This window comes from Dermacentor silvarum, chromosome 6 (genome assembly GCF_013339745.2).
Source record: "Dermacentor silvarum isolate Dsil-2018 chromosome 6, BIME_Dsil_1.4, whole genome shotgun sequence".
Taxonomy (NCBI): domain Eukaryota; kingdom Metazoa; phylum Arthropoda; class Arachnida; order Ixodida; family Ixodidae; genus Dermacentor; species Dermacentor silvarum.
In genome coordinates, this window is record NC_051159.1 from 148,040,163 (window position 1) to 148,112,251 (window position 72,089).

General features: G+C 46.9%; 2 protein-coding genes across 2 annotated transcripts in view; one reads left to right on the plus strand and one right to left on the minus strand.

The window, feature by feature from the left end:
• Positions 1-24,920, plus strand: part of LOC119456189 (F-box/LRR-repeat protein 7-like) — a 35,500-nt gene extending 10,580 nt beyond the window's left edge. The window contains 7 exon segments of the mRNA XM_049669595.1: positions 2,056-2,140; positions 4,206-4,526; positions 4,529-4,591; positions 6,466-6,699; positions 12,782-13,071; positions 14,678-14,908; positions 15,499-24,920. Coding sequence (XP_049525552.1) covers positions 4,262-4,526; positions 4,529-4,591; positions 6,466-6,699; positions 12,782-13,071; positions 14,678-14,908; positions 15,499-15,735 — 1,320 coding nt within the window. The 5' untranslated portion in view covers positions 2,056-2,140; positions 4,206-4,261 and the 3' untranslated portion in view covers positions 15,736-24,920.
• A 1,169-nt stretch (positions 24,921-26,089) lies between these two features.
• Positions 26,090-55,156, minus strand: LOC119456190 (uncharacterized). Its single transcript, XM_037717818.2, has 4 exons — positions 54,542-55,156; positions 30,959-31,323; positions 29,342-29,547; positions 26,090-27,148 (listed from the first exon to the last, which is right to left on the minus strand). Exons 1-4 carry the CDS (start codon positions 54,689-54,691, stop codon positions 26,400-26,402), a joined length of 1,470 nt encoding a protein of 489 aa, XP_037573746.1. The 5' UTR covers positions 54,692-55,156; the 3' UTR covers positions 26,090-26,399.
• Between the last annotated feature and the right edge of the window lie 16,933 nt (positions 55,157-72,089).

Here is a 72,089-nt window from a genome sequence, read left to right on the forward strand (position 1 = left end):
AAAACAAAAACAAAAAAACAAGAAATGTTATTTTGTATGATAGCACAAAGGCCCCAACAGTTGAACATAGCCGTGCAATTGCCCCATAAAACTACTAATGACGATCAGTTGGCTTAATTCTACAAGCACACTGCTCATATTCATGTTCAACAGCCATTGTACTCGAGCGTCGCATATAGTGAAACAGGCATGAAAAAGAATACCTGAAAGCTGGGAATACTGATGTAATAAAAAACGCTACTTTATGTCTGCCTGACGCAATTAAATTAAGACACAACAAAAACAGATAATAAATGCAAGAGAGACTACGATTTATTAAGAAATTAAGATGTTCTTACTGAGGACTATTAGGCACAACTCTGGCAATTTTCTCATATACAATGACATTATCCGAATTCCCGTCCCAACACTGACAAATACACTTCCACCCATTTGAAGTGCACATGTTTGAAGAAATATGTTTAGCGGGCACGCGGAACGTAATCACTGTGAAGATTGTGGAAACAATAGCAAACTACCACCATCTCCAGATTTTTCGATTCAAAATTGTGCCTCTTGTCACTGGGAATGATCTTGTACGCTGAGAATGAGTGCTCGATGGCAGTGAACACCTTAAAAAAAAGTAAATTACAAACAAAACAAAAGCCGCGTGCACATCACATTTTTCTTTCTTCTTTTGCTCTTTACTTTCCGCTGACGGTTCTCCATGGTTTCGCATTTGCCAACGGCGGCGCGTCCTATTTCACGGCTCCTAGCGGTTGTTTTCCGAAAGTTGGTTGAACTAGATGACTAGGTTGGGGGAACCCCATTGAGTTCCGAACAGTCAATGTTGCCCGGTAACATGAATAACGGTCTCTAACTGCACTCTAAAGGGAAACTTGAGGGTAAGTAGTGTTCTTATAGGCGCCGATACTGAAAATAAGCATTTATAGGCATTTAGGCACAAACGCCGAAATAGGCATTTATAGGCACCATAAAAACACTATAAAAGCCCTTCTTAACCTCTAATTCACGCTCGTATATCAAAGTGGGGCGATAGGAGCGCAAGGAACAAAAAAGGCATTTGCCTAAAATCCGGTCTCTACTAATAAGTATTGATCTGTGTTGTTTTAATGAGGTATTTCTGTTGCCAGTACTGCCATTGTCTGTCCTCTTCTTGTGTTCTGCTTGGTGCCTAAGACACTGCAATGAATCTATACCAGCTAGCCTTATGTTCACTTCTTGCGAACTGTTCTGGGCATGGGAAGAGTATTCGGCGACTTATTTATGGTGGAAAGTTCACTTTATTATCCGATTAATAGGCCTATTTTGACCGTGCCTCATTTATCGTGCTAAAGCAGATAAAATAATTTCATTCTTTCACATTGTTGCCTAGTTCGTAGTTTTTCAAGGATTGCCTTTCGCAAGAGGACTGCTGGTGAGATATGGTAGTTATAAGCATAATATATAAACCTTGCTGTTTTTTTTTCTTCCACTTTTTTCGAATTTATCAATGTTTGTGTGTGTGGGTCCCTAACGGCAGGCACATCAGATGTTCTAGTTTAGTTTTATAGGGGAAAAGTTTGGCTCCGCGCACAGCTTTTTCCAGTGTTCTTCCAAGTATACAATTCTAATCTTTTGATAACTCCCCCACATTATGTGCAATATGCTCATCTTGTCTCAAATCTGATCTTTATTTATTTATTTATTGATTTACAGAATACCTGCGTCGCCTCGAAGGCATTATCTAATTAGTTTTTGAGTTTGTTATGCCCAGTGAACATTAAAAGTTTAGAAATATAACCAGTGTATCGGCAAGTGTTAGAACGATTTCCGCCTGGTTTTGTTTTGTTTGAAATATTGCATGTAGGCATGATAGGATGGACACTTTCATTTAAAAAATTGGTAATTGACCAATAATAGAGCCACAGGGACTAGCTGCTGGTCATATTTTGCTGCACAAATGTTCTAGTGCATTGAAGATCCTATTTGCTGTTGTGTGAAATCATGTTATTTTTGTAGCAGCTGTTAAGAAACCCTTGTCGGATGTGTTCTTATGTTTTCCTTATCTTGCAGATGGGCATGTTGAAGAGCTCGAGCCATGACAGAACCATTGCTGCAATGGGCAGCCATGGCAAAGTGCAGTTCTCATCTAGTCTGTGTAAGTCTAAAATAATATTTTCTTCACATTTAACCTATTCTCTCTGGCTGCCATGAGTTTCTGACCATTATGTTCTAAGCTTCTAAATCGTGATAGGACACTTTTAAAGGGCCCCTTGCCAGGCCCCATTGGAAATTCTTGTTGTACACTAGGACTTGTAAAGGGCCGTTCAAAGAGCATTCTACTGCAAGATTTGTTTTTAAAAAGGGGTTTGATAGTAGCTGAGTTAGAAGCAAAAAAATGCCATAACACAGTGGTGCCAGGAGGCAAGGTACCTTTCCTGCACAGACGCTCTCTCCTGTTGCCTTGACCAGTGCCTGCAAGTGACATCCTCTCCTGCCTTTTCCCATATAGGAGCTGAGGGCCCATCCTCTCCTAAGAAGAATAGCTTCCGTTAGCTCTTTCGCCTGTTTTTGTGGTTGTCGGCGGTGGCCGGACTTTCACCGCCAATACAAAGGCCTGTGCACTCAGTCAACCGAGTTCTGTGGCGTCACTGCAGAAGGAATAGCATTCCAAATATTTTGCGGCCAGTGTTGGTAACTTAGTGACAAGGCTGCTAAATTAACAAGTTTTTAAGTCACCTTAACAATACACTTGCCTTTTTGAAGTCAGTGACCCTTTTTAGTAGTGATGTAAATAAAAAACAACCAGTAAACTTGTGCCCCGGTAAAATTTCTTCAGAAGGTTTGGCTACATTCAATGTCTCACTCCCATTTTAATATAAAGGGGATATATGCTCCTTTATTTTTCACCACTTGTAAAGACATACCAAAGAGCTTATTAACCACTTCTGTGCCATGGATGAGCTGGTCTTTTTGGCATGTTTCTGGTAAAAACTACTCATGATGAGCTCTGCTCGTTTGCAAAACTTGTCAGTTTATTGCAGTTCTTTTGTATAATGCTCTTAAGCTTCAGTTTTACAATAAAGCATTAATATTTTGTGTAACTAAACACTAGATTTTGACTAAATTGTCTTCCTTCAGTAAAAAAAAAAAAAAAAAATTCAGGATATTTGTGTGGCACTTCGGCTATAAGTGAGTCATCTGGATGCATGAAAGCTGCCTTTTTAGACAAAGCACAATCTCTAGATTTGTTGCTATTTTAGAAAATCGGGGGTTGCTTTCTTTTTATCACATCCCAAGCATTGACTTGCCACTGAAAGAGTTAATTGAATGTATAAAAAGAGTGAGGGGGAAGACATCTTAAAGCAATTAAAACATTTAAAAAATTTCAAGCGAATCATTTACATCATCACTTATGTAGTTTTCACAATAATTTATTGTTTTTGGCTGCAACCTGGCGACGCTAAAAAAAAGGTTACCAACACTAGTTGCTGCGTCATTTGATATGAAAGAGAGTAGTTGGTGTGTTGAACCATTATGATCGTTTTGGGAGACGGGCACAGAACGCCAGTGTTTTGTAATTGCATCAAACAGGACAACTGTGGGGTCACCAGGGAGTTGAGGGGGGAAATAAATCGGGAAGTTCCAGTTGACATCACCGATTTTGGTAAAGCAATCTGAACTGCTGCACAGAATGATCTTGCGTATGTTATCCGCTCTTGATCTGCCACTTGAACTGAATGCATAGCCTATGCACCCAACCCCCAGTGAAGCTGGAAATTGTGCACTGCAAGTTCTCCTTACCTCCCATTGGAATCCGCCATTGCTGATTGCTGAAATAAATGTGCCCACACCGAGATGGCCGACCACAGCCACAAGCAATAGTGACCACCAGCGACCACCAGCAAAGAGCTGTAAATGGCAGATTCCAGATTGTAGATGGTTTGTGATATATTTAAGTGAGCAGCTTAGTTATGCGAAAATGCACATAGTGGAAGTGTTTCATGAAAGGGAACGTTGGCATCTACCGGGAAGTAGCACCAAAAAGATGCTGTTTGTCCTTTTTGTTTACCTAACTTTTTAAGAGAAACGATTTATTGAACAAGTTGTAAAAACACCATTGGTTATTATTAGTTTGTCTAGCAGATATGTCATAGAGGAGGTCTATAAGTTGAAATTTATATTAAAGTGTGCCATTAAATTTCGCCATTGTTGTCACACAGGGGTTCCTGGAGCATCCTGGGGACCCCTCTGCAGCAGTTGTCGGGCCAGCTGAGCCATGGAGTGCGTGGCAGGAGGGTCAGGCCTTGGTGGCGCCCTCCCCAAGGTTCGCAGCAGCTCGCCCGGTGACTTGGGCTACCACACACTGTTGCCCGCACCAGGATGGCCAACCACAGCCACAAGCAATAGTCACCACCAGCGACCATCAGCAAAGAGCTGCCTCTTTGACCGACTGCCAGATGATCTGCTGCTTCGTGTTCTCGCCTGCCTTTCGAGCGACGAGCTGTGTCGGTGCGCTCGCGTCTGTCGGCGGTGGTACTTCCTTGCTGGGAGCCTCGCTTGTGGACCAGCATTGTGTTGGCATCTGAGCACCTGCCCGTCGACCAGGGTCACTTGAGGATCTTTAGTCCTGTGCCCACACTGAGGACATAGTCTGTCGATTCCCAGCTGAAATGGCAGCATTCACAAGGGTGCCCAATTGTGCACTTTGGACAGGATGCCCAAACTGCCAACCGAGCAGAGCCAACCGTTCAGACAACTACGGCTTAAAGTAAACCGCCAGATGGCAGCATTTACTCGATGATTTAGTTTTGTTCTGTGGTAGGACATGGCGTGCGGTGGCGGCGACCCATGCATAGCTGGTCCGTCAACGCGAAAAAGAAGCTTTTCATTTTTGTCATCTTCTTCGAGTGATGATGATTCGGATACAGATGTTTATCTTGTGTCCGGAAATGATGACAGCGATGACGGTGAATTGAGCAGCTCCTCCGGTGATGATGAAGACAGCTCGGAAGCGAACATCGCGAGTGCTCGCCAGTGGATCCTGCTTGATGTGGACAATCCTCCTGTGAAGCCTCCTCGCTTTCCCTTCTTGGCCATTCCAGGCAAGACTTTCAACTTGTCATCGTCAGATGACCTTATGGAATATATTCAGCAGTTTCTGGACGATGAACTCGTATCACTAGTGGTAGACGAAACCAATCGCAAAGCGGTTGAAACGTTGAAATGCTCTCCTCCAAGTGAACACTCCCGCCTCAAAAAATGGGTGCCGGTTACAAAGGAAGAGATGTGGGTATTCCTTGCACTCCTGCTACTGCAGGGAATAGCTCACAAGCCTCGACAGCAGTGGTACTGGTCCAAGAACAAGTTGTTGTCTACACCTGTTTTCGGAGAGGTTATGTCCTGCCACCGGTTTCTGCTAATTATGCTAATGTTGCACTTTGTGGACAATGCCAGCATCACCGATCTTAGTAGCCATCCACAGCCGAAGCTGTGCAAGATATGGCCATTTTTGGAGCGATTGTTGAAGAACTACCGCTTGGCATATATACCAGAAAGAGACATATCAATAGACGAAAGTCTAATGCTCTTCAAAGGAAGACTTGGATGGGTGCAATACATCCGCTCAAAAGAGCAAGATTTGGCTTGAAATTTTTCTTGCTTTGTGAGGCATCTTCGGGATATGTGTGGGATGTATTGATCTATACAGGAAAAGGCACAAATCTAGGCACGCCAGCAAATCTTCAACCTTGTTCACCAATGGGTACCAAAGTTGTTATGAAGCTCATCGAGCCTTTGCTAGGCAAGGGGTACTGCCTGACGATAGACAACTTCTATACTTCCCCAGAGTGTCAGTGTCAGTGGATGGGGGCTGAGAGATCTTTTGTCCTGTGCCGTCTTACTGAGTGCTGCTGAGGACATAGTCATGGGTTCGATTCCCAGCTGAACTGGCAGCATTCACAAGGGTGCAGAATGCAAAAACAATTGTGTAATTAACCTTAGGGGCACATTAAGTGGCCAGGTTAATTACACAATCAATATTAATCTGAAGCCCCTCTCCCCACATTATTGCATCTCTAAATGCTCATGGTTTGCTTATGTACTTTAAACTTTTCATAATTTGGTTTAATATTGAATGATTGAAATATCAGCTTGAGCATTATGTGTATTGTATAACGGATGTGCTGACGCATGGAAATGTCATGCTAAAAGGGCATTTAAGCAATTGGGGCACTGCTTCATTCGGCCAATGAAAGGGCAATGAGGCTCTGTTTTGTTCAATGATGTTGCCTTACCAACTAGCTCGGATTCAGACCTGTGTGGTAATGGGGAGTATGTTCTAGTCGTTGGCATTCTAAGTACCACAAAGGCTGATGGTCTCGGGTCAGATTCTGGTGATGCTTTGTCTGATATTTGTTTTACGAGAGCCTCCCCCGAGTTGCCACTACAGATTTGATTCCATTGTACATTTTGCCATTGCAGGCTTGCGTACCATTTTCCGGTTGCTGAGCCGGGATACTCCTGGTGTGTGTTCTGCTGTGGAGCGTATCTGCCTGAGCGGCTGCCTGTGCCTCACCGACAGTGGCCTAACTGCGGCGGCTCGGAGATGTCCTCAGCTGCGGACGCTAGAAGTGCGCGGGTGTTCCCAAGTCACGGATGTGGGTGTTTCAGAAGTGGTCACACGCTGCCTCAACTTGTCACGCCTCGATGTCACTGGTGAGCTGTGGGCTGATGCTGCTTTATCTGTTACAATTCACTCAGGAAAAAAAAGAGAGAGAGAGAGAACAAAGATCAATAATTCGAGACAGAATCAAAATTGCACAGTAAACTGACGTGCTTCAAATGTTGTTCGGCCCCCATGAGAAAGCTGCACGCAGATGCTGCTGCCTGTAGGGAAATGTCAGATGATGAAGAAAGTCTAAAAACTGTCACCCCTTTTGAACAATATTTGTTATCAGACATCATGGAAATGAAAGAGGAAGCTTGTTCTTTGAATTCTCAGTGTTTGTGTGTGTGCGTGTGTGAGAGAGAGAGAGAGCAACTTTCGGTTCACAGGGATGAGAGAAAAGCATCTAATTTTCCAACAGAAACACATTGAACTTGTCACTGACAGCCTAGACTAAAGGAGGCACCCATTTACAAATATTGAGGGGAAGAGAGTGTTTGGCAGGGAGCAACAACTTATTTACATAGATCCAACAAGGAGCAGCAATTCTCATGTAGTTTGTATTGATCTGTGACAAAGTTTCTGAAAAGAAAGGGCCTGCTGTAGAAAGACCTTCTGTAAAAATCTTGGCTTTCACCCTTAGAAAATTCCTTTAGTAGTATCCACACCCTGGTAAAGTATACTTACAAGGGCGAATTGAAAAGTCTTTGCCTCTATTTTTTTTTTTTAGCCAAATTACGGCTGTAAATGCGAAGTCAACATATCCATTCCCAGCGATGGACCTTTCTTGGACTTCCGGTAGCTCCGCGACACGGTACTGCTGTCAGTTGTTGAAGATGGCGGTTGTGCTTCACACGTCCACACCGTACGAGCAACGAAGTGTGATTCGTTTTCTATGGAGCAAAGGATGAATGCCCATCGAAATCCACAGGGAAATGCAGCCCACGTATGGGGAAAGGTGCCTCGCTTTCAGAAGTGTGTTTTTGATTTGCTGAAGAAGTTCCTTCTTCAGAAAACCGAAACAAACAGCGAGTCATGTGCAATGATGAAGCCAAGACAGCGGTCCGGCAGGGGTTCCACAGTCAGCCGGACGAATTCTACCGCAGAGGCATCTTAAATTTAGTGCTGCGATTGGACAAATGTCTGAACTGGCCTGGGGACTATGTGGAAAAATAGTGTAAGGCACGTAGAATGGTACGTATATTTGTAATGACCTGTATATACCTTATTTTGGCTAATAAAAAATAGGGGCAAAGACTTTTTGATTCTCCCTCATATAATGGACCAAAAACGTTTAGCAATCGGCCGGGTAATAGCCACAGATGTCGTGCATATTAGCTGGTTCACGGCTCCTGCGGCTGCAGGCAAGTGTAACCCGATAACCGCTAGCATCCAGTGCCAGCCTCCTCTCCCTGAGAGGGGGGGGGGCCTTTCTCTTCTAAAATAAACAGTCTGCTTTCAAACCTTGGACAGTAAAGACGTTTTCTTTCCTCCCAACGGTGTGAATATACTACAAAAGTGGCGACTCTAGCGCTTTCGACTGAGCAGCAGCCATGACTGACACAGAAGGGACTCTCAGCTCACAGGGTGGGGTTCAGTCAAGTTGAGGCCCGATTTCAACTGCGGCGCATCACATCCCAGGCGTCTAAGTACCTCCACATTGTAGCTGTGCTGACCCCCAACATCGCCGACACCATAGGCAACAGGCTCGTGTCTACCCCATCGGCCAACGCATTCGATGTGCTGTGGAGCACTGTCCTCAAACGATTGGAGGCGTAGGAGCAGAGTAGACTCCAGCAACTCCTTTCCAGGGAAGAGCTCGGACATCATTGGCCATCGCAATTGCTTCAATGAGAGTGTCAGCTCCCATTGCTTCGCAAGCTGTTCTTACAGCGATTGTCGCAATCAACGTGAATGATCCTCACTGGCTCCAATGACGTGGCTTTGAAATGCCTGGCTCAGCTCACCAACCGTATTGCAGACTGCTGCGCTCCACAGCAGTTGCTTATCGGTGGTTCAAGAACATAAAAAAAAAACAGACCACTTGTCTCGCTTGGAGGAGAAAGTGGATCGACTTGCTGCGGCGATCGAGAAGCTCGCCTTATCCACTAATCCCACCCAAATTCTATGTGCATCCGTTCTTCGTTCCGTGGTAGAAACCCACAGTACTGCAGCCTGTGGTGATTATTGTGGATTGAACACTAGGACCACGCCAGTCCAGTACCCTGTTCTTCGCATCCATGGCTTCAGCACTTATCTCGGGCGCACGACAATCTACACAAAGATAGATGTGATGGTCACTTACCATCAGATTCCTGTGAAGCTGAGTGACACCCCTAAGACGGTCGTAACACTTTTCGGCCTCTTTGGGGTTTTTCCGCATGCCTTATGGTCTAAAGAACGCGGCACAAAGCCTAGGTTTCAGTGATTTATGGACGAAGTGACGACGCGCAGACTGCCCTTTGTTTTTGTCTATTTAGATGGCATTTTGATTGCCAGCAGCACGCCGGAAGATCACAAAGACCATCTGCGCCTCCTCTTCAAGTGTCTCGGTGAACACGGACTCGTTTTGAAGTCCCAGAAATGCATTTTTGAGGTTGAAGCACTTGATTTTCATGGACACTGCATCGCTCCACAAGTCATCATGCCACTGGAAAACCTGGGTGCAGGTGGTCAAGGATTTTCCCGTACCAACCTCTTTCCATAAATTGCTCTAATTACTCGGGCTCTGTGCCGTGACTCCAAAAAGCACCCGAGTTTCACTGGTTAGCAGAGCACCAACAAGCCTTCCAAGAACCCAAAATCCAGCTGGCCTCCGCAGTGCTTCAGATGCACGCCCTTCCTGATGTGCAAACACGCGTGGTTGATGCTTCAACGATGGCAGCGGGAGCAGTACTACAACAGCAAGACGGCAACAACTGGCGCCTGATAGGTTTACTTTTGAAATGCCTCAAACCTGCAGAATTGTGCTACAGCACCTTTGGAAGAGAAATGTTGGGAATTTGTTATTAATAAATTATTTATTTATTTATTTATTTATTATATTTATTTATTTATTCGGTATACCTACATCGCCTGTATGGCATAATCGTAGGGAGGTTAAAATACAGGGGGTCACGATGGAAAAATATTCAGCAATATCAAAAAAATACATCAGTAGTTACAACATCGGTTAAGCTAACAAAGTACAGCAAAATCTAGAGCAGTTTCTTCCTTGAAGGTCGTACTTTTCACATCCTAACTGATCACAAGCAGTTGACATACGTGTTCGAGAACAATAGCTCCCCCTATTCGGAAAGACTACTGTAAGAACTTTCATTCATTTACAAATTATTCGCAGATATCCGCCTCAGAGAGCTCCTCGATCTTCTGTATTGGTCTGATGAGTGATTTTTGACAGCCTCCATAGCTTCAACCACCCAGGAAGCTACATGTAGACCCTGTCATGAATCCGCATATAGACAAACCGCATGTGTAGCTTAAGCACCGTCGTGGTGCTTAAGTTACGCATCCGCAGTGAAATGTTTGTGGTATGGCGTTAGTCTCGCCACGTGAACGATGTCACTTGCAGCTGACGACGACGCTGAGAGGTCGGCCGAGATGATTTCATATGTGACATCGGTCACTTGTCGCACCACACAATATAGGCCAGTGTAACGTGACAGCAGCTTTTTGAAAAGACTCACACGGCGCATAGGTGACCAGAGAACCCGGAGAAAAGTGCACATCGCGATGGTGTCAATCACAGAGGCGTCTCGATGCTCCTGTGAGGCCTCGAGACGGGTGTGGGCGAGCTGCCGCGCATGGTTGGCATGTACGACCGCATCGTGGGCGTATTCAGTGGCTGAACATGCGGGCGAGGGCGGCAAGGTGTCCAAGGGCAACGTGGGTTCTTGGCCACATAGGAGATAGAACGTTGAATAGCCAGCGGTGTCGTGACGCATGAATTATACACAAACGTCGTATATGGTAAATGAAGATCCCAGTCATGGTGGTCGGCCGCAACATACTTCGAAAGCATGTCGGTGATGGTCCGGTTGAGGCGCTCTGTGAAGCTGTTGGTCTGTGGGTGGTAGGACGTGTTGAATTTGTGCTTTGTCGAGCAGGAGTGGAGGATGTCCTCGACGACTGCCAAGAGAAAGCTACGGCCACGGTCAGTGAGTAATTGGCGCGGAGCACCGTGCTCTAAAATTATGTCGTAGAGAAGAAAGCCAGCGATGTCTGTAGCACAACTTGTCGGGAGGACTCTTGTGATTGCGTACTGCATATCGTAATCGGTAGCGACGGTGACCCATTTATTTCCGGAGCCCGAGAGAGAGGAAACGGCCCAAAAAGGTCTAAACCAACACGGAAAAAGGGTTTGGGTGGGATATCGATTGACTGGAGACATCCAGCCGGAAGCGTGAGGGCTTCCGGCACACGAGGGCTCGCAAGCGGCAACATAACGCCGCACGGAGCGCGAGACCCGTCCAAAAAAAGGGACGGCGTACACGGTCGTATGTGCGCGAGACGCCCAAGTGCCTAGCCAAGGGAGCGTTGTGAAGTTGGCAGAGGACAGTCGAACACAGGTGTGATGGAAGGACGAGCAGAAGGTGAGGGCCGTGGGGATCAAAACTGCAGCGGTATAATGTCCCCTCCTTGAGGAGAAACATCCGGAGAGAGGCGTCACCAGGCGTTGACTCCAGACGGTCAATGAGTGCTTGTAACGAAGGATCGCGTCATTGCTCGTTGCCAATTTGAAGCAAATGGGACACAGAGGAAACGGAAGCGATGGCGTCCGCATCTGCCGGTTCTTTGATGGGGTAGCAGAACAAACAATCTGCATCCTGGTGCAAGCGTCCCGTCTTATATACCACGGAGAAGGTATATTTTTGCAGGCATAAAGCCCAGCGAGCGAGTCATCCCGTGGGGTCCTTGAACGGGGATAGCCAGCAGAGAGCGTGGTGATCAGTGATGACACAGAATGGGCGTCCGTTCAAGTATCGACGAAACTTCGCAACTGCCCACACAAGAGCGAGGCACTCGCGCTCTGCGATTGAATAATTCCGCTCGGTAGGTGATAGAAGTCAGCTGGCGGGGGTTATGATACGGAACCGCCGCCACAGTACGTCTGCACTGAGGAGAAGGAAGACGACGTGTTCCCGCTTGATATAGCGTCACCATCTTGGCCTCCGTTAGCTTCCCTGTAAATAAATTGTAAATATTTTAGCCTTGGGCATCAGCTACACGTAAGAATACGTTGGCTTGCTTCATTCTGGAAATTGCTGCAGCTCCCGCTTACACGCGAGTGCATCCAGGATAAATATGTACCGCGAAAAACTATATTGCAGAGCAAGATTTCAAGCACATTTTTTATTGTCTTTTGTCATTGCAAAAAAATTATTTTGCCTAATTTTGCAAGGTAAATATTGCTGTGCTAGAAAATCAGTGTTCTTCAGGCGCAGCTGGAAAGAGAGTGTGTGTGTGTGCGCGCGCGTGCGCGCGTGCGTGCGTGTGTGTGCGTGCGTGCGTGCGTGCGTGCGGGTGCACGCTTCAATACCTGACATACGAATTCCAATAACAGGGCCCTTGCAGTTTGCATTGCTTTGCATGATCATTAACTGTCTGTGTTGTTATAGCTAGAATTGGATGTTTTTGTATTAATCTGATAAAATCTTGAAAACACTCCCTGCTAAACATTTGAAGATGTTGATTTATCCAAAACAACTTGGAATTTTGGTACCTTAAGGTGGATCACACTAAGAAAGCCGGAAGACTCCTGAATTTTGTGGAAAAAATAAACAAGAACGCAGAACCGTACTAATAGCATGGTGGTACTATAGTGCTGGCCATCCCACGGTATGTTGAGAATGTTCACACAGAGCTTTATCTCTGGGGCACGAGAAATCGAGCAGCACAAACTTGGAACAGAAGTTTTGCTATGTAGACCTCATTAATTCTGATATGGTGTTGGCCATACTGTCCGACACGGGCGAAATGCAAAAATGCCTGTGTCCGTGCATTATTGGGGGCACATTACAGATCCCCTGGTAGTCAAAATTAACTCGAGTCCCCCACTATGGCGTGCCTCATAATCAAATCATGGTTTTGGCACGTAAAACCCCAGAATTCAATTCCATACTGCGTGTGCAGGCTGTTACCAGGTAACGAGTATACGTCCGAGGCATGGGGCCAACTTGGAAATGGGTGAGTCCCTTGGTGGCCTGGCTCCATCGGGCGGAGGCCAATTGTACCTGCAGTACGTCGACCTTACCGACTGTCAAGCCTTGGAGGACTCGGGGCTGAAAGCCTTGGCCAGAGCATGCCCGCAGCTCACACATCTCTTCCTGCGGCGCTGTGTGCGGCTGACTGATGCTGCACTCAAGTGTGTGGCCAGCTACTGTGTTGTGCTGAGGGAGCTCAGCATCAGTGACTGCGTCCAGGCAAGGCACACATTCTGTGTTGCGTTCTCTCATGTTTTATCTGATGCAGGGAAATTAACGTGAGTTGTGGTTAGCATGTGCCATAAATTTCAATTTTAAGTGAAAAGTAGGAGTGCAAGTTATACATGAACTGTAGCTTCAGGTAGGGCTTCACGGCATTACCGTGCAGGCTGTGTGGCAGCAGGTCACACACGAAAAAGCAATATAGATACAGGCTGCTTTCTTCTGCTTTAGTTACAATAATCTTAATGTGGGTTGTTCACCTTCACATTACAGGTGAGTTCCATTAATTTGACCTTGACGGGATTGGCGAAATTTATCGAATTATCTGGCAGGTTGAATTAAAGGAGAGGCAGAAAAAACACTCACACCCACCACTGTTTTATTTGGCAGTATATTTGCTAGACTATAACTCGCCCATAAAAGGGTTCAAGTTAGAGAACTAACATACAAATGACATAAGAACTCCTAAACAAAGTATAAATATGATGCGCACCCATGAGACAGCACTTTATCATTGCCTATGGACCACTCACTGTACATATGATATGTGGCATCGATCAAAGAACTCCGCAGCAATCACAAACTGGATAGGGGCCCAAGCCTAGGTTAATATTAGTTCGTGCAGCGATGCATGCAATTCTCGGCAACTTAGAAACCTATCTTTTAAATAAGCTTTTGTAATCAGACTGAAAGTGGCGTGTCATCGTTGCCATTCTACATGAGAACTTGATCTGTTGCCATCTTGTGATTACGCTGGCTCTGATAATGGGCTGGTGCAAATGTTTGAACATAGTTTTGTATCGGATTGCTTTGCAAAGGCAATTCGGCCCAATTGTCCGAGAAAAAATGTTCACATTCGAAATGGGTATATACGGTAATCATTCATTGTGAGGTGCTGTTTTTGCTTGAATATCTTCCTAGGGCAGGCCGAATAGGCGTATTTGGCCTGCTGCCTAATATTTGCGTATTTGTGTATTTGTCAGTAAACTGCCTAAATAGTGGGATATTGGTTTGGCAAAGTTCATAGTCATTCCTGTCAAACATATATGTCAACGTGTTCTTTGAGAACAAGAAATTGCAACTGGTGCACCCGTCACCGTAGCAACAGCCAATCGTAAGGCGCTTTTCTCAGCGTGCCAGCCCACTGAGCCAACAGGAGAGCTGCGCATTGCAAACTTAGTCAGACCGTCCCCTGAATTTTTATGTTTGCACTTCTCCTACGTGGTTATCATAGGCAAGGAGGGTGGAAAGGGAAAGGCAATACTTTGAGCTTCGTCTGTCTGCTGTATAAGGCATTTTCAAGTGAACTCAGCTGGAAGTCTTTGCCAGTGCGTTTTCTTCATGTCTCAGTTATCAACTCTGTTAGCCATCAACTCTATTGTCACATGTATTTAAGGGAATAAACGGCACATATATTTTTGTATTATCTTCCCTCTTCATGTTTCTATTTATACTTTCAAAAATGGCAGAAATATGCTGTATTTGATTCGGTAATTATTGATCCTATCAAATATTTGTACTTTTCGAACACACCATGACTGTTCGGTGAGTGCTGAGAGGCTGTGCTGAAATATGTGTATATTTTGTCAATCATTCATTCTAGGTGACAGACTTTGGCCTGTACGAGCTTGCCAAGTTAGGTCCTCACCTACGCTACCTGAGCGTGGCCAAGTGCGAGAGGGTGTCAGATGCTGGGCTGAAGCAGGTGTGCCGGCACTGCTACCGGTTACGCTACCTCAACGCCCGAGGCTGTGAGGCGGTCTCGGACGCCACTCTGGAAGTCCTGGCTCGCTCTTGTCCAAGGCTTCGAGCCCTTGATGTTGGAAAATGCGAGGTGAGCAGAACAGCCTTGGGTCGAGGAAAGAGTTGAAGTGTCTGCACCATGTGCGTAATAACATAAATACCAAGTTTTCTTAAGCTTTTGCATTCGGCATTGACGATACATATATCGATACACTTAATTTTTATTTGGTGGTGGGGCATTAAGAAGACAACTTGCTCTAAAGGCACTATATTTGTAGCTTCAAATTGCAATTTTTCAGGGTTCTAAAGCATTATTTTTTACTCCAAATGATGATTTTCTCTTCTCTGAAAGTATTTCTGTTGTATCTAATGTTATACCTGCCAAGGTGGCTCAGTGGCTATGGCCTTCTGCTGCTTAACATAAGGTAATAGGTTCAATTTCTAGCCCCAGCTTCTGCATTTCAGTGGGGACAAAATGCAAAAACATTTGTGTACTTATATTTAGGTGCACAATAAAGGGCCACAGGTGGTCAAAAATAATCCGGAGTCCTCCACTGCAAAGTCTCTCATAGCCTTAGTGTTACTTTAGGATGTTGAGCCCCTCGAATCAATCAGTCGGCTTCTAATGTGGCCTCCCTCACCGATACATAACTCTGATGTGGCACTCGTAAACTGTGGCAGGTCGGAGACCGGGGCCTGGCGTTCCTTGCCCGTCACTGCCTGAACTTGCGCAAGCTGAGCCTCAAGTCATGTGACCTGGTCACTGACCGAGGCCTGCAGGCCCTGGCCTACTTCTGCCGGGGCCTGCAGCAGCTCAGCCTGCAGGACTGCGCGGGGGTGACCGTGGACGGCTACCGCATTGTGCGCAAGTACTGCCGTCGCTGCATCATTGAGCACACCAATCCGGGCTTCCACTGAACAGCACTCCTCGGCCGGGTAGCGAGAATGGATGGAAGGAGGGCTGGAGAACCACACCTTGGCACGACCAAATAGTAGCACTAGCAATCTGAATTCTGGCAAATGAGTCGTTAAAACTTGCTAAATGAATTCAATTCCAAAATTGGAATTTTGGCCTGCATTTTCTCTTCTAGCAAACAACCGCTTACCATGAAATGAACAAGAACAGTTGTGAAAGAATATTTGAACACTCTGAAATGATGGGGTTTCTAAAACACAACCCCTGTTTGCACACACACATGTTGGGGCCAGCAGAGAGCTTTTCCTTCCGTCCATTCTCTGTGCCCTCGGCTAATGATAGTGTTGATTCGTGCCTGTGCCTGGACACTCAACACAGGGCTTCCAAGAACTGCGTCTAAAGCCTGCCCCGCATGGAGCATTTACTGCACGTGAAATTGCACTGTGTGTACCGTGGACAATGCATCATCGTCATATGCAACACCCGCATGCAACAAATGGCGCCAAGGTTCATCCCAATGACAGGTGCTGAGACATGCACTACTGCAACTACCGCTCCACACAAAAGTCATCTTGACAAAAGGAAAGCACTTCAATGATCAAAGTTGCTTATCATCTCAAAAATACCACATGAGGTTGTTGTTCAGGTTTCAATTAAAGGGGCACTGCAACACTTTTTGAACATTGTAAGGAAATGTTTGCAATCTGTAAACAATGCTGCCACAAACATGCGAACCAAATATTATTCCACTGCATGTAGCAGGGAGCATTCATTCTTTCCTAACACAGTTAAACCTCGATATAACGAAGTTGGTGAAAATTGGCAATTTGCTTTGTTATATTGAAATTTTGTTATATTGATATTCGACCTTTTATGCAGTCACTGGTAAATCTTTCTTTCACGGAAGGGGCCGCAAAATTTTTCGAGTTGTTGGGAAATTGGAAGAATCATATTTGAATGTGGAAAGAAAATTCATTTTGTTGAATTTGTGAGTCGACGACGAGAAAGATAAGGTTTCATGCCGTGTCGACGATATATTCACATCGGCGGTACGAAACATAGCCAGCCACACTTTTGCGTCCACTCAACACCCGCAGATGATAGTCTCACCCGCAGTGGGACGACACTATCATGAAAAGCGCTGGCAGCAGGGAGCAAATGCTTTGTCTGCCTCTCGCTTCAACACGTCTCTGAAACTTGACATTATGCAACCTCCAGTACTAAACGCCTGGGAAGAAAGCGCGCGATACCACGCCATCTTAGCATGCCCACTCCTTGCAGACGTGACAGATTATTTCTAAAAATAACGTGCAAGTTGCATATGCACTCAGCTGCACTGACAGCCATGCACGGCCATGTACCCTCTAGAAAAGGAGACTCGTGTGAACATGCCCCCCTCCGCTTGCGCGGGAAGACACCACCATCAAGTTAGCATCCTTCTCAGCTCACCCTCGCATGCTTTTACTCGCACCTAAAGCATACAACGCGGAACGTGCATAGGATCTCATCGTACTTATACTTTATACGGAACATGACGCTGCTCCGCTTTGGTGGTCGCCGTCGGTCACGCATTATTTGAGAGGTGCATTCGCAAGCAGCCACTTGTAATTCAGCCATTTGAATTTATTATCTCTGTATTCCTTCGTGGCAGTGGTGAAATTTCATTACAGTTGTCCGAAAAATCGGGCAGTCCAAAAACATAAATGGGCATGTCTTTTACAGCCCCCAAGAGCTCAAATCGCCACAGGCACGTGCGAAGTAGCTCTAAAGGCCTGCTAGTACACTTATTAGGTGTATCGGTGCTCTTACTGTGATAGGAGATGGCAGGTGCCCACGGGTATAATCAAGCAAAACATACCGTGTCCTGTGATAGTTGCCCCTTCCCAGTCTTGGTATGCTTCACCGCAGTACATTGCGTATGCTTCACGCATAACATAGCTATATTGAGGCAAAGCTGACTTCCGGGAACCGGATTTATGCAATGCGCTGTGATTTCCGAACTTCGAAGCCATTAGCGAGGATTACAAAGGCAGAGTCGGCACCACTGCTAACAACGGCGCATTGTTTCAATGAAAAACACGGCACCGAACAGCAAGAAGCTTGGTAGCAAATGTCGAAGTAGCTAGGCCTAATGTTGCTGCGTGGGTGGCTACGGCTGCCAGCGGATCTGCGTCCGAGAGCGCCGGTTCGAGGCGCGACATAATAAAAATGGTGGTGGTGGTGGCTTTGATTAATGCCGTTTCGGACCTGCGGTCATGGCAAAATGTCCGAAAAATTGGTTGTTGACTGTATATGAAAATCATGTATAAACACACTTCGTCATATTGAGGTTCTAAATACATGGTGTTCTATGGACAAGCTATAAAAAGCTAAATACGTCATTATACCGAGGTTTAACTGTAGTGTAGATCAATTGATCTCTTTTGCTGCTGTCAGTGATGTCAAAGACCCGCGCAAGAGCCCATAAACACCAGCCATTGGGCAACTGTTCATGAATTACTCCTGAGCTAACACTCGCACATGCATGCACAGCCTTCCACTCTTCATTCAAGCCAGCTGGGAAGTGGTGGCTGTTAATGCATCCCGACCATCCTGTCACCGCTCATTTGTCATCCTCGAACACCGTTGTCTAATGCTAACCATAAAGGGTTACCTTATGTACCCCGCATAATGAAAAAGACGAACGAAGTAATAGGCATAGCATTGCTGTCGCTGCCGCCACAGCTGAGAGGAAACGCATTGAAAGGGAGTGGGAAAAGTAAACATTGCTCTCTTTATGTGTTCGTTTTATTAGGTTCTTTTCAAAATTTCTACACAAATAGTATAAAATATTCACTGAAAGGCATTGCACTTATTTCATTGTGCATGTTAGATTGGAAGAAAAGCTGTTGCAGGACCCCTTTAAAAGGTACCACTGATTATTTGCCACTGTGCTATGCCTAACCATGTTGCACTAGGGCAGTCTTGCTATGGCGTACCTTGCATTAGATTGATGTGTTCAAGTGATCTGCATGCAGCATAGATTGGTGATAGCTTCAACGCACGTAGTTAGCACGGTGTTTTTTGGCTCGGCAAGAATCTGTCGCCAACAAGAAAACATGTAGGTTGGCATCTCAAATCTCTCCTGACTGGCACTTATGCAGTCTGTTCACGTGCAAAATGTGCCATGCTCGTCATCCTTATTAAGGCGAGGCAAAAGAAGATGCTGGGAACAACCATCTTCCATATTGGAAGCGGCAGCTTGGGAGTTGAGCTGTCACGGATAAAGCTCCTTTCAGTCATTTATTTACCCATTGTGAGCCAACTTGTAAGATAAGAAAAGGAACACACTCGGTTCTATTTTTGTACAGTTACCTGCGGGACTTGTAAAGAAGGTCTACCGACGATCACGGTTGCACTTTTGCTGCCGGTTTGTAGAAATATACGGCTAACTGTGGTTAAGTACAGTGTATGTTTGCATGTAAATTATACACAGGTATGCCAGAAAGCGGGTAGGGCTTAAAGTCTTCCTGCAATGAAGTGTGGGTCCGTCATGCACATTTCATCCTTTCTGTAGTTAGTGTGGAGACATCCACTTCCAAGTGTAGTAACTAGATGGATTACATTTTAATGACTGTGACATTGCCTTGACCCTTGGGGACATTCATAGCATTTGAAGAATATCGGGACAGAGACCTGTTCCTGTTGTATTGTGTGCATTTACCGTCATTGGCAAAAAGAAGTCAAGGCTCTTTGCTCTTTGAACTTAATGCCTATAGGTGCTTTAGCTTGTATTAATATGCACTGACACGTGCAAAATGTGTGTTTTACTTGACAGGAAGACTTGAAACGAGGGGCTCAAAAAATTGCCTTATCTTTCTCTTCTTTATTTTTGCTTTCTCACTTTGTGATTTTTCATGGAAACTGAGTGCAATATGTGTGCCTTGTAAAAGGTTTAGTTACCATGAACGAATGTACTTTTGCAGATGGAAAAGTGATCAGGCGATTTACTAACCAAAACATAGTGGTTGTGAGGCCTTATGTAATGGAGAGCGTTTCTTCAAGCACAATTGTGCTGTGGTGCAATTTTGACCACTGTGAAGGCAGTGACAAATATTAAAAGAAAGGCTGAAAGTGAGCCTACTGGCAGAAACAGTTTTATGAGCTGAAGCTCTGGTTTTGTGTTTTGTACGTAACAAGAAATGACGGTTGCTATAGATGTATCTGACATCATTGTGGATAAAATTCAAGATTTGCGTTTCATTTTGTGTTTGTGGTTTTAAAATGCTGGACTTACCATTTGTTTGAAGCCTTTTATTGCCATTCATTATTGCTTCACATATTTTTAAACCTTACATGGTAGTTTACAAAAACATTCAAGATAATCATAGGCGTGCCTAGCTGTTTGATTGCTGTCAAGGTTGAAGATGGGCCTGGTGCTAAACTCGAACAGATGCGTTTTGTCTGCTGCATGGTTCTTTTCAGCCCCTGCCCCATATTGTTGCCTTGATTTAAAAATGTGGTGTTTATGTACAGAGAAATACAAACTTTTGCAACCTTCAGCTGCCTTCAGAGTGCAGAAGGAAAAAAATGCTAGTGCATGGTATCTGCAAGCGATCAAAATTAATCAGAGGTCCTTCACTACAGCAGCTCTCGAGTGCCACAGTGCACATAAACTTTAGTAATCGCTGCGTTTATTGAAATGTACTTGACTGTTTCGTCAGCACTACCACACAGCATTGCTGCAGCAACAGGAAGAACACAGCATGCAAATGCTATAAGAGATGCAGCACGAGCAGTGCAGTACATGAAGGCAAGCAAGAAATTACCACTTTACAACGCTCTTGTTGTACGTCTAAGTGATAAACATTGCAAACTTTTTTTGCATTTTGGCTTTACTCTGACATGACCAGTGCATACCGTCCAGCTATCCTGAATTTTCCTTAAATTTACGAAAAGGGGTTTGTTCTATGATTTTACGAATTTTGTGTCAAGTTTTCCAAAAAATGAATTCTGTTCGCAAAAAATTTTCGCTCATTGGTTCTCCTGTATACCCTTGGAAGTCATTGAAAGAGCATTAGTGCTTCGAGCAAGGTTTTTCAGACAAGTTCTTGAAGCAGGCCAAGTCTACAACAGCAAAGTAGCTGAAAAACTGATGTGCCAAGTGCACTGCTGTTTGTGTGCTGCTTCTAAAGATAAATCATTGTTAATAATGCACATATGCATCCCTCAAAAGCTGTGTATACAAGGAAAGCTTTTAAAAATATGTGCTATTCCCCCCCCCAAGGGTGTTTTCGCATTTCAGCCGCATTTCAATGGGGGCCAAATGCAAAAACAACCGTGTACTTAGATTTAGGTACATGTTAAACAACCCCAGGTGGTCCAAATTATTTCAGAGTCCCCCACTGCTGCATGCCTCATAATCAGATCGTGGTTCTGGCACTTAAAACCCCCATAATTTAATTCCCCCCACCCCCCTTCGTTGTCAGGTCTGCAAAATTTTTACGTATTTTGAAGTTTCTGTGTTGGCAGGTGTGCCAGTATGTTTACCTTTTTTTGTTTTCTTTCATGGTAGTTTGCACTCATCTGAATTGTCCTCTGCTCTGCCAAATTCTTCCAAATCAAGAATATTTGATACTATTCACCAATTATGAAGGCCTACTATGGCCAGGACTCAGTGGCTCATCCAAATTTCTGAGTCAAATAAGTGTTAAATTAACAACTGTTTGTAGTATTTTGGTGTTTAATTATTATTGCATTTATTGGTGGTGACAGTACACAGACTGTATGCACTTAGACTGGTACATGCCACGATTTTATTATAAAACTTGGAGCTATCTTGTTCTCAAACTCTCATTTTCAATGTGCTGCTTTATTACAGTGACATGCTTAGTGGCAGGTGTTGTGGTTTGTTCTTGCAATGCCTTATTACGGCAATGTTTTTTGCATGCTGGTCATGTACATTAAGGTGACAAATGCATTTGCATGCTCATTCATTGCATGCCAGAATAATTTTAGAAGCTTATCTGGCTGAGCAAAGATACGGGCTGCTGTCTGGCACTAATTCTCATTTCATCAAATGTCTCCAATAGTAAAAAAAGGTTCGGTTTAGAGGTAATGTTAATTTTCCAACTTAGAAATAAGGGAGAAGAGTATCCATACCTCACACGTGAATATATATGTGCACTCATTTTGTAGTACACAAAATCTGGAATGCATGTTGTCACAACACTCTTCTACATTAAGGAAGTAAATACCAGTGGTTAAAGCTAGTGAAGAATGGAATGGCCGTATCTGAGAAATAAAGCCAATAACTACATTATTTACTCTAGCCTGAGCCAATCTTAATTTTTATCTATTGTAAGTAGGGCTTCAGTTGGGCCAGGTGGTTTTACATTCTCTTGGATAAACACACTGTTTTGCACACAACTTCAAAACTGGATGGAACACACACCATACAGAGTTTGTGCTGTGTGTCTTGTTGCCTTTATTCTTCTTAGCTGCTGCTCGGCAATGAACTTGGGAATACTTATTATTATTTATTCTGCTGCTAGCATTTTCCTCATGCTGGTCATGAGGAGCTATTGAATTCTAATTGCATCACACGCTCAGATTTCTGTTTCTTACTGTACCTGTGTTATACGTGCTGCTTTAAGCTTTGCTATCAAGTTGTTTTGCATGACTCAATGGCACTATTGCCTGTGATGGTGTATTACTCATACATGTTGACTTCTTCTCTTATAGGAACTATCTCTACTCTGGCTCAGCTCATTTTAGAACGAATAGCCTTCTTTGGCTCTTTTAGGACGTTTTTGTGGTTGGTCGATGGTTAGACTCTGCAAGGAAAACTTTTTTTTTTTTTTTCGTTCGACCTATTTCCTTACTTTGAATCATTGTAGATGGTTTCTGCACAATTGTGTTTTTTTTTTTTCCCTCTTTTTTTTTTACTGAACCTTTAATGTTTGCATAAACACCACAGCCCACACTTTTTTTTTTACTTTACAGTGCAAGTGTACTTCAAATGGAAGATCCATTTAAATTGTTGTGTGCCCAGAGGGAACAACTTATATATAAAATCTAATCTTTCATCACGGGACATCCACCTAACTCATAGCTGGCAATTACATTGAAGTGAGGAAATCTTCCAACTTATGTCAGCCTCAGTATCAATGAGGTGTTTACTGTAGGAGTGGATGTTGATGCGCATTTTTTTTTACCATTCCACTGCATTTGAGGTTTAGTTGTTCCAAGTATCTGTGCTGTTGATACTGATTCATGCCGAGTTCTTATGTATTTTGAATTTATTTTCTTGAAGGACCATTCAAATAATCCTTTGCATCGGGTAGAACTGAACTTGGAAGGCAGGCTTCATGATGGCTTTGACTTGAATAGACTAGGCAATTACATTGTAGGCCTACTGCTCCACATGGTGCAGAATTACTCATTCATCATCACTTCAATATGCCTAATACATTGTTACTGCTGCTTCCAAGCACTGATTGAGTTGTGATGTTCTGGGAGCCATTTGTTTACAAAATAGGTAACGTCACTGGCTGCAGGGAGTTGTTACTTGTGTCGCACAATACTCGCAAGCCATAATATGTTTATTCCAGGAGTGTGCAGACCGGTTTTAAAGCTTTTCTAATGAACAAAGAGCTCTGTCCTGCTTGAACTCTTGCCTATCTCTTCTTTTTCTAATGTATTATGTGGTGTGTTGCTGGAAGGATGAAGGAATGAAAATGTCAGTAATATAGTTCACTGCCATGTATAGTCATAGACACCTTGAAGATAAAAAAAAAAATACTAGGCCAGCTAAGTTTTTTGCACAATGAAAACTCCACTTCAATGGTGTGCGACTCTGCCTTCAAAGATGAGTTAGGTTCCATGCTGGCTTCGAGTGCAGAGCTGGTGCGGTTGAACCTGTTGCACAGTAGCATGCCAGTAGGGGAATGACCATGAATTCTGCCCAAAACATGCCAAAATTAGATCACAGGAAGCATATTCCATTGTGGAGTCAATTTCTATACTTCATTTCTGTCATTTATGTGATTTTGATGCATTTGTTTTAAACGCTGAATAAAACACACCGGAATGTGCTTGTCGTCATTATCAACTTCAACATTATTTTGCACTAAGCAGTGGTGCTTGCATTTCAGAGTGAATATAATGTGCAATCCACGTCAAACTTTGACTATGCACATCTGAAGGCAGTAATCTGCCTCATGGAAATATTTTTTAAACATAAAACCATGAAAGCCGAGCAGTGTCCTTAACTTACACCTTACTATCTTGCCATGCATGTTAAAAAGCACTGCAGGTGCATGTAGGGACCACATTCATGTCTGCCGTGAGCTTGAAGGCACCAACACTGGAGATGTTTGCTTCAGGATTACCTACCACAATGTATCTTTGTCACATAAGTTTGTGTTTTTCATTTCTGAATGGGAATGATGAGAATTCATCGCTCAAGCATCATTTTCAAATGTATAATTAAGTAAAAATACTAAATCATTAAAACGCATGTGGAAATTTGTTGGCCGTAATGAGTTCAAATTGTCATAGCAAAACAGTCCATTGTGCATTTAAGCAAACTTGCGAGTTATATTCAATAAGCTACAACAGTAGTTATTGAAGTGATATACAGACACCTATGCAGCACATTTGTTTAGCACTATCTCTCAAGACATTGCCACTTTGATTTTCTCAAGCCACATGCCAGGTACTTGCAGTGCAGTTACAGTATTTTTCAACAGTATGCCATTTTGTCTGCAATTTCTTCTAACCCACTGCACTGATTCCTGCCCATTTGCTTTTGTATTCAATAGTGAGGCATGTTAAGCTTAAAGCATGTTATGATGGCGGGTGATGCAAGAGTGCTTCTAGTGCTAGTGTGAAATTTATTGTGAGATATACAATGTTGGAGTAACGTTTCTGTGAGATGAAAGGTGCTTTTGCTCTAATTTGCAGGAGCTAGGTGTTTGTATCCACTGACATGCTTCCTTCTGTGAAGACTTGGAAGAAGCCATTTTTTAATTTATTTTTTTACACGAAGCAGGAAAGAGAAATAGGTCTTCTATATCTTAAAGAGGACCTGCATCAGAATTCTGTTCTTTCATTCACATAGAAGATGCCTTATCACAGAACTTGTGCAAGTGCCTTCCAGAAGTCATTGCTATGGTCAAAGGAAATAAAATTGTTACAACACGTGTGCTCTGTTTACACCCTAGTGATTCTATTCTTGCACCACCTGCAGCATGTGTGGAAACAGGATTCGCTGTTCATCCTGATTGTTAAAATTTGCAAGCCTTCACGCTACACCTAAGTGGCTGTAATGTGATTGCACATTCAGGTCTCTTACAGTCTCTGACGGCCACAATAGTTTCGGGGATGAGGGATTTGCAAAAAATCTGAATTCGCTTGAAACAGGCACATAGCTTCGATTTCAAAGTTTCAACATCAGCAGTTTCTGCAATCTACCAATTGATACAATAAATTACAATCACTATGCCTTGACAGAGCATAAATTCACGTTTGTCATGGAAACCGTGACTCATAAAAATGTGTGGCCCACTGGTCATGCTCTAGCTCATCATCGTCGTTTCATATGCACCGGAGATGGCAGTGGCAGCAAGTTTGTAGGGATGGGGGGAGCGAGCATGAGTCTCTATTTTCCCTGGGGGTGCAGGAGGGCACCCCATCATTTGTCGCTTCGTGGTGGTAGGGGGGAGCAGAAGGGGGAATGGGGGGGGGGGTGGAGGTGCACCCCCCCCCCCCAAGCAAAGGATAGCAAGTATAATTTGCTGTCCCATATAAACAATACCGAGTGGGTCGGTCCCTCGGATATCGGCTGATCCAATCGCCAGCTATGCTAGCCATGCTTCCACAGTGCTGTTAAATGTTGCCAGGAACTCCATGTATTTTGCTAGATTTCGAAATCTCTTGAAAGTGGTGCTGAGCATATGATTTCTGATGAATGCATGTGACTTAATTACTGTTCTACTTCAAATTCTGCAGTTGGGATGACATGCCCATAAGTTAACTGTTGGTTATAATTAGTTAATATCACAGCAATTTTTTGTGCAAGTAGTGTCTGCCTCTTCAAAGTATTGAGGTAGATGTGGCAGAGTTGTGCTGTTTCCTCGAAACATTACGCTACATACTTTCATTTCAGTCCATCTTAATGAATGTTTACAGTATGTTTGTCCAACCAAACTCCTCTCTCAGAGGTATTAGAAAAAGAGTGAAGGTCATCTTGCAGGTTTCCCCTGGTGTCATCGAGTACTAGTAATTGAGTGGTATTTTCTCCACAATGGATTCTTCCCCTCAATGGTTACTGCATTGCTTGAGCAAGGTTATTAATAGAGTTCACAAACCATGTTTTGAATAAACGAGCGGCTAAACATATTTATGAATCCTTTTACAAGTCAGTTGACCAGCTATGTCACTGGCATCGGATGATCAAGCAAAGCGCGACAGTTTTATATCTCACTCTAATGCAGAGAGAGCAGTTCATATTGAACATTCTTTTCCGTCAGGTATGCAGTGCCTTAAAGAGGCGCACATCACACATACACTGCACAGTCTGTTTGCTGTGTTGGGCACTTTCAACGCGCACTTTAGAGGGCGTAAATCGTCTTGTGCACAGTCTCGAAATGCATCACCGTCGTCTCGCTTGGGGACTAGTCCGTCACTTGACCAACTTGAGCATGCGTATCTTCTCCATGTCGCGCGCGATGTCGCTCGTGTCCGGCAGGATCCGGATGGCCTTGCAGAAGTCGAAGTAGATGCCGTACTTGTTGGCGTTCTCCTCGCGTATGTGCTGCAGCACCACGAGGTCGGTCTTCTCGGGCTTGCAGCAGACGTACAGGGCAATGAAGAACACCCCTGACGCCGTGAGGCCCAGCAGCAGGGCCGACACGACGACCCGGTAGTTGTGCGGCGTCGTGTGGCTGCCCCACAGTTGCCAGGCGCCGAAGCACAGCAGGTTCTCCACGATGAAGACGAACATGAAGAGGAAGACCCTGCGCTTGAGCTTGAACTCGAACATGATGGGCCAGAAGACGAGCGAGGGCAGCCCGAAGAGCGCGAAGACGATGATGGTGGTGACGCAGGGGCTGCGCAGAGGAGCCTGCGAGGAGGAGTCGCTGACGGCGCCGCCGCCGCTCGAGTCCCGCCGCACGCTGTCCTGGCGCCGGTGGGTGTCCCGAACGAAGCAGGATATCCAGGCGGTCATGGCGGCGGCGTGCGCGAGGCAGGCGACCACGACCCATCCGTGGATGACGGCGGTGAGCAGAGACAGCGCGAGGCCCCGGGCGGCCGTGACGGACATCCATCCCAGGAAGGAGAGCGTGCCCGTGAGCAGGCCGTCGTCCTTGCGCTGCACGGCCTTGATGAGGGACCACAGGCTAAGGGCGGAGCCCACCAGCTGGCCGATCACTGCGAAGACGAAAGCGGTTGTTCGTTGTTGCATCGCACTGCGTATGACTTTCATCCAAGGAGCCTGCTGCTCGCTGAAGATGCATTGGATAGAATTAAAATACTTTGCGTGTCAAGCCAACCCACAACCGAGCAAGTTATGTTTCAACGTTCGGGCTTTGGCTCGGTGATCTGCGTGTCCGGTGTCCGCAGCCGGGAAACTTTCTTAAATTTTCATATGGACCAGCATCAAGCTCGGCGACGCGTACCTGCCAAGTCTCCCGGATTTGGACCGTTTCTTCTGGTTATACGGTTGACAGGAAAATCTCCCGGAAATTGCATTTGTGTCCCGTTTCTATCCGCGTCCAGCGCTTTGTCAGGCCGCATTGGCAAAAAGAATCCAATCCAGTTGGAAGTTCATCGCGAAAAAGATTGCAATGAAAGTAGTAGGGAAACCCTATACATGTTTCGTTAACGCTTTCGTTAACCGCAGAGCCGCTCCTTAGCGTCAGCCGCTCTGGCATTGCGTAGGCCCACAGTCAGTCATGGCTTTAAAAGCAAGGAGCGCTAGCGCAAAAAAGACAGTTTTAGCAGAGCAGTGCGCAGGCGCATTCGCGCTTCCGCTCAGCAGCTAAGCGGAGCGTAAAAACGCTAAACTAATACTGCCTAAAGTGTCTTCAAGTATTTTTAATGTAGTGCTCAGCTGAAGTGACGTTGGGTATTTTGTTGATACCACAGAGCAAAGCAGAATGCGAGCGGCAATTTAACATCGGGAAAAATACGAGGACGCAGTGCCGCTCGTCCATGTGTCATAATCAGATGGTGGTTGTTGGACGTAAGACCCGAGTAAAAAAAATTAAATTATGGCGTTTTACGTGCCAAAACCACGATCTGATTATGAGGCACGCCGTAGTGGGGGACTCCAGAAATTTGGACCACCTGGGTTTCTTTAACGTGCATTAAATCTAAGTACACGGGTGTTTTCGCATTGTGGCGCACACCCGCAGTGCGGGAGCGTAGAATATTGAAACGCATGTCGTAGACTCGTCTTCCTCTGCTCGACTTTCGTCTTTGCTCGTCACTGGTAGCGAGGTAGGAATATTCGAGCTCAACCTGCGAGCCCCTGGGACTTACAGGGAAGTGACCTTGCTACTCTGGGGCGGACTTGGTGGAATGTTGCGAAAAGCGCTGCATAATCGTCATTTCTGTCCGCGTGCGAGTGAGGAATCGTGCGATATTGTACGGAATCACGTGTTTTTTTTTTTTTTCTTCTTCTTCAAAATATCACTTTGTGGCCACTCAAGTGCCATACAGACTCGGCACATTAATAGAAAGCCAAGCGCTGGGATTCAAAACAAATGGAAGCATTAACTGGGGAAGCGTTCTGTAAGTGTCCACCTAGTGGACATGCCCATTTCGTCTGTTGCTGAAGTACTGATTGGCTGGGGGCGCCTGTCTCCTTATAACGCGTACCCCAGCCCAGCCAATCAGGACTTAGCAGCGGACGAAATGGACATGTTCACTAGGTGGGCACTCACAGAATACCCCCCCCCCCCCCCTCCCCTTGGTCAGCAGTCGATATAAGTACGACATGTTTAGAGTATTGATAGAAGCAGGGTCTGTTACTGCAATATAGAGATAGAGGTTTTAATGAAGAAAAGTTAAAGGTAAAACGCTAGGCTGCGATAGATATAGTAAAGCCTGATTAAATCAAGCAGGCTCGGTGAATATTTGGCACCGTCATTCAAAGGGGGATGCCAATAAACATAAACTCCATTAGCAGCATAGTGTTCTTGTCTAAGCTTCGAAGCACCCGCTGGAACACCAACAGCCTATGGTGCCTCCAATACGTTTTCCCTCCGAGGGAGCGCGTCGATGCAGACTAACGAAACAGCATTTTTTTTTTTTTACTTCGCGCACATAGATGCTTAAAGATAAATTGTAAATGCGCAGATTATACTCCTACTTCGTTTTATACCTGACGGCCTTTATAGGGGGAAAGAAGGTTTCTTATCTCGCCGGCGATGCCGAAGATAGCTCAAGAGCACTAAGCGCCGCATACGCCGGTCAACACGTCTAAAATCATTCATACGCGAAAGAACAGCCTCGTGCAGTCAGAGGCGTTCGGGCAGGCCAGTTAACAGTGTTCTCCTGATAAATACCCCGTACGTTTCTTCTACACTGCACCACGTATCACAAGGGAACCCCACTCACGTGCTTGTGACGTGTGATCCGAGTTGAGGAAGAGCACGATGAGGTACAGCTGCAGCAGGATCTGTATGAATCCTGCGTAGAAGTCCTCGAAGAACTCGAGCACGAAGGTCTCCCGCTTCAGCGTGCGCAGCCGCACCATCTCTCCTTTAGAGGGCGATATGCAGCTGCACACCCGCTGCGCTGCGAAGTGCAGCACCTCGACGTGCCTGCAAGGTAAAATGGGCCGGGTCAACTCTCCTTCCCGAACGTCCCTTAACACCACCGCTTGGAGATGCTGCTACAACGCTGTGTCTTCCTTTGTAAGCGGCCTTGATGGTGCACGTCCATTCGTCAACATCATGTTACCCTGCGCTCCAAAGTAGGCAAGAAGGTAGCCTCGAACCGATCAGTACAAACAGTTCGATTTTTCTCTCTATCTATTAGAATGACATCTAACGTTTGATGCCTAATCCAGTGTCGTTAGTTTTCGCTATTCATAATTTCCCCATCTCTCGTTGCGCGGTATTCCACAATCGGGTCCGTCGGTTTGTATTGGCAGTGTACAGAGGTTTCAAGGATATCGGGAAACTGTCATTTAATATACGCGCATTTCTGCTGACTTTCATATCACTGTTCTGGACACCGTGACTACACTTGGCTTCGATAGATGCATACGATTTACTGCTTTAGGAAGCTGGCTACTAATATTAGTTTTTTAGGCAGTATACGGAATGGTGCAAGGGAAATTGATACGCGTTTGAAGGGGACAGATGATTACTGCAGCGATGAGATGAATAATTTTGCGGGTATATATGGTGTGCTGAGGAAGGTAGCTTGACGTTCACCAGTGAGCTTCACCAGGCTGATGATGACGTCATAAATATGTGCAGAGGCCTCGGCAGTTGGGTCAGCCTCTGGTCAACAGCACGATCTCCGTTGGAGTTATGATAGCCGGATAGTGCACCATATGTTTTCGCAGTCTGCATTGTTCTGACTGTTAAAAACGCAGACTGCATTCGATTCTGACTGTTAAACTGGCTAAATCGTAGACCGTTTTCCGAGACAAATATTCTTGGACCATGGCCCCATTCGTTGCGGGCTTACAAAGCAACGTAGGCGTTATTTCTGTTAATGACATAGACTGACCTCAGCGACCTGTTCTAGGCGTGATGGCCCAGCTGACGGGCAGCCCTTCGTTGTCGCGCTGCTGGCGCTTCCCTCCCTCTCCGCTCTTTCTTCCCATCCCTTTACCCCCTTGCCCCCGTGTAAGGCAGCAAAACTAGACGCGGATTATGGTTGACCTCCCTACATTTATTCTCTCTCTCTTCCTCCTCATCCTCCTTCGCAGGTTCCAGGGCACGCTTATTGCCGACGCAGGGGCAACGCATTACCAAGTGCGCTAGCGCTATAAGCTTTTCAGAGTTCTTTTGAGAATCGCCAGTTGACAAGACTTAATTTCTAATGAATACGGCTGGTTTAGGGTTCCTTATAACTTATGCATTAACACGCACGCATGGTTACCGTTTAGGTTCACATTGGCGCACAACAGTGTACCGGACTAATAGACTCAACGTCGAATTACAGTCTGCGCAGGACGCGATATACCGAATGTCCGAGGTCGTAGGTGAACCCGCGTACCCTTTTATCTGCCACGGGACAAGCAGCAGCCCGTTGACGAGCTTCGTGCAGATGTCCGAGGCGGGCGTGGAGCGGTCCAGTATGCTGTCGGCCACCAGGTACGCCGAGTAGACGAGCGACGGCACGAACAGGCAGAGCACCGAGATGACGCAGTAGTAGACCTGCTGCTCCTGGTAGTAGGTGGACACCGAGTAGGCGTCCTGCGTCAGTTTGTGGATGTAGATGCCCAGGTGGATGAGCGCCTGCACCAGCAGGTAGGGAAAGCTGCAGCCGCGGCACGCAGGCGCCGACACGGCCTCTTCCTCCTGGTCGTCCCCTTCGCGCTCCAACCGTTGCTGCTGGTGCTGCAGGTTGGTGAGGCCGCCCTGCAAGCAGAGAGAGAGCGAGGGGGCTCAGTTGTCATCCGAGTTAGTCTTGTACGTTCGTGAGGATAAAGACATTGCATGTTTCAAGCTTCACCCTTATTTGTTTGATTACTGGAATAGAGTATGCAGAAGGGGGTACCAAGGTCAGGCGACCGCACCGGGATTCTGTAGTTTTGGAGGGAATAGTTGACTTCGATGCTGACTAGTTTGGGAGGAAGAAACTTCTTGTTCTTCATTAAGCCCAGTTTTCGGTTTTACTTTTACTCCCCAATAGGAGCATGTTTTCTTTCCACAGATGCACGTTCCTATGCTTGTGTCGAATCGGAGTGAACCTACACAATAAGAGCCTCTTATAAAGAGAGTTCTTGTAAATGCGTGACGGGCAGTTACTCCTGCAGACAGAGTTGGTATCTTGCAAGACTAATTGCTGCAGGTGAGAGTTGCGAACCTACATCTTGCGCATAATGAGGTGTGGTGCTTTGCGCATTAGGCTACTGCGGCGTTTGATATTCCCACCAGCTTTCGTGTGTGTGGGGTGGGGTTGGGGGTGCGCGCCAAATTAGCGCTGAATACCTGGCAGCGGCGGCCGCGTTCCGATGGGGGCGCAATGCAGAAAACGCTCGTTTATGGAACTTGGGGTGCGCTTTGAAGAGAAGTTATATATGAATCGGAAGTCCTCCACTACAATACGTCTCTCGGAACCCATGTGTTGCTTTCTGACATTAAACTCCACGAATCAGCCAGTGAACATTGATCAAAAAAGTTCGACCGTCGCGCCTGCGCAGCTGCTTTTTCTTTTATTCCGCTTAAGGTGGGTCAAGTATTTCCATTTCGATGAATAGCATGTCGCTATGCACCATCACACCACTGGCGTATTTGAAAACGCGTCGTGCTTCTCGAAGTTCGTTTGCCGCGAAGACGTGTCCCTTGGTCTGAGTGTCCGACCAACCATGTCTCCTCACTATCCTGCCCTTCCCTCCTTTCATAGAGGCAACAAGTGCCTTTGAATTCAGCAGAAGGCCAGCATCCCTCGATTCGACCACATCGCTATACTACTAAGGTGCAGCAGTGGTACATTGCCCTTTCCTGGAATAAAACGGAAGATGGCGCGTTTTGCTGTTCACTATATTTTCATCGCTTCCGCTCTCGTTCTAAAGTCATTTTAAGAGAACTCCGCAGGCTTTCAAGACGCGCACCACGGACTCTGTTCAGGGGAAGTGTCGCCGGAAGGGGGGAAAAAAAGACAAGGTGCTCACTGGATGATACGCTTGTCTCTCCCGTTAAAAGTCTACAACCATGCCCCGAGCGCGTGCGCTATGCCGTGACACCGCAATTCTTCGCCGTTTCCTCTCCGTTATTCTCTCGCGCTGGCCGGACGTCCGCTGTCTTGTCCGCAGGGGCGCGCGCGCGCCTTTCAGCACGTCGACGTCTCGCTTTTGGCGACCACCCAGCCCTGTCTGCAGGAGTCGAGAAAAAAAGCTGCGCTCATGCGAAGCGCGAGCGCACCGCTCGCGTCGTTTGTTAAGAATACACGCTAATGACAATGTAACATGCATGTTTGTGTCCCATATTGCACTGCATAATGCTGCGCAGAAAGCCGTGTTGGCATCTTGGCATCGCAGCAGTCACCGCAAAAAATGGGACGGCGAACGACGTCGAGCTGGCACATGGCGTTGTGCTGTCCATCCTCGCTTCACGTGTGCGTGTAGGATGGATAGTTGGGCGTGTTGTTACGACACAGTCGGTTCCGGAGAAAGCAGGAGCGCAAACACGGGTGGGGAAAAAGTGGGAGGAGGCGCGTGAAAGGGACACTAAGGAGCGACACTAAATCAGTTTAAACTAGCAGAGGACGATGGGCGGCTCTACGTCGGCTCTACGCTAATAATAATTTTAAAAAAATTGATTATTAGCACAGCAAATGAATGCCAGAACTCTGTTTTCTTGAATTTCGTGCCGGAACCACAGCGCAGAGGTGTGGTCGCGGATTTCCCAGTATACTTTCTCCTCTAAATTCAGAGAGTTATCGGATATAGCTACGGGGCGAGTCTTTTGTTCCTTAAGATTTAGTGTAGTTCTCGTGGATAATTAGTTGAGAAGCTGCAAAAACCAGTGATATCACGGGTGCTGATGCAGGAGCATCAAGGCGGCGTCGTCACCCGTCTTTCGTTTTTACCTTCTTTCTCGCATGCCAAGAATTCCACTCATGGTAAGACTGTATTTCTCTCTCTCTCTCTCTCTCTCTCTCTCGTGTGTGCGTGTGTGTTTGGTTATTCCAGAAATGGAATTCATTTCTCTTTAGTGTACCTTAATTTAATTCCATGACATCAAGTGGCCTAGCGGTGATATGGGTAGCTGCTATTATATAGCTCCTTCTTAAATGAATAATGTTCGAGAAGAACAGTTAAAGCGCCAGGGTACAAACAAAACTTGGTGCAGATAACGAGTGCACGCAACTTCATCCGAAATATCGCCGCTTTTCCTGGCGGAAATGGTGCACTGCATCTTGCGAACTGACCTGGGGGCATGCGTTTTCGACCCTCGCATAGCTTGAGCGCGCGGGGGTCTTCGTAGAGTGTGGGCGCAAGCTAGCCCCGCGAAGGAACGAGGGTGGCGTAGTGGAGATGGCGGTGGTATAGGGAGGGTGGGGGGGGGGGGGGGGGGTGATTTCTGGGGCGTTGCCTGCTCACGAGGACCATCGCCGCCCGCCACGTAAAATTGAAGGCGCCCCGGGGGCAGCCAAGCCGACGAGAAACACCGTATTAACGCGAATTTAAGCGTCCGTTTATTTCGCAATCCTGGGCCCCAGAACTATAGGGAGGGTCATTATAAGTAAAGCGTGCGTTGTTTAAGTAACGTGTCTTTCTCTCGTTTCTCTCTCTCTCTCTCTCTCTCTCTGTTAATACGAATTATCGTCAAAATGTATAGGGAGAATGGTAGGGTCTGGATTCGCAGGGATTTTGAACTCTCTGCCTTACGGTGCGCACACCGTGGAACATAAGAGCGAGCTTATAATCAAGATGCGCCGAGATTGTCTTTTTTTTTTTCTGGAACATTGTGTCAATACGCACGCGCACCTGTGTGTGTGGGATCCGAGATTCGCTGGTTGCTTACCGCTGTTATCAGTCACATAGTTTTCTTCCTGAAATGCCTGATCTCCACAAGAAGAAAAAAAAAGACAAAAAAAGGGGAGAGAGAATGTTTCATCAGAGGAAAAGCGGAGATGTTGAAGAATTTAAAGAAGAATAGTATAGTGCTGATTATAGAACTGTCCGATGCTTAAGTTCGCGTCAATACGGCATACGCACTGACCAACCGAGCCCCCCTCCCCCGCGATGTTCAGCCGGCGGCACGCCCCATGAGACAGGGCGTGCTCATCTTTTTCGAGGCACGAGGAGGGATGTGGGAGGCGTTGTTCTTAACCTGGGCGTCTTGCCGTGCGATACCAGTTTGTTGCTTTTTAAACGCCTATGGCATTTATTATTTATAAGTTCCTGTGACCGCGACGTAACCCCCAAGCTCAGCAAGCGCACGTAATTACGGCATGCCTGAGCACGCACGGTCACCGAATCATGCGCTCCCCCTCGTAGCCCAGTACAACTCCGTTATAGTGACTCCGCACAGTGTGACACTCCGCATACCGTAAACACAGGCACCACTCACCCATATTCCCACACGACAACATCCCAACGAGACTCTTTACAGTAAATACCGGAAGACCTTGACAGTGCTGTTATCACAAACGCGCCGTGCCCCTTATCTCAGGGCGACCACTAGGTTGGTAACGAACATACCGAAGAAATATTTAGCGCATGAAGGTGAGAGCGTCCGACCTGGGCCAGCACGATGTGGGTCTAATTCTCGTTGACGTCGGTCAGCAGGTTTCTTTTATTGCGATAGCAATTATATGGACACTTCAACCGGATTTCTGCCGTCGGCGTCGTCGTCGCCGTCGCCGTGAGGTTCCCTATAGATAAAATCTTCGCCGCGCGCCGTATGCCCGAGCGGAAGCGTGCGGGGACGCGCGCTATCACGGAGAGCGAACGCACTCAATCACCCACGCGCAAGCAAGGAAGCGGGAAGCCAGCGCCGGAGGGAGCGCGGGGGGGGGGGGGGGGGGCACTTCTACTCTGCCAACAACCGCGCTCGTCGCTCGTCCGCACCGTCTCTTATCTCCACACGGCTCTGACCTTTATGCGCCGTGCATTCGCCGCTCAGTTTCCGTTGAAGCGATAGACCGCACGTACCTTCGCCCGCTGCGGCGTATGCTTGCTGCCAGCGTTTTGACAGTCGTTGTCTGCAGTCATTCAGTGTGATCTATTCGTGTTTGTTTGTGCGCGCTCACACCACGCTTGTTCATTCAGTTAGTAATAGTCGGGCCACATTTTCCAACGCACGCTACACATGCAATGCTGCCCGGATCGGCAGTGCAGCGCTACAGGTGTGTCCCTTATTCGCACGCGCTGCCCACGGGAAGCGCTTCTCATCAACACCACCGTTTCACACGCGCCTTCTCGTGGTCATAGAGTCTCTCTTCATGTCGGTCTACTTACGCCGCAGCACACCTGCTTACTTAATCAGCTCATGTTTACTACAATTCATATTGCTACCAAAGCCGCTCACCTTACTTCGTATGACATTGCTGTGTTGCTATCGCATTCATTGCTTCGCCCTCAGGGCGAAACTGTGAAATTTTTTTCTTTTCTTTGTCCCGGAAATTTTGTGGGCAGACACTCGGCAAATCCTCCGTGCAAAGAGCGAAGTTAAAGGGACGCTAAATAGAAAAATAAATTGGGCTTTATTATAGTAAATTTGCCTTCTAAAATACCAAAAAAGCCACTCTTACCGGGTGACGAGGATTGATATACCAGAAGAGACGCAAAAACGAAAAACGGGTTAATTAAAGAGCCCCAAGTGGTCAAAATTAATCCGGCGTCCCCAACTACGGCGTGCCTCATAATCAAATCGCGGTTGTTTGGCACGTAAAAACCCCAAAATTTAATTTAACAGCTTGATTAACCAACACACACACACACACACACACACACACACTATATATATACTATATATATATATATATATATATATATATATATATAGAGAGAGAGAGAGAGAGAGAGAGAGAGAGAGAGAGAGAGTTTGGAAAGAGCACATTATCAGTCTGAACTGGTTTATTGTTCCTCTTTATAGTCCCCCCTTAACCGCAGCTGTACGTAGAGAAATGGAAGACACTGCGCGGGTGCCTTTTCATTCGGGTTCGGATCGATCTTTGTCCCGACAGAATTTGCGCAACTCGTTCCTGCGTCTCTACGCAAGGTCGCTTGAAACAAAGCAGTTGGAAGCGGAAGCCGGGAATGGTCCCTTCGTTTCAAGGTCGCCTCACGTTTATAAGAGTATCTCCATCTCTGAGAGGCCTTCGCAGTGTGACGGGGTTTACGTTAGATACTCGTCTTCCTTTTTTCTTTTTTTCCGTGTGGCGGCTCAATGCGGAAATCGTAATATTGCCTCTTTCCCTGCAAATGCCAATAAAAGACGCAAAAACGAAAGGTGCGCGGTGGCGATGCCGCGCTGAAGTTCCTCTGCCAGATCCCTGCGATTTCACGTATTTTTTTTTTTTTTTTTGACAGAGTTTATGCTCAAATCTAGTTAATTACATGTTTGCCAGTAAAGAAGGATTAGATTGTGCTCTAAAGGAACAAAAGACTCAGCCTATACAGAAAATGTCGAGAACCTTTTCTGCGCCAAAAAGGCCTAAATACGAAAAAAAATATTTTTGTGAAATCCGCGACGTACGTCACGCTGACGTTGGGGCGCTGAAGTTTCGGCGCGAACTTTAGAAGATGGAAATTCGACCGTTATATTTTCTCCAGTAATAATCGTCGTTTTCCCGCCGAATTAGAAAACAATACTTTATGTAGAAACTGATTCAGTGTTGCCCGATCCTTATCCCTATATAACTTTCTTCTTCTTTGTGGGGTTTTACTTTATATATAGGTTTCTTGACTGCACGAAGCGGTCAGTGCGTCGTCGTTATTGCGACTACATCGACTACAATATATACGTCGTACAGTACGCGTGAGTAGCTCAGCGGCGTATTAAGTGCCTTCGGTGCCTGTAAGCGGTACCAGGACTTTGCGACGTGTATCCTGATATAAGGGGGTTTCCTCGGCTATGGCGCGCCGCTGCTGAGCACGAGGTCGCTCGCTCTATTCCCGGCCGTGCACTACTGCAGTCAGATTGGGGGTGGGGGGGGGGGGGGGGGGGTAGATCAAGGTCAGTGCTTAAAGTCATTATATATATATATATATATATATATATATATATATTATTTGAAATTATGTTCTGTTTTTATTTCTGACGAAAGAGGCTGCACTTCCGACGCGTGCGCGCTTTCAGGGGGGAAGCTCACGCGAGATTCACTTTGACAAACCTCGAAAGCGGGGATTGGGTAGAGGGGCGGGCCCGTGCCACTGCGCGCCGAGACACCGTGGCCGTTGCAGCCAGCAGCAGCAAGCGAATATTCGGGCGCACGTACAACCCCTGCTCGCCACCGCGTTCCGGCGGGTGTACACATCATCGGGCAGTGTATATACGTATATATATATATATCTGCGCGGTGTCTCTGTCTTATAACAGGGTCCAAACGCTGCGGCAGTCGTTTCTGGTCATCGGGCGCCCTTGGCAATGGGGCGGGAGGGCGGAGGAGCAGCAGCGCTCGCGGCAGCGCCACAGAAGAGATCATTTTAGGGCGAGCACGCATCCATGCGGTCTCCTCCGGCCAAACCGGATTGATAGGCACAATAGCGAAGCTTTTCTCTCTTGCCAACCGCCTCCCCCACATCTCTCTCTCTCTCTCTCTCGTATTTTCTTTCGGCGCGCGCGCGCGATCGTTCTTTTTCCTACCTAATTTAGCGTGGTCAGAGTGGACCTCGCGCGCGCGCGAGGAAGCAAGCAAATGGTCGTCGTTCTGCCTGCAGCGTGACGGGCGTGCTGCGGCGGCACGGGAGACGGGTAATTTGCGGCACTTCCGTTAAACGCGAGTCACCCCCTCCCTCCCTATTCTGCGATACTCTCATGTATAGTATACATCTATGCATATACCTCCGGCCGATGGGCACCGGTTCATTCTCTCGGCCGCGCGCGATGGAGGAGGCTGCATCGCAAGAAGTTGTTGTGCCTCGAGTCTTCCTCTCCAATCAATCCGCCTCATCCGGCAAAAACACTGAAGGCGACCACCTCTTGCTCTGCTCTCTCATCAATCAGGCCGCGAGGATCGTCTCTCTATTCTTCGTTCGTTACCTGTTCTTTCCTGACTTCGCAGCCGATCTTGTATAGACAGCCGCGCTCTTCGAGTCGCTGCGTGAGGCTCGCCTACGAACTCTCGAAGGAAGAGTCTCTCTACGTGGTGAGTTATGAGAGCTGCGCTGGCCAGGAACTATATATATATATATATATATATATATATATATATATATATATATATATAAGGATGAATTGGCACTGTGGCTTTGTTGCGCGTTGATCGCTCGGAGGCGCCTTGGAGACATTGGCTGAACGCTGGCTATTTGTGCGGCGCGCCCTGCAATTGAAGCCGAAGTGTTGTACCATAAACGATTTGTCGAACATGCGCACTGTTGCAGTGGTAAGTTTCATTGCTTTTTTTCCCCTCGGTGTGGAGTCATCTCCCGCTACACCGGAGGGAAGACTAGAGCTAAGGAAGTTACGTTGCGAAAGAGTGTTTCACAATGTGGCCGTGCAGTGAAACCAGGCAGTGATGCATTTCTAAAAAAAGAAGAAAGAAAAGAACTGGAAGAAAAACACGGCAAGGAAAGGTGAACTGCGCAATCCTAAACATGCTTCCCTCCCGCGATCATCGTTGCAGAGGCGTCTTGCGTTACCGTGTATTGAGGAAAGCAAACTGCGTTCTCTTTACGCTCATTTGGAATACATTACCTAGCCATTAAATCACCTCGCTTTACGTTCCTTTCAGTTTACAATGAAGAACATATAATTTTGGCTTCAGTTCATAACCTGTTTTTAGTTCACCTTGCCTTCGTTAATACGCTTTAAAAAAATAAATAAACGTATATTCACCTCTGCGTTTTAATCTTTTTCTTCCTGTTCATCTTGGGCGGGTATATTTTCTTGTGTCCGCCTGTCTGTGTTAGTGTTCTGTTTCTTTGTTACTTTGCGCACCTGTTCTGTCCTCCCAAAAGTTTATCAACAGCTTACGTATACATTCACGGCTGAATTCAAGACCTGTTTGGGTAACAGATGATTTGTGGCCTACAGCATTTCAGTTTCAATGTGTGCATGATAGACGCCATCAGAGCCGTCGCGGAAAACTATCATGAAGCAACATCAGTGTAACGCCGGTAAAGTTACGTTCTTCTTTCCCTTTATTTCTGTTGCGTCGGATTATACAGACAATTTTGAATTTCCAGTACCAACGCGCTGCAACGCAATGAAAGTTTATCGCGGAAAGTCGGGGCGAAATTTATTGCCTCTTCCGCGCGCGACCAGTGAACCCGCATCTATATACGCTGTCCCCCTCTTCTTATCAACTTTCCATTCGACCCCACCGCATCTGATAAGACGTTGCGTCTGTAAGGTTCGGCTCACGTGAGGAGGCTGAAGGTCCGAGCCTATTTCGACTCGGTCTTTGCCACGGCCCTTGGAATGTCGTCCGGTCAGTTCGGCAAACGGCTCTTGTGTTTAGGAGACGTTCTGATGGGGAGCGACCTCGCCTGTCTCTGGATTTAATTCGGAGACGCCCTTGGGGTGCGCCTCATTGTGCATTGATCTTCCTCCTGCTACGGAGACGGGTCAAGTGATACTTACTACGCTGTTCGTGCGTAGGCATACACAACTGCAGTTGCGGTTGCGATACATACCCACAAAGTTTTTCATAACGCGGAATACTATACCGAAATACGTCTTTCTCTTTCTAGCAGCCCACACGCAAAGTCTGGAACTGTAAGTGTTGTAATAACCACTCTTTAATTTCCTTCTTCTTGTTCCTTTCTTCTCTCTCCTCTTTCCATTTCTCTCTTTCTCTCCATACATCTATCTCACTCTTTTCCTCTCTCTACTCTCTCCTACTGTCCACATTTTACCCCGTCACTCCTCACCCTGTCAGCCGTCGGCTAGACGGTTACTGTGCGGCCAGCAGAGTTCTCTTCTCCCTCCTTTCTCCTAACGATCATAAATACAAAAACAAAATGGGCAGTTTCGCCTGAAGGGCGAAGGACTGAATGCGATAACAAGGGTTAGCGGCGCCAATGAAATCATAATTTTCAGATTTTTGGTTTATTTTTATTTAAATTTCTAATCATTAGAAGATTTAGGATGAAAGACATATACCGTGAATGAAATGTTTAGTATCTTTTGCTCGCGCACTGCAATTATAAAAAAATTCTGAGGAATAACTTGGTAAGGAATAGAGGCCTGATTTTAGCAACTTTGGCGGTTGAATAGTACATGATGTACCTTGCATATACGGATTAGGAAAAGTATAGAACACTTATACTGTATGTGAGTACAGCGTGTCCCTACTATCGTGCACCAAACTTTTAAAATATGCAAATACCATGTAGCTGGACAGAAGTACGGTAATGTTACATAATTAGTCTTAATCAAGCATCGTAAAAAACTCCCGATACAGCTTTTTGTTGCTCAATGCGTGCTACATAGAAGTTTTCTTCTTTTTTTTTTCCGAGCGTGAAAGAAGCCCGCGAATACACGCAAAATTGCCGCGCGACTGGCTGCTCGAGGCACCTTGCGTGTATTCGCTTATTTCACGCTCGGAAAAACACTTTTATGTAGCACGTATTGAACAACAGAAAGCTGTATCGGGAGTTTTTCATGTTGCTCTACAATTTTCTCATTGACACTTTTCATCTAATTAGAATATTTGAGAAGATGTTTAATTAATTAAGACTAATTATGTAATTAGGCGGAATGCAAAAAGATAACCCGAGTATCTCCAAGCGACGGCAAACAACATTATAACTCCCCTTGACCCCGTCCCTCCTTCATTATTTGCGCTAAGCGACCATAGGGTATAAGGTATAACATGAACCGACTAGCCCATAAACAAGTTTTATTATAAAACATTACCTTGGTTCTGTCGAGCTACGTGGCATTTATGCATATTTTAAGATCTTGATGCATGATAGTTGGGACACCCTGTATACTTATACTGTATACGAAACACGATATCATGGTGACGGCGAAAATTCGTCTGGAGTGCCCATATAATTGCTATCGCAATAAAATAGATAATAAATACTGTGTCTTTAGAACGCATGTTGACGAAATAAGGAGCTGTTCAAGTTTAATCTGTGTCACAGTGTCGGGTTTCTCTGTCTTAACGGAGTATAAATCAATTGAGTTGCCGCGTCGCCTTATCTGTGTCACTCTAACGTGTTCTTTGTTATACGCAAAGAAGCAACGCATATGTATACGGGGTCTTTCGCCAACTATAGCCCCCAAAACAAAACAAATGAAGAGTCCACGAAAGAGGCAGGATTCGCCATGAAAGTATATACGCGCGACGCGCGCGTCGAGGAACTCGCGTCACATCGGCCGTCTTTCGAGTGTCAAGGCCAAGCTTGCCGGCATTTCTCGCACGCGTATCACAAGGCTATATGTATACACATGATGTTGCTGGGCTTTTGAATATGCATTAAGATGACACATCGTACGAGGACAGTATGTATACGAGGAGTAAGAAAAGCACAAACTGTGGCCACTTCACGTCACTGTTTGGGCGCGGAGCAGGTCTTGTGAGTGGGGCCGCCCGAACCGAAGTGAGGGTGTGGGGCGGGGGGCAGCTTCGCGTGAAAGGGATAACGCGCGCGCTCATTTGGCTGAGCGCGGAAAGCGAAAACGCACGCAAGTGCGCGTCCTTGACGACGCAGCCGCCGCCGTTAGCGCGCACGACCAACGCCGGCACGACGCGACGCACGCCGTGTCAGCAGCCGGCGTTTTTCCTCCAGGACAAGCGGTCATTCTTGAAGAGCGGCCGTCGAGCGAGAGCTAAAATAAATAAAGAAATAGAACGTTGAGAAACCATTAAAGGAAAGCACAAGGTCCATAACGCCGCGTTCGCAAGCTCTTCGTGATAGGGAGCAGAGACACTCGAGAGAAATGTTGGGCTAGTCATTCCTCTTCCCCGAATAAGCCTTCAAGCATCATGCTCAATAAACATCTATAGTCAATCAGTCAAGTTCAGTTGGATAAGTGAAGTACACGTCTGGAATGCCGGGAACGTGAGCGCTACCCTTAGCAGTGTCTTGGTAAGTGCATATAAATAAAGGCGCAAATATGAAATACGGGCTTGAAGTTCATGCGCTTGTACACCGTGACTTCTTGAGAATTTGACAGCGTCAAATCGTAGCAGTCGACAGCATATAGATAATCGAGAATATCGGTGCAGCCGTTGTTCGCCGGAACGCGTGCTCGCTTAGCCAGCGCACCGAACAGCAGCAGCTACACGCGGCCAATAAGGAAGAGGCTATATAGCAAAGTTTTCTACTAAAAGCGGGGTCAGCTAGCCGCGGTTCAGATCCGCGAGGCTTCTTCAAAGTTCGGAGGACATTAACTGAGCTAGAAACGACTGAAACATAGGAAAATACTTCGGAAATCGCGACGTCACACTACCACACTTGTCCCGCTGTTCGAGCGCGAATTTCCCTTGCCCTTATTTTTTTTTCTTTACCTCCCCCTCCCCCCTACCCATTTATCTCGCTCTCTCTTTTCGGAGGTGACGAACCCCCTGTGTCGGGGTTCTTGCTCGGATATTATAAAACGAACACAACTGTTTATTTTCGGTTAGTCAGAAGGGAAAAAAATTACACGGATAATGGAAAATGCGCTCTTATTATGGTACTCACGCTCCTATTTTCGTTTTATATCTCACACTATAGTTTCGTTCTGACGCGCGTGCTTCCGTGATAGCGCCGCCGTGTCAGGGTAGGAAAAAAATAACACACAAACACACGCGCACACACACACACACACACACACACACACACACACACACACACACACACACACACACACACACACACACACACGCACACGCCCGCACACACACGCACACACACACACACACACACCACACACACACACACACACACACACACACACACACACACACACACACAACGCTGTTTCCTCTTGAATGATCAGTGCCAACGCTTGTTTATTTTTCACATGGTCGTTAATGCAAACGCAGACGTGGTTTTTGAATAAGTACACACATGCGTAACGATGACCGTTCGTCGACGTTGGCTTCTCCACCATAAGAGGCCTCTTGTGGGGAAGACCGCTTCACAGATACTTTTCGTTTCAAATACAGCAGACGTTTACACGTACGGTTAACCGAGGACGCGGACGTAGCCACCGGTAAGCGTCGCTATAAATAAACGGAAAACGAACAAAGGGAAATCAGCCGGTATTGAACCTGGGCCCTTCCTATATCTTCCGAGACTGACAATTTTCTGATTGCATCAGCACGACACAGGGTCCCTGCACGCTATAAATCACAGCCTTCGAGATCGGCAGGCGCGGTTGCCTAGTCTTACTGACCTTTGGAGGTCACATCAATTAAATGGCTCAATGCTCTGCGACGCAACGTACAATGCTCACGCCGCATCTTCCGCGTCGCCGAACGCCGTAGCGTCAGGTAACAAGGCATTCGCACCAACAAATGCGGCGCACACATGCAATACATTGCAGGTGATGCAAAGCGATGCAAGGTTGCGCAAATAGAAGTATCAAACACTGTGGAAGTATAAAGTGAACCTCGGACAATATCTAAAACAATCCGAAGACTGTCAAAGTTGAAAGAATGGAGTAAATAAAAGATAGGAGGGGGAGCGTCACTTGTCTGACTTGAGGGCATAGCTGTGTCTTCTCTCATATTGGCTCAAAACGCAATCATAGCGAAATTTGACAATCCGGCGGACATTTACAGCGAAGCTGTTAGCCTCTAGTTGGTCGAAATGTTTCGCGGCGCGGCCTCACGACAAAATAAGTGAAAACATCATTAGCGATTGGAGCGAAAAGTGCATACATTCTTTTGTATAACGCATACGATAATATACAGCACACTGCACAGCATTCGTTTTAGTAAAGAACAAGCACAAAACAAGCATCCAAACCACATCATTGATAAAGCATTCCTGATAACAATGCGAAGCACGTAGCGCTCCCGCATACGTTCCCCGGTAAAGATTACTGTTGCGCAAGCTGCCGCGGCGAGGGCAGCTTGCGACGTAGGGAGTGACGTCACTAGCCTTTCATATATAAAATAACCAGCCGAGCAACTGATTTCATTGTTGTTGCCGCACCGCTATGGGTAGGCAACGCATACATAGGACTCCCGAGGAGCGGCAAAGGGAAAGGAAACGACAATACGACCAGCGGTGGTGTGCTGCCAAAATTACCATTACTCCCATTACTCTATATTACAATTATACTACCACTATTCTAACGCAATAAAGCATCGCATACCCCCCCCCCCCCCCCCCCCCCTCAGCAGTTGTAGTGGTGGTTTCCAACAGCTTCGCTGGACATCCGCTTTCGCAGGGCCGGTATGGCGAGTCAATGTTTCTTTCTTTTCTTTTTTTCTGTGTAGCAAGTTGCTCTTGAATATCACATGTGTGAAGTGAAGACACTTGAAACACTCCATGCGGCGTTCATTGAGCTTATATATTACTTTGTCTTGTTCTGTATTTTTTGTTTCTGAAATTATTGTATTTATATAACACATGCTTATATGCCCGCCTTGTGTTTTGTCAAATGAAATTCTACAGTTTCCAGCCTATTGCACCCCTGGACTGAATCCCTGGCAATATCCGACACTGCTATCCGACACTGCTTGGTTCGGACCTCGCTGCTTGCCTGCCATTGCCGTGCAAACGTTGGCGGTCGGCGCGTCACACGAACCGAGATTCACCGTCGCGAGTTTCCGGGATGCGCTTTGTCAAAACAGCGGGGGTCCGCGGCAAAGCGAAGCAGAGCAGCCTCCTACGCCCACGGTGGGCCGTTGTGTTGTCTCAGCTTGCGCTACCGCTGGCTGCTTTCAACGCCGAGGCAGACAAAAAAAAAAAAAAAGAAGAAGAAAAAAAAAGATGGCGGGTCGCCGACACCTACAGGGGCCGCCCTGTTCGCGTTAGCAATCATGTGGTGCCGCGTAGCTTCGACGCGACTACAGAGTTGCTAGTGTTAGCAAAATTACTGCAGTCCGACACCACGGTAAAATGAGGTTGATGCACACGAATAACACCCAGTTTTCCTTTAAAATGCTCATCAAGCGTTATAATGCAGTTAGTGGCCTCTTCGTGATGACTTTCTGTGACAAAGGAAAAAAAAAATCTTTCTTGAGTGGCCCGATGCGATCCCTACGAAAGAAGCCATTAAGAAACGCTAGGGTAACCCATCAAGAAATAAGACGCGTCGTTATAAGCAGGCGCACCCAATCTCACATTTCTACAGGAAGACGAATGTCTCGAAGTAACTGTGATCCCTATATGAACTGTGCCCCCAATGAACATACGCACAGTGTACTATACAAAGTTTAATTAACGAGCAGTTTCTACGGCTCGTGTACTATATATACACTCAGGTTATAGTCGTAAGCGCGCTCGTTGAAGTCGCCGAGATCCCCCTCCCCACTTGACCGGTCACAGCCTCCGCACCGCACAATTGTCTATATAACGCCGCTTTTCTTCATCTGCGCAAACAGTGCGAAGAGAACCGCGTAGATTCTTTCACAGCACGTCCCCCAATGAGATGACCTTGTTTGCCCACGCCTCCCCTGCCACAATAGTTAACAGCAGTATAACCCATGCCACACCGGTTAACAGCAGTAACTATAACGGGTGTCCCCACCCTGTATATAGCTTGCACGGAGCGAGGCCGACGTGCGCCGCAACTCCTCTTCGCGGAGGGCCGAAAGAAAAAAAAAAGACCTTGGCGTCGCGCTCGGTGGCGACGACCCACTTTTCTTAGCACCATCTGGCCGTGTCCCTCTCCTCAATGGCTCGAAGAGTCGCTTGCTGGTCCGCCGTCGCTCCACAGAGTGAGTGCGCAGAAAGGGTGTGTGTATATAGCTGTGCCCCTGCGTGTAAAGTGCGCGAGCACCCACGCGCGCGCACAACTCGGACGCGCACTCGAGCACCGCCTCGACACGTACTCGGGTAAAAAGGCTGCGCTGGCCTGCAGCAGCAGCACAGAGGTCTTGCGGCGAGACTCCCACGCGACCCCGTCGACCGCCGGAAAGATTGCCGACCGCGTGGGCTGACGAAAAGTGGCGCAGGCGCCGCCGAGCTTGCCCACGGCGAGGACAGCGGAGATCGCGATCTGCTGAAGCTGTGTTGTTGCCTTTTCGTTGTGAAACGTTAAACGAAAAGCTCAAAGGTAGACAGTGTAGTGCAGATTAATGGTAGATAGCGGCCACATTGAACGGTACCCGAGTCCTGCCATCTGTTCCAGCTGAGCAAACGTGTATCTTTGCTCTTTTGGTTTAACGTTTCACAACGAAAAGAGACGTGGTTCTTTATGAAGAAGGGAAAGGTTGAACCACTTCTCTTTTCGTTGTGAAACGTTAAACGAAAAGAGCAAAGATATACATTGGCTCAGGTGGAAGGGATGGAAGGACTCGGGTACCGTTTAATGTGGCCGCTGCCTATACCGTTAATCTGCTCTATACATTGTCTGCAGGGTCCTGCAATGTCTTTTCGGAGTGCTCTCACAAACGAAGGCCGTGTTCGACCCCCGAGGCAGCTACGTGTCCGAACGCAGACAATGTCAGCCTTGTTTCGTATTACTTAGCTCTCTAGGTAAGCAATGCATGTTTGCAAATAGAGCACAGCCATCAGCCGTGTTCTCTAAACGGTCTGAGAACAAGCCGTTACGACAAGAAATATTTGCAATACATATATTGTGAAAGTGGTGGCTGTTGTCGCCTATTCAGCTGCAGGGACTTCATCTGACAATGAAAACCGTTGAATGGTCGGAATCTGGAATGTGTTTATCGGACAGTAAACGAACAGCAGCATTGAGAAGTGCCCTGAAATCGCCCTCGCGTCGACACGCGGCGGCGCTACACTGCAAAACTATGTTAATCTAATCACGACCTCATAAATCATTCCAAAGGAAGGCTTTAGCCTTGCCCGGCGTTGCCGAATTATTCGTGCGGTAATCCTGCACTATTGCTTTGTCGTTCTCACAGACGGTATAGGCTTCACTGTACAGCCAGTTCAGTTTACAGATCTGTAGAGTAAAACAACGTCTTCGTACGGGGGAAACAGCCGTGCAAACACCGTTCCGGTGTTCCAAAGACAGTCACCAGCATGCTGTGGCGTAGCCGTGGGGGGTATAGGGCGCACACCGGGCACCGCCACCCTGAAATGTCTGTGTTCGTATGTGGCCTGCCCACCTGTAGTGTATAGTGCTGCTGTATACAAGGTGTTGCCTTTATATTTGAGGTTTCCCCCGCACTACCGCGAAGGTAGACAAAAATACCCCCCTCCGCATAAATCACTGGATAAACTGCAACAGGTGACCTGGAGACAGTTGCAGACTGGCTGATTTGCCAACCCTTACAAGTATTCACTAATATATCCGGGTTGCTTCTCACCTAAATGCAAGAACTGCGACGCCTATAAAGCGGACCTGACACATATATTGAGCGACTGCCCCGGGCTCAAACCTAGGGCGGAACTCGAACTTAATAACACTTCAGACTGGGAGGTATAGCGGTGTCCAGCTCGGATCCCGCGGTCCAGCTGCGGACCGTCAACTGGGCTTTGGAGATCGCCGAAAGTCAAGGGCTTACGACCACCTCACGCCGCCTAGCAGAAGAAACCCAGTAATTTAAATAACTCTGCATCTGACGAAAATAAGTTTTCCCTCCTCCTCCTCCTGCCTTGGTGCTTCCGCGTTGTATATATTGTCAACGTGTGTACATAAAGCTTCAGCTGACAGACAACGTCTGTGATATCGTCTCTTCTTTTTCGTTCGTGTCTATAGTTGTTGCGCTGACAGATCATGAACACATTCCAACTCGCCCACTTCTCGCTATACTTGCGCAGCACCCCCTCCCCCGCCGTCACCTTTCCCGTCCCCGGTCAAGTGTGTGCTCCGCGCCGGAAAAACAATTCACCCGACAGTCAGCTGCAGCATCAGCTGACGTCGCACTATAGGTGCAGCGCCTCTCACGAAAGCTATACGGACACCATCGCGACACCCCGAGTACTGAGCGGAGTAAACCCACACGACACGCTGCGCGAGAACCTCGACGCTGACGTCAACGGTCATGCACGCACAGCCGGATGCGGAGGCGACACCGCCAGTGTGGACCGCCAAGCTACAGCAGCGCATCGGTGCGAAGGGCGGCGCCCGTTATATATGTTACGTAGGTGGAACCCTGCCGCTCGCTTGCAGCCTCTATGACCGCCTGCTATACTGCTGAGAACAACAAATACACTTTTGATCTTTCCGAGAGACACTGGTCCCCGCAATACATTTTAATTAGTTTGTATGTTGCGTTGTGTGTCGTGCTTTGTGTACGTTGTATGCCTCAGTGTCTGTGACGTGCACTGCGCGTATATCATTTCGTTTCTCACCATGCACTACCGTCTGGAGTATAGCAGCGCATGCCGACAGTTAAGCCTCTCCAGGATGCACTAGTGAGCTAGCTCTCTCGCTCATTATACATTGGTCGGTACTGGTAAAATGGGAGTACTTGCAGGTGAAAGTACGTGTTGAATTCCGGTGCTGACAATTTTCTCATCTAACGTCCCGTCAGAACGTCAGTTTCAAATATAATCGAAGTCGATCTGCGTTTGAATTCGTCAAGCGCAATGGAAGCGTGAAAACTGCAGGATCGAAGTCAGGCGGGCTTGAAAAAAAAAAAATGATAATGATAATAACAAACAAAAAAGACGCCCAGCAGCCCTCGAGGTCTGTGTTCATTTCAACGTTCAAAACTGCCTGCGCGACATTGGTATTAGAAAAAAGGAAATGTCACTCCAAATAAAGCATGATGCGCAACTTAATATTTCCGAACCCGTAGCCTAACTTTTCGAGATGTTTATGTTAGCTGAGTCGTTGTTCCCATTCAAACAGCCCATTCGAACAGCACGGACAGCTAGCTGTGAATATGTTCACACGTATTTCAAACTTTTAAACGTAACATTATTTCTTTACTGAGTGGTTTCGGCTTGTCGAAGCCGAGTATTAAGCGAGACATGAAGCCGAGGTGGTGGCATTTAATAAGGTTAATTATATGCCATTACAAAAATCAGCGACATGATGATGGTTAGTTCCTACACCCCCCCTTCACGTAGACTGCGCAATTGTCTGTCCTGGCCCACATTTCCTTTTGTCCCGCTTTTGCACGTTCCCCTGTTACAGACATAGTCTGTTCACGTGTCTTCGTATAACATTCTTGTGTCTACGTGCGTGTGTCAGTTTGTGCGCGTAGGTGCTGATTGCATGTGTCAGCACCGTTTTCTCTCTCTTCTTTCATACTTTGTTACAGCGATAGTTGCTTCAGTTACCCATCCGCCATATTTTACAACGTCTGTTGCAGGTGCCATCACCGCGTTTATTTATCGTAATCCCGTCTTCTTATCGGAACAAATCGCCAGAAAAGAGCACACTTATCGTGCTCACATAGGATTATATCCTTGTTCCGCTACATGTTAGCTCCCGGTACCCATATATAGTTGCCCAAAACTCACGAACCACGTTTCACGTGCGCAATCTTTGTGCGCGTACACCGCTGTCCGCACAACCTCACTTCCGAACAGACGCAGTTGCGTTTCGACAGTCCCTGCCGCCTTAAAAGTGTTAGCAAGGCAAAGCAGCTGCCATACAACCACGTCTTACATTCAATTTAGAAAATCTTACGAAGTATTGTTCCTACTCTTAGTAACGTGACCCAATTAATATAGCCTTAAGAACGCACAGATACAAGCATCTCAAAAGCACATGCTGCTATGCGTCTACTCGGATACGACTGCATCGTACACGGAACAGACTGGATACTATAAGGAAAGCCATTTCTCACAAGAACAGGCTGTTATACTACATGCTGCACCTTCGCAACTAATATAGCCACCTCAAAAGAACGAGCTCTCACTTCGTTGCATCTGCACGGATACGACCGCATCGTACACGAAATAGGCTGCCACTAAGTCTCATTTACACAGACGCGACCCCATATTAAGCGAAAAAAAAAAAAAGCGACCACTACCAATATGCAGATTCTACCGTGTCGTATATATACATGTATATACACACACACGAGAACAGCCTGTTACTATATATGTTGCATTTCGCACGATATCCACGTCTCGGTAACTCGAGAACAGCCTGTTACTATGTTGCATTTCGCACGATATCCTCGTCTCGGCAACTCTCATCCGCAAACGGTCCGTGTCGATGCCGCCGCGCGTTAGCAGCGAACAGAAAGGAATACCGCCGGCGTGACCTTGGCCGCGCATGGAGCGTCGCGGGGCAGCGTGTTTGTTCACATGGCATCGAGTAGCGCCAGAAGTGGCGACCACGCAAGGCACCCGTTTGCATAAACGTAACGGACAACTCTCGTCCCATCACCAGCAGGTGTGTCGTCCGTACTTTATCACGTAATTATCCACGATTAACTACGCATGCTTCGTGTAGGGTCGCCCGCCTGTACCCATTACCGCTGCTTGCGGCGGCCTGCAAGTGTCACTTTGTTGCTGTCGGCTTTCCCTTAGAGCGCCCCCCCCCCCCCCTTTTTTTTTTTTTTTTTTCCTTTTAACTCACGACTGATCTTAGACGAACCGGCTGTCTCCGTCTTTTCCTTTTTCTTTCGTTCTTTTAAAGTGTTTCGCAAGTATTTTATTCCTCATTTACTGCGCTGCAGGTCGTTAACTAACCGTATAACCCGCGAACACTATAGCTGGTTCCAGCATAAACCCGTCTCGCTGGTTCTTCGCGCCATTAGTTAAATAAAGCAGCAATTTATTCATCTGCGCTCCATCTAACGAGCGTTGGCAGACACGTAAGCGTGAAGTAATTAAGGCAGTGCATCGTGATTTACTGATTGACCGTAACGTTTTAGAGCAACACCTGAGCTATGCGAGACGCCGAATGGAGGGCTCCCGATTAATTTTGACCACCTGTGTCTTTTTAACGAGGGCCGAAGCGCAAGTACACAAGCGGCTGCTATCATCATCATCATCCCTCCTCTTTTGAAATACAGTCAACGCCAGTAGGCCGTACATGTCTTCAGTTACATGCATTGTGTTCGTTTAATATCGCGCGGTCAGGGAAGATAAAGGATCCGTAAAATAGCTGGGAAAAAGGTCCTTGTTTGGACTGTAAACTTGATTACCAGCTTTTTATTACACCACACGATCATGCAAAAAGCAACGCGTATTTATTTTATTTTTTTCTGACGCCTTCTCACGCTAAAAAATCACGCGACTGCAGCATATGTACGCACACACATACGCGATATTATGTTCGAAGATATTTGTTTTTAGTTGAGGAAACCGAAAACATGTGTTTCATAGCACACGAACAGAAATTAGCCAAGGAGACCAAAATTAGGGCAGTCGAAACCGGATTGTATTGAATGGAGTTTTTGCCCTCACCAATTGCGTCCCGTACGGCGCCGTCTCGATTGCTCAAGGAAGAGGGGGAGAGAGCAACACGATCACTTTGCGCAAGCAGAAACTTTTCCGCTTTTGTTCAAGGCCAGGAAAAGAAACGAGAGGAGAATAGGCCAGGGAAATGGGAGACAACGCAAGTGTGAGATCACGCCTTCGACTATACACAGCTCTGAATGCGAACAATCTGAAAGGCCACGATCGAATGGCCTTGTACAACATTTATGTCAGTCGCCCCGTTCCATACTCCGCCGCTTCAAGGGCTCCGCCGATTTCTGTCTCATTCATAGAAGCCCCGTTGCTCGCCGATGCCTCCATATCGCCTTGTAGGTTTTTGCTGCCTTCCGAAGTGGCGGCGGGGATGCTGGTGGTAGTAGTATAGTATCAGTATCAGAAGTAGTAGTAGTAGTAGTAGTAGTAGTAGTAGTAGTAGTAGTAGTAGTAGTAGTAGTAGTGACAGTGATGTGGTTGTATGTCGAAATTCATTGTACCATAGCGCATTATCAAGACCACACCATCCAAACTGCGGAACGCTGGCTTGCTTGACAAACAACCTTCTTCTCCATAGTGACAAACTTTACATCCCCCCCCCCTCCCCCTTCTTTTTCCTTTGTTCAAAATTTCGTTCATTCTCTCTTCAGTTTTCTCTATCCAATAGGACCGTACCGTTCCCCATGTCCTTCCCGACGCAGATAATTAAGTATGCGTGACAGTCAGTTAGATACACGCCGGCGGAAATCCTTGTTTTACATTAATATGCCTCCTCTCTCTCTCTCTCGTAGTCGATTTCGGAAGGGAGCACAAGGGCATTGGCGTACTTAACGAATATCTCGTCGATACGTTCTTCAAAAGTAGCTTTTGTTTTACCACCGATGAGCGCCCAGTGTGCACGTCATCTTGCCAGTCTGTTTATTCCGCGGCACGCGCTTTGAGGGGCCTTGTATGTCGTGATAAGACTGCGCGCACAGCTAACGGAGATGATCGACAGGTCGAGGAGTCACGGTGCATCTACAGAACACGCCATGGAAGCTCGCACATCCAATTCGAACAACGCAAGCAGTCAGAATAGCCCCTAAAAAGTCTTTAGATGAAACTTTCCTCGCGTCCATAGGCATATAATATGGTTAATTCCAGTTTCTTTCTTCCTTTTCTTTATAGAAATAATTAAAAAAAAAGACGTTGTCACATTCTTCTTCTTCTTATGTTGTTGTTGCGTTGTTAAAGGAATCGCAAGTACATTTTAAGCGGTCCCTATATATAATCTCTCCAGCCTGTTATTTGAATCCTCTAAATATTTCAATGGAGGCACACTTAAGTCCAATCGTGTATTCGGATTTCAAACTTGCCGCTGCAACGATTTTCGCCACAGGGCAAACGATCTCTTCTGTTTAACTTATAGTAACCTCTGCGTCGGCGCACCGCATTAGGACTTGGCTGCCGCGCCGCAAAACTTAACCTAACCCGTTCGTGGGCCAGATATGGCTTGGCAGTTGCTTCCAGTGGAATCTGGCGAGAACGAAGCATATATGCAAATGAAAAAAGAAAAAAAGAAGGAACTTAAGAGCAGCATCCGTGCGGCGGGAACAATGCTGCCCGTGACCGCTGCCGCCGGCGTTCGGTGGGATGTGCCGCGATCGTACACGCTGCGCCTTTCTTTTCGCTCACGCGCGCGTGCGTTCATCCGTGAAGGTCGCCCCTGGCTGGCGTCCAGCACCCAGAGGACTGCGGCAGGCGTACAGGTGCACGTCGTATACATATACTGCCGCGGCTACTGTGTGCGCTACGCGCAACGTACGCGCTGCAGGTCTCGCGCTCGCGTCACTGCTGCGCTCCCTTTCAACTCCCTTGTCCCATAACGCGCACTCCCTTTCGACAGAAGCCAAGCCCGGAGGTCGTATACAACCATGGGCAGAGGGTACTATACCATGGGTTTGAAGTCTCGCTTCGGTGAAGGTTAACTGCAACCTCTCAAGCGCTTAGCCACACATGGCATATAATTTTCATTATCGATCGTTACAGTTTCAGCGAAAACAATTAATTTCAACCGACGTTTATTATATATCGACGTGTACAGTTAACGAACCCTGTAATTAGCACGAGAGCCGTCTAAATGACATGTCCCTCACTGATCATCTGCAGTAGCACGTCAGCCATTTCGCTGGGCTAACATATCCAGCTCTCATTAAATAAAGTCGAACCCGGATAGATCGAATCTGAAAGGGAATTACTAAAATGTTCGATATATGGGTAATTCGATATATAGAATAAAAATGTTATGCTAGAAGTTTCAAGGGGATTTTACTGCTGTTCGTTATACAGAATAATTCGTTATATGTGGGTTCGATATATCCGGGTTCGACTGTATATCTCTTTTTTTTTTTCTCTCCTAGGTAATGGAGTCCTAAGTCTTGTCTTCTTCTTATATGACAGTACCAAGTAATGGTACAATGAACATCTTCTAATTTACAACGCCCATTTGGTCGCGGGCGGAAGGGGGGCCCAGCGCGTAACTAAACAGTGAAGTCCTTATTACGACAGTTACTCACATCCTCCGGGCAAATGGTGTCATCGGCCGTCCTGCCTGCCGGTATCGGTGCGTGGATGCTGTTACGATGCGGTGCATGGTTGCTGTTGCCGTTTGTGGCGGCGGCGGCGTTGTTGTTGTTCCTGGACGTGCCCGCTTCCTGGTCGGCCATCCTCGTCCGTCACAGTCGACGTCGTCGCTACGCGCTTAACACCACCCGGGCGCCGCGGCGTCAGGACGTCGTCGTCTCCAGGCTCATTTACACGAAGAAGCGGCTGCGGCAAGAGCCCGCGGCCATACAGCTGCACCGGCGTCGCACACGCAAACGGTCGAGTCGGGAAAATCGGCGAAGCACTCGCGGCGGTCCCGAAGGCAACACTCGCTCTGCAGACTCGGACCTGTTGAGCTTCGAGTTGCTCGCACGCAGAGCTCCTTGGAGCGGCGCTCGGTGGGCGCGGCGCGTAGTGTACGCGTTGTGCGCGGCTACTAAAATCCCGTTGCCGTCCAAGTGGTTGCTACGCGCGCTCTCCGTCCGACGGCTTGGGCGGGCTCGTGCGCGGTTCTCTGCCGCCGCGCCAGTGAGTGGGCGCCCACGTCGAGTTCCTCTTCCGTTACCCTCCTCGCCGGCTCCCTCGCGCTCGCCGCCTTCTATGCATCAACGCAGCGGCCCAACGCGCTCTGCTATTTTATCGCCGCCGCCGCTGTGGCCATCGAAGACGCGAGTTACCGCGTCGTCGGCTGACGCATAGATGTTCCCTCTCTATTTCGCAAGCGCTGTTGCCTCCGGTCTCAGAGGAACGGCGTCCGTTGCTTTTTTTTTTTTCTTTTCTTTATTATTATAATTATCTTTTTTAATTGGCAGAAAACCGTACTCGGGCAACGTAGCGCTACACATTTACGTCGTGAACACGGATGGAACTGTGTATGTTAGACTGACATGCTACTCCGTGTTGGCTGCGAAATGGCACACTAGTGCCACAGACAGGCACTTACATAGTCATTAAAGGGACATTAAAGCAAAACAATAAATCAACTTAGACTGATAAAGTATTCTTCGAAAACTCTGCTGTCGTTAATTACACTGCAAAGGTCAATTATTAGGAGAAAATGAAGCTCAAAGTTTAATTTTTTGAATTTCGCGCGCAATCCCCAACGTCAGCACTTCAATGTGACGTCTCGACTTCTAAAGTAATTTTTTGTATTTGGGCCACATTGGCTCAGTAAAACTTCGCGAACCTTGCTACATTCAGTCTTGGGCGTCTTTAGAACACAATGTAGTCAATCTTTACCGCTAAAGAATTAACCGAGACCTAGAAGACGCTGTCAAAATCCATGACGTCACGCTGAGCTGGTGCGGGAACTTCAAGGTGGCGTCGCCACTCGCCTTCTGTGTTTTTCGTTTTTTGTGGCTTAGCAAGCGCCTTCTCGCAGTAAAAGTGGTGTTTTTGGTATCGTGGAAGGGTAATCTACTGACAGAAGAAATCATTTTTCCCTTTAGTGTCCCTTTAAAAATATATCTACTCTGCGGTCCACTGTTAAATGGAACACATGGTTGCAGAGCACGCGCGCGTTTTCCCTTCAAGCAAGTGTATACAATCGCCCGGCTATGCTGGAAATGACTTGTGATTGGTGGCGCTGCAGGCTATGTTACCATAAAGTCCCTATATAAGAAAAGTACAAGTACCGCCATCCTTTGATCAACGCCGCTTCTCTCTCTCCTGTATCTCCGATTGGACGACGATAGCGCGAGCTTTCACTTCTTTATATATATATATATATATATATATATATATATATATATATATATATATTGACGCGTGTGCTCTAGGTAGACGACAACGACGATGGGAACATTAACGGACTCCGTCTAGTGGGTCAGTGGGATTTTGGCTAACGACGAAGAAGACGTGTCGCTGTTCCGTTTTGCTTAAACAGGTCGTCCTGCTGTTCTTGAAGAACGTCTGCCTGTCCTCTCTCGGCGTTGTACCGTGACAGTGGTGGAGGTGCTGGGTATATTGACCACGCCTGATGCTACGGACTCCTTCTGGGAGTCGTTCATCTAGCCCGGACGCATTGTCACCAGTTACGACCCCCGTGCACCGCTTCAGTCGTCGACTGCTAGGCCTCGCCCCGGAGTTCTCCCCTCTTCAACCACATCTTTCCAGGAGCTCCACACATCTGGCAATGGCCGAAACGAGCCCACCGCAAGCACCCCAATGCAGCCAGTCTCCCAGTCAACAACAGGTAACTGTTCTTCATCCGCTGGTTCCCGATCGCTATCGCGGTGCAGCGTTCGAAGACATTGAAGACTGGCTCGACAAGTACGAGCGCGTCGCCCAGATTAACCAGTGGACTGAGCAGCAAAAGCTCTCCCACGTCTATTTCGCGCTTGACGACAGTGGCCGTACTTGGTATGAGAACCGCGAAGCTAGCCTATCGACATGGCATGACTTTCGGCAGAAAATCACCGATACCTTTGCAAGTGCTGACCGACGCGACCGCGCCCAACAGTTGATGGAGCTACGGGTGCAACAACCCAATGAGTCGGTCACAATGTTCGCCGAAGACATGGCCCGTCTCTTTCGTAGAGCCGACCCGAACATGACCGAGGATAGGAAGTTACGCTACCTCATGCGAGGTGTAAAAGAGCAGTTGTTCGCGGGGCTTGTGCGCAATCCACCCGTCACCGTCGCTGATTTTATCAAGGAGGCTACGGCTATTGAGCGGGCCCTTCATCAACGATGCAGGCAGTACGATCGTCTGTCCACCAGCACCGCAATCAATGCCGCCGCATTGACTCCACAGTATCAGAGCTCCTTGCGTGAAATGATAAGAGAGATCGTCAGAGAAGAAGTTCACCGGATCCTGACATCGACACTGGATAGCCCCGTCGCGTCAATCGCCGAAGTGGTACGCGACGAAATCAGGCAGGCGTTACCGGCCGCCGATCTTCCCGACCACCAGCGTCCCATGAGTTACGCCGCCGCTGTCCGATGTTCCCCACCCGTTACAACCACACCCCCGTACAACCAGCCTCCGAGAGCCGCTCCTTGGTCGCCGCCGCAAGAGGAGGCATTGCGGCGCGCACCCGTGATGCCGATGCAGTCCTACCGCCAGCCGTCATTCGCCGCGCCTTGGACCACACCGCAAAACGACCCTTCGAGACGGCCACAATTTCGGAGATCCGACGCGTGGCGCACCGCCGATAACCGCCCTCTCTGTTTTAACTGCGGGGGCGCCGGCCATATTTCGCGCCATTGCTGGCATCGCGACGCATCCTTTCGACCTCTTCGTCCGTGGTCTGATGGTCGACGTGCAGATGGCGACTCCCTGCTACGCCGCGACGACGCTGCTTCTCAGGGACCTCCCATAGCGCACCCGAATGACGAATCCGTGCTGAATGATCGGACTGATTTCGGCCATCGGTCGCGCTCTCCTACCCCTCCACGCCAAATGCCTGCTGGACGTACTTTTGCTAACTTTCAAGGCCGAAGGTCGCCCAGCCCCCGCCGGGGAAACTGAAGGCGGCGACCTCTGGGGGTAAGGTTGCAGGCCCGCCGCAAGACAATAAAAAGCCCCCAACTCGCCCGCTGCCGAACGCCGAGCAGCCGATAACCACCGGCCCCGAAGAAATTGTGAGTGCCGACCTTGATGTTTTTGTGGATGGGCAGCCAGTGACAGCATTAGTCGACACTGGTGCTGACTTCTCTATAATAAGTCAGGAACTCGCCCTCCGCCTGAAGAAAGTGAAGGACGCCATGGACGGGACCTCACATAAGGACGGCAGGCGGCCAATTCCTGATGCCTACTGGAAGATGTACTGCAAGAATTAATATTGGAGATTCTTCTTTCGTGGCCGCTTTCATCGTTCTTCCTGCGTGCTGTAAAGATTTGATTCTTGGAATGGATTTCCTAAGGGAATACGGCGCCGTAATTAACATTCCAGACCGCATGGTGACGTTTTATAAGAGCCCTGGTTTAATCCATTACTTATCGCCGCAACTCAATGCCTTTCGTCTAACAGAAGATGACGTCGTAATCCCACCTCGGTCATATAGTCTTGTTTCGGTGGCCTGTGACGTACCGTTTCATTGCGAAGGAATTGCCGATCAAATAACCGTTTTGTTGTTTAGTCACGGTATCTCGGTCGCACGAGGAATTGTCAATGTCACCGACGGGCGCACGAACCTCTTGCTAACAAATTTTAGCACAGAGAGACGACACGAAGAAGACGTGTCGCTGTTCCGTTTTGCTTAAACAGGTCGTCCTGCTGTTCTTGAAGAACGTCTGCCTGTCCTCTCTCGGCGTTGTACCGTGACAATATATATATATATATATATATATATATATATATATATTCCGCCTCAGAGCCATGTTGAAAGTCCTCTGCGCAGCCGTGGACTTTCTAGGTGCGCCACCGTCGACTTGCTTTCGCAAGCAAAAAGTAAAGGAAAAAAAAAAAAAAAAAAACAAGTGCTTTAGGAGAGGAGACGGCGGAGGAAAGAGTAGATGACACACATATCCGGCAAGCAATGGGCCACCGCGGTAAAAAGCGAAAGTTGGATTATGATACCAGATCATCCATTATGCGCAATACATTTCGTAACCGTTAAGCTTCTCTTTTATTTTGATTGGCGTGCATTAGCCGAGCTTAGGATCGTTACGATCTTAGGATCATATACGATCTTAGGATCGTTATTAGCGTGCCATTATAATTGCTTGCCGCACTGTGGGAAAGCTAGATTAGGATTAGCCTTGAATGTAGGTCGAGCGAGCAGATGCCCCACAAAACAGGTCACATTCGAATTTGTTTTCATCTCAAAGAATTGAGCCCCCAGCAGTGTAAATATCCTATCACACGTTCACATACGCAGGCAGCAGGGTCACAGCTGCGTTTATTGCAGTGTGGAAGTCATAAACGCGCCTAAACGTGTCAGTTAAATTTCGAGCGCGAAACAAAATGTACAGTGTTAGTACAGAGTTGGAGCGATCGGACGGCCCCGTACAACAGCTAGCTCACATAGCGCGGGGCTACACAGGCGGCGTCGCCGTAGAGCCGGTACCTCGCCGGTCCCATCACCGAGGCGATCGCTTCTATCACCGCTCACGGCGACGTAGAAATCGGCTACAGCTTGTTCTTAACATGAAATAGCGCTTAATAGAAAAATTATCTCGAATTTGCGCGTGTTTCGTAAAGCAGCGTCCCGTACTAAACCACTGGCGCGAACGACATTTCGTCTCGCAGACGGGAACCAAGCATCGGCCGTCTCAACGAGGCGGCTCGGCTGGCTTGCAAGTACTACGTTTCGTTTGCTATTCGCACCAACAAAACCAATTCATTTAAGCCCACGTTAATCGTGTTGTCAAAAATAAGCGCACAATGATGAGCAGCAGGCCAGGTCGCAAGCGCTGTCGGCCGTCACTGCGGCGGTCAACGAGCTAGGCCTAGCGTCTCGTTCGGCCGTATCCCGATGGGGGCGAGATGCAAGAACGTGCACTGAGTGCACATTAAAGGATCTCATGTAGTCAAACTAAATCCGGCGCCCCCACTACTGTGTGCTTCATAATGAAATCGTGGTTTTAGCTCCCCCACCCCTATAAAAAAGATGCGCCATCCGCGCGTGCAAGCGGTGCATGGCGGCGAACGTGGGCGGAGCCAAACGTTGGGCGGAGCCTACGCGACGTCGCTATAGGGCCTAAAATATATCGACGGTGCCATATAGGAGGCTATGACGGTGCCTACCGCTGTTTACAAACATGGTGTAGGTCTATAGAATAAGTCATAAGGCATCGCTACAAAATCGCGGCCCCTGTCCTGTCCCCTAGCCTCAATGTATTTCGTTAGTAAGAACTGTTTAAATAGTAGACGCATTCGCTATCACATATGTCGCTACGTCGATTGACTGACACGCATTCTTACGAACACTTCAGTCCCTGCGCAGCAACTGCATTTTGAGTCCCTATATAGAACGAAGGCTTAGGTACGTCACCGTTAGCGCAAATTTCGTGCGGTAGCTACAGGGTCACATCGCATTCGTCTCGAAAGGGATGGATATGCTGCTCTGTAAATACGGCCATAAAAGGCGGCAAAGCCCGGCAAAAAGATAATAATAATAACGAAATAAAACGGAATTGAAAGCATACGTGCAAAGCACCGCACATTATGTGTCCGCAGATGCGGGGCAAAAAACGCAAGGAAGCCTTTCCCTGTAGTTCCAGATAGGAGCGCTGTTTGGTGTCGTCATATCTGGTTACGGCACCCTCACGACTTGGGGACACTTCAGTCACCGGCGTCCATCTTATCAGTCATCTTGCCTTCTATAAACGAGGCATTCAAGAAAAACGCTTGAACGAGCTCGACGTTCTGCCACGGTACGAACCACACGTTTCATTTAGCTATAAGCGACTACCGAGTGTGTGTGTGTGTTTAAAAAAATAAATTAAATGATGACAAGGCAGGCTTAGCCAGCTATATCGCAAATACTACTATATATAGGGAATCAAAGAAAGAGAAAACAAGAAACACACACACACACACTACACTGCATGCTTCGGTCTCTGAATTTGCAACCACCTCTCGGAGACAAGGCGCATTTGTCTCCTGCTCATCGAGCTAGGAATCGAAGGGCGCGCCGCGGTGAAAGTCGGAGATAACGGTTCTCGCTCGCACGCAGAATAGATCATTGCGTCTATATCTCAGGCTCAATCCAGTCATAACACCCATAACTCTTCCCCGCTATCTCGTCGTCGCTGACACGTTTACAGGGCCTCGAGATATCCCCACGTACGCACTCGATGCTGTCAAACTTCGAATGTGGATATCGCGACCACAGGAGAACCGGCCACCAGCGCAGCTTCAGAATGTGCCGATAAGCGTGCAGACACGCTGCAGCAACCTCATGCGAGACTCCTGCATGGGCAGAGTCACTGCAGCCCACGTGCTATGTGTGTGTGTGTGTGTGTGTCTCGATTACCGTGCACCGCACGGGCTTCCTGTTTCGTCTGCGCGCTCAAGGTCGCGCTCAGAGAACGTGGGAATAACGCGCCGATCGAGTCTGCAGACAGTAGAAATTGGCACTGCGAAAGAATCGGAACTAGCTATGGTGCGCGTATACGCGGGTGTTCATAGCTGGCAGCATCAGTGACAATAACAGGTTTATGAGAACGTTTCATGGGAAGCGAGATATGGCGCCCGTACGCGGAATTTCTGATAGAGTGCATACGCGGTAAGAAAAATCACCTACGATTTACGCAGAGGAACGAAACGTATGATGTCCCGCTGGACATTATCTCGCAAATACCATGCGCGATATTCAATTGCTTCTCAACAGAAGGTCACTCGAAGGCAGTAAAATGCAGTGTAAATTCTATAATCTGTAAGGTGTATTCACGCAAATAGCATCGTGTTTCAGTACAACAGATACGATAAGATATCGTCGTGTTCACTGTAAAAAAGGGAGCGCTGGCGACTCCCCTAATTCGCGGGATTACATGCTTCTCCAACGTTTAACTTCGAGGCACCATTTAATTGCGAGAGTTCCTATGAAGCAATATAGTTACTTTCTTTGAGCGAAAGTGGAGTGAACGTATCACATTGGGAGATGAAGAAACGCTGACTTTAATGACAAACTGGAGATGATAGCCTGGCTGATGAACATGGCACGGCGCTCCGGGTGTTATGGTATATGATATACAGAATGATAACAAACACGCAAGCAGCTCGCACACCCATATACAAGGACATTCACAATTAGGCTATTCGCAAATAGCATAGAAAAACCAGCAGCACTTTCGTATCCCGCAATGCGCGGCTAGTGCTTCCCCTCTGGCCGAGCATGTCTGGCAGCTAAGCACAAGTCGGGCTGCAAGTGCATGCAGTCTGGCCTTCAGAGATTGTCTCTTTGAGGAAAGAATTGTAAACTAATTCATTCATTAGGCAGTCGAAGTTCAAATACAAAGTGGACACTTATATTCGCATACAGTACGGAGGAAAAGCAAAGCGGTAATGATAAAATGGATCTTATTCTAGAAAAGAGAAAGAGAGAGGGAAAGATATTCCTCGCAGTAGTCATATCTCCTCGCTCCTCCTTTTTGATCCCTCTGCGTAGCGCCCGCTACAGACTCAATAGAAGCACCGCTTCGTGACAAGGAAGAGTCAGGAGACAACGTGTGTTCACAAGACATGTCTTGACTATAACATTTACAAAACAGTGACCCTGCTAACAACTAGCCACACATTTGCGAATGCTCTAATGCCGTGCACGCGCAGGGGCGAGTTTTTCTCGTTAGTGCCAACGGAAGAGACGCATGCCAAGTGCCTCCGCACGCTCGCTGCAGTGTATCACGCTCTCTTTCTCTGCACGCGCAACGCCACCCCGTTGCTCGACAGGGTCACCACGTGGTCCCGTGCCATCGTCGCAGGCGACCTCGTCCTGTCCGGTCACCTGTCGCGAGTCCGTCGCGTCGCCACTTGCCGAGTGAATGGGAGGACTGTCCCTCGTTTGGCGATCCCGAACATCACCGGCCGCGTGTAGGACCCGCCGCACGAAACAGCTGTGGGGGCCGTGCCGTGCCTGGTGGATTCGGCCGTGCACACATATACGAATGCGTGGGCGATGTATGATATGTATGTACTTCGTAGTCTTCGTCTTGCCGAGGGAAGCGCTCCGCGCCGACGGTGCATCATGGGCTGGAACGGACGTGTGCCGGTTTTGTATACCTTCTCCGCTTTTGGTTTGCTAGGCGAGTGGCATGGCCTGAAAAGACTAACGCTTCGCACACACGGTATATGACACGTATTCGCCCTTGAGACAGCCCTCCCAATCTTACAACTCTGTTCTGTCGATTTTTGAAGCAAGCTTATTCTTCAAAGCAGGAGCATATCACCCGGGTAGAAACGGAAGCCTTTGGTGAACGACGTCATCTCCAGCATAACCTCTACACGTATTGATTGATTGATGGATCGATTGATTGATGGATCGATTGATTAATTGAAGGATGGCTGGTTGATTGATTGATTGATTGATTAATTGAATTTAACGTCCCAAATCGATATATGGGTTATGAGAGACATGGTACGAGAAGGTGGGCGCACGAAACACGAGGACAACGCCGGCGTATGTGCTGTCCTTCCGATTCTTTATGCGCCGTGAATCCCTACCAACTTGCTCAGTTTGCTTTTACACTGTAGGGTTTGGTCGCCTTTCTTTAATGAGCACCCAATGCTCGGTACACGATCGTTTTGCATTCCGCCCCCATCGGTATGTGGCTTCCACGGCAGGGTGTCGAACCCCCAACCTCGTGCTCAGTGGCAGAACAACAATGCAATCTGCGCGGCGCGGGACCCCAACGCTACGCATGGAAATTGAGGTATGGGAAACGAAAGACAGAATAGAGAGGCAAGATTAATTCACGCGCACTAAAATAAGCACTCAAGAGTCCGTCGACTTCCAAAATTTTGGCTCGTGTATAGATCATGCAGCATTCTGAGCTAGCGAGGCAACGGCTCGCAGGATGTTCCCTTTCGCGAGAGGTCAGGCGTTCAAGCGAAAAAACACCTGCGTTCGCCTAGATGTGATACAGTCGGTTCTGTCGTCGTTTACCATAATCAGTCGAGCGCGAAGTCTTTCGTGTACGCTAACTACGGTGACAGAAACTAACGTGTTGGCGCGTGCCTTATCGCATTATCGTGCCATACCGAAACTGTATGTCATTCATAGAGTTTCGGTTGTGTGCCTTCAATATTGGTAGCATTTTGATCTACATATTTGCTCATTATGACAATGTAATCGGAATGTACAAACAGCGCAAGGTGTACGGTATTAATAGAAACAGTGGTCCTTAATCCTTTCTGATTCAAATCTGCAGAAAATCGCAGCAATTGGGCTGATGACGATAGTACTTGAGAACTGCCCGCTGCTTCCGCAATTTGGTGACTGTACCTCGTAAATACGGCGTAAATATACTTCCCCGTTGAGCGAAAAGCGAAAAAAAAAATAATTAAGGCAACCACTCCACGAGAAGAACAAAGGAACCCGAGAGGCTGTAGGTTTTTAGTAACAATCAGAAGAAGTCAGGGAAACTAACTGATCAATTAATTAAAGATGAGGGTTAAAGGCACACTTAAAAGGCAACGTTAAATAATTCTAGAATAGTGCAGTTATCCTTTGAAGACTTCGCTTTCATTTACTCCGGTGGTAAAGGGTTGGTTAAGATTAAGTGCGAAAATGAAGGCCGAATTTTTCCTTTTTCAATATCGCGCGCAAGCAGCAGCGACGGCACGCCACTGTTACGTCACACATTTAAGAAGGACCCCGGATGGTCAAATTAATCCGGAGTGCCCTAATACGGCGTACCTCATAATCAGATAGTGGTTTTGGCACGTCTCACCGCAGAATTTAATTAATTTTAATTTCAAACTAGCCTCGCGTGTTTGAGCTGTTCTGGCACAGGAAAAATTCTCGAAAATTGCTAGGCTGTTTTTATTTTTTATTTAATATTTTTATTTTATTCCTTAATGTAAATGCAATGTGATCCTCCTGCAATAGGCCGAAAGAAATAGCCTTGTCATCGACTTTGTCTATACACGATATACCTCACATTACGCAGGCTGATGATAATGATGATGATAATGATGATCCTTCTTGTCCTCAGAAACCGACCTCTACAGACTTCAGTGACCAACTTAAGTGTCTATGTGCACGTCCGGAGGAAGCGGCGTTCCCAGCGGTATTTTTTTTTTTATTCCTTAACCCCCTTTCCCATATGTGGGGTAGCGAACCGGGCACGCGTAAGGCCAGTAAGGCTGACCTCCCTGCCTTTCCTCTTTCTATTCTCTTTCTCCCTCTTGTTCTTAACGGTACGTAGACATTAAATGGCCAAAAGGAAAAAGTCTACAAGAAAGCAAAGCAGTCCGCAGTGAGCCTATAGACAACCGAAAGGGTTCTCTGAATTCGCTTTTGCGAGAGTCGATGCAGATAGAGAGACGGCCGCTCCAGGTTATGGCGCACTAAATGCGCTGCGTTTTCACCTCTGGCCCGTGCGAGGCCATGGGCGACGGCGTTCGTCGGAATGGGCGAAGGAAACGAGAACGGGAAGAAGAGGGCCGCAAGTGGTCGACGTTCGGGCGTAGGCGGACGAGACCCGACGCGGTGGTGGGCTCCCTCGACGCCGACGCTTCGAAACAGCCGCGCCCCGCGGAAGAAGGGACCAGACAGGCTGCAGCCATATCCCCCCCTCGTGACCCCTCACCAAACTTTCAAACGACAGCTGTTTTGCCGACGTTGCGTTGCTCCGCTGCTTTACCCTCCAACGGCGTAGCTCAGAGGGTGTACCGGCTTACGTTAGCCAAGCTGTTCAGCGAAAACAAGAAAATAATAATAATTAACAAACAAAAAAAAAACACGATGCAAGATACAATCTTAAGACTATTTTGTACCACGGCTTTTTTTTTTATTATTTATTAGCTCGGCTCAAATAACAGGGACACTCTACAGTATATAGTCACATTAGCGTCTCTAGGCCGAGAGAGGCGTTGCTGCTAATAACACTTTCATATAGCGTGAGTTTGAACTTCATTCAGCTGTTTGGATGTCCAGGAGCGTCGTGATTAAATACAAGGAACTGCGACAGACGCGGCCCGGGACACTGTGGCGCACCCTGTACGTTTCCAACACACAGAAGAAACTACGATGTCGTCATGCCTTGTGCTGAGCAGCAGAAGGCTGTCTAGACTAGTGGTGAAAGTACGTTGTACATGTTTTATTGTCAGCTGGACAGTCGCACGAGAAAACTTCCTATGTTACTTAAAAACAGCGCTACCGACACAGGACATAGAAAAGAGAGTGGACTCATACAGCGCCGTGTGTGTCCACTCTCTTTTCTGTGTCCTATGTCGGTAGCGCTGTCTTTAAGTAACATGGAAAACCACCAACTCGCCCAATCTGCCGTTCTTCTTCAAAACTTCCTAATTCACTCGAGGGCAGTTCCGAGGCAAACAGACGTTAGTGCTCTACAGGGCAGCTATAAAGACATTTATATATATAGTGTGCGCAGTGTTCATACGCTTCATATTCTCATCTGTACATACTCATCATCACCAGTTTGGTCCTGGTGGTGGGGCTCTCGCTTGGGAGAATAAAGAAGGGTCTGACGGCCTAAACGTTGTCTCACAAGTGGTGGAGTGTGCTGTCCGGTTCCTTGGTCCTCTCGCTCCCGGTCTCTTCAGCTTCACCTACGCTACATCCCTGGAGCTCCGCTCGGGTCGCCGCCTCTCCCAACTAACACCTCGGCCAGTATACCCGAACAGTTCGTCTCGCGACTTCACGAATGTCGTGACCGTGCTTGCTTCAACACAGAAGACCACAAGCAACGTTACGACATCTCTCGCCGAGACGTCTTCTTTCATCCTGGAGATGAAGTGCTCCTTTGGACGCCCATTCGTACACCCGGTTTGTGTGAGGAGTTTGAATCGCGCTTCCTTGGCCCCTACATTATTATTGAACATCCCCAGTGAACTATCGCGTTACTCCCGTCGAGGTTTCTTCGGACCATCGTTATCGTGGTTCGGAGATCGTTCACGTTTCGCGTCTCAAACGATTCGTTCGGCGTTTCCCTCCTGGATGGCCGCTTGCGCGCGCGGGGAAATTAGTGTGAGCATTATTCATACACTTCATGTTCTCATCTGTAGATACTCATCATCACCATTTTGGGCCTGGTGGTGGCGCTCTCGCTTGGGAGAATAAAGAAGGGTCTGATGGGCTAAACGTTGTCTCACAATATATACAGGCATAGGCGGAAAGTTTTCATTTTTCCCGGGGGGGGGGGGGGGGGGAGCTGGGGCCCGACCAGCTTTCCGAAACCTGCCCATATATATATATATATATATATATATATATATATATATATATATATATATATATATATATATATATATATATATATATATATACCCTCTGCTACCAATTTTCGATTTCTAGCTTTATGGCGAAAGCAATTAAATCGACACTTCAGGCAAATTGTCGCGGTGGTCGTCGCTGTGATGTTCCGCATTAAAAATACAAAAGCCATATACATGAGCGGCCCATACCCTGTGGGTGCGGGAAAAAGCACGTAACAGTGAACCGAAAAGGTTGGCGGCTTGATGGGCATTATTTCGCACGTGCTCAATATTCTGCTTAGTTGTAGGTCACGTAATCAAATGCGGATGGGAAGGAGATCACGTGTCTTCTCCTCTAGCACTGCCGTAGCTGTGAATGACTGTGCGCGGCTGACGCTTATGGGGCCCGCGTGCCATATCTAATCGTTGGTAATCATTGGTGCGGGGGGTGCAATGATAAAGGGCGACCAAGGATGGCTGCTAACTTCATGCGTGCTGTCTTCCTTGCTGGGCTGTCTTTCTGCGCCCTTAGTGTTGCAGAGCCGATTTTTATGTCCACTACCGAGTGGACATAAAAATAGGCACATAATGATGATGAATCTAATTTTCAGAGTTGCGGTGAATCGCGCGGCTGTACGAACCGTTCGCCTCCGCTGCCGGTGTTCTTCACAATGCTTGCGTTGTGATTCAACTTGTGAAAGCGAGTGCTCGATGTCATCCAGTGAGGTATTAACAGGTTGCATGGTCCGTGCTTACTATGTCCACTACTTACTATTTTAATTTTAGGTGAATGTTTACTGCAATTTATATGGCCACTATTCTGTCGTGATTTTGACGAGCCTTTCATGGGACCGGGTCATTTGACCTCATTTTTCCAACTACGAGTATGAAATCCGCCGTAAACCTCCGCGATCGCCTCCTCTCGACATCCAGTAGCGACGCGTTAAAGTACGCTGCGCGCGACAATTCGCTGTTGAACCCAATCAGAATCAGCGCACGGAACGCGATTGCTTCTCGGTTGGATGTCTTTTTTTAATATTGGCTGTCAAGTTATGGGTGCGGCTCTTACACGGGTGCGATCTTTACACGGATTTACAGGGTAAGAATCTTCCTTCGTGTAATTGTCTTCTACTTCGCTATCACTAATACTGCTTCGTCTTCCCGACCAAACTGCAATCTTTTTTATTTTTTTAGTACTTTGAGTCTCCGAGTATAAGCGCTGCTGCGCATTACTTCTAGACTTCCATTTATTCTGATTTTGAGTGAGGGCTTGGAATTATTTCGGTTACTGAGTGAATTCTATATACAACGTGTTTCAGCGAACAGTTTCCAAAATCTTAAAGGTGGCCTGTGGCAGATAGTACAATCAAGTTCATGAGCTCGTCTATACTCGAAGAGGCGGGCATTACTTGCACAAAAAATTGAAATGCATAATCGACTAATTAACAAAATCAACCAATTAAGTTTTTAGCTAATAACCTTATGGCCCATGTTGCAATTTAGAAATTCTAGCCGTGGAGTGCGGATCCACATTAAACTAAATATCAGGCTGACACCAGTGTCGAGATATTAATTCTCTAACTTTGCGGAGAAATACATTGGCGTGCCAGTCACTTTATTAACAAAACGTCGTTTTATGCATCAAAGCACAAAAGTATGAAAAGAACAAATTATGGGATTTTACGTGCCAAAACAACGATATGATTATAAGGCACGCAGTAGTGGAGGACTCTGGAATAATTTAGACCACCTGGGGTTCTTTAACGTGCACCTAAATCTAAGTATACGGGTGTTCTAGCATTTCTCCCCATCAAAATGCAGTCGCCGTGGCCGTGATTTGATCCCGCGACCTCATGCTTAGCAGTCCAACACCATAGCCACTAAACAACCACGGCGGGTAAGCGCAAAAGTAACTAACTGGAACGCCAATGCATTTCTCCGCAATGTTCGGGAATCAATATCTCGAAACTGGTGCCATCCTGAGAATTAGTTCCTAGTGCATCCGCCTTGCGAATTCCACGGCTAGAGTTTGTAAATTGCAACACTGTGAGAAAACACGGATGAGGTAGCCGCCACGGTGCTTCTAATGCGCTTGTCCTCCTATTGTCAGGATTTTCCGAAATAAAGCGAAAGTATAAATTAAAAGCCGTGCACGTCAGCGTGTTCACGTGTTTATGGCCTCTGCATGCAAGAGGCGATGTTTCCATCCCTAATGCGTAGATGTTGTAAATAATTAGAAGAGCTTTTTTTTTAACTTTTATTTTGTTGCCAGTCGTTAGCATTGCCTACTGGAAAGAGAATCAATATTGAGACGCATATCAATCACGCGCTTTTCACACGCCGTTGATAGAAGACTCTGCCGAAGGGGTCACTGAAGTCTGCAGGTTTTTTTCAGGGTCAAAAAATCACGCAAAGTAACTTGAAGTGAGGTGAACATACATCAACACATTCATTTTCTAGGTATAGGCTATCATTTAGTTGGCTACCTCCTTCTTTTTAAAAAATATAATAGGCTTTGCGGAAATAAAAAAAAAATGTTAAAGTGAGGAAACACGGATGAGGCAGCCGCCACTGGTGCTTCTAATGCGCTTGTCCTCCTATTGTCAGGATTTTGCGAAATAAAGCGAAAGTATAAATTAAAAGCCGTGCACGTCCGCGTGAAAAATGGTGCCGTAAGCTGTTAGCCACCACAAAAGTGCAAATGTGTAGGCAAGGCAAGAGAATCCTCAAATTATGTGGGTAACAGAACTCCGGTATAATGACATTTTAGGGGCAGGGGCTCAGCCCCCCCCCCCCCCCCCCCCCCCCCCCGGGGAAATTCCGGAGGGGGCTCGAGCGCCTATGTATACAGGGTGTTTCAGCGAACACTTTCAAAATTCCAATTCAAATTTCATTCACATTCACAATTCAAATTCAAAATTCAAAAGCCCAATTCTAGTTAATGAGCTGGTCTACTCGAAGAGGCGGACATTACTTGCACAAAAATTGAAATGCATAATCGACCAATTAAGAAAAATTTACTAATTATGTTTTTAACAAGTTACCTGATGACCCATATTGCAATTTACAAATTGTAGCCGTGTAGTTCGCAAGCGCGCGGATCCACTTAGAGCGAAATCCCGCCTACGATTATAGCGGGCCCGATTATAGCGCCATGTATTTTATCTTCATTCTCTTCGTTTTCTATCCTTCATCAACCATGAAATAAACTGTGCAAGTTTCGCACTAGAAATCGCCTTGCCCATATGCCTGGTCTACCGGACGCCTGCAGCCTGCCGACAACGCCACGCTACCCAGAAGTAACGCCGGTCGAGCTTGAAGGAACCGGCGTCGCAACAACGGCTACAATTTGTAAATTGCAATATGGGCCATCAGGTATTTAGTTAAAAACTTAATTAGTGAATTTCTGTTAATTATTAGACAATCGAATAGAATAGTCTCAATCTGTTCGTTTGTTGGCAACCCTACCTACATGCACCAACGAGTGCAAAATATAGGCATAAATGCACTCTCGCACCCTTTGGGTGCAAATTTTTCCCCAAACAATAGTCACCATTATAAGCTATACAGTCTTTTTTCATCTCGATCCCTCTCTTTCTCCGAGTGTGCTTTTCTTTATATTTCTGTCTCCCCTTACCCCTTCCTCAGTGCAGGGTAGAAAATTGGATATCTATCTTCTGGTTAATCTCTTTGCCTTTCACATCTCATTTGCATGTAATTGCAAAAGACACATCCTCCAGTGATCTCCAGCAATGCTGCAAAGGAACTTGGGGACTGTTCTAATCTCCAAGTCCCTGCACAGGACAAAGCAGGATAACTTGAATGTATACAAAAAAAGGCCAACTTGTACGTAGTGACACTAAGCCTTACATGTAAAAACCTACTTTTAAGTTATGCGCTGAGAATCTCACTGGGCTATCTTAGCTATAATTACAGCTCAAACTACTGTTGCAATTGCAGACCGGTGTTTGTATAAGCATACAACTACAATGAAAAAAAAAAAAAAAAACACAAAAGACGCACAATCTTTCAGAATTACAGCCCAATTTCCAGCAATGCTTTCCTTAGAGCAAGTGCATTATGAACTTTAATTGGCTGTGACTAAATTACACACACTTTATAATTTTACCTGCATATAATGCTTTTGAGCACTTGCTTGAGGAATTTTTAGCCCTACTTCACCAACACACATTTACTTTGGCATGCACATTAGCCATAATGTTCTCCCATTTCAACAATCTGGATTTCAGTGACAGTGTTATACTGTTTTTACAGTACAGCTAACAAAATGTTATGCCATCATTAAAACGAGCTTATAATACTCGGTCTGGAATGCTTGGATGAGTAATTCACTGCAAAAGCCATAATTAATGCACACATTTTGTACTTTACTTAAACATCAACCATAACGGGCACTTTATTTACACGAAATGTTAACAAGGTGCCTGTCTATGTTTAGTTTAACAGGGACACCGCAGGCGCCTCAAATAATGCATGAAAATAGGAAGAAAATGAGGGATCAGTAATTATTAGCAAAGCTCGTAACAAGCCAGAAATGTTAAGTTCTGTCACCACATTAAACTTAATGCATGCTCCTTTTCACCAAATGTAAGCTCGGTGTTGAGTACAGTTCTTGCGAACACACTGGGATACATAACAAGTGGCAATTGTATTATGCTATCGAGCACATGCT

Coding starts and splice junctions, on each gene's coding strand:
- LOC119456190 (XM_037717818.2), bottom strand. CDS start 54,691: ATGGCCGACCAGGAAGCGGGCACGTCCAGGAACAACAACAACGCCGCC. Junction 31,324..54,541: donor ACACCATTTGCCCGGAGGAT/GTGAGTAACTGT, acceptor CTCTGCTTGCAG/GGCGGCCTCACCAACCTGCA. Junction 29,548..30,958: donor GTCCCGTGGCAGATAAAAGG/GTACGCGGGTTC, acceptor TTTACCTTGCAG/GCACGTCGAGGTGCTGCACT.